Source organism: Hemiscyllium ocellatum, chromosome 29 (assembly GCF_020745735.1).
Source record: "Hemiscyllium ocellatum isolate sHemOce1 chromosome 29, sHemOce1.pat.X.cur, whole genome shotgun sequence".
Taxonomy (NCBI): domain Eukaryota; kingdom Metazoa; phylum Chordata; class Chondrichthyes; order Orectolobiformes; family Hemiscylliidae; genus Hemiscyllium; species Hemiscyllium ocellatum.
The window spans coordinates 38,994,303-39,057,092 of NC_083429.1; the positions used below are offsets into that span (position 1 = coordinate 38,994,303).

The 62,790-nt window shown below is 37.9% G+C and overlaps 1 protein-coding gene across 4 annotated transcripts; it reads right to left on the reverse strand.

The window, feature by feature from the left end:
• Positions 1 to 1,587: 1,587 nt before the first annotated feature.
• On the reverse strand, positions 1,588 to 42,995 carry LOC132829619 (zinc finger and BTB domain-containing protein 44-like). Of its 4 annotated transcripts, none has more exons than XM_060846919.1 (7): positions 42,921 to 42,995; positions 41,422 to 41,510; positions 38,065 to 39,119; positions 36,833 to 36,917; positions 35,584 to 35,747; positions 29,549 to 29,849; positions 1,588 to 5,489 (listed from the first exon to the last, which is right to left on the reverse strand). In XM_060846919.1, exons 3-7 carry the CDS (start codon positions 39,077 to 39,079, stop codon positions 5,183 to 5,185), a joined length of 1,872 nt encoding a protein of 623 aa, XP_060702902.1. In that variant the 5' UTR covers positions 39,080 to 39,119; positions 41,422 to 41,510; positions 42,921 to 42,995; the 3' UTR covers positions 1,588 to 5,182. The 4 variants fall into 4 exon arrangements, with proteins under 4 accessions (XP_060702902.1, XP_060702904.1, XP_060702903.1 ...); XM_060846921.1 differs by having other exon boundaries at positions 41,422 to 41,513; positions 42,921 to 42,945; XM_060846920.1 differs by lacking the exon at positions 41,422 to 41,510 and having other exon boundaries at positions 42,921 to 42,971.
• Positions 42,996 to 62,790: the final 19,795 nt, after the last annotated feature.

Genomic DNA, 62,790 nt, shown 5'->3' on the forward strand with positions numbered 1-62,790 from the left:
ATAAAGGTTGCATAGATTTTGATGAATGACACAGCTTAGCTACAAGTATACTTTCTCACATTTACCCATTAAAAAAAAAGGATCTAGTGGTTATGATTAAGGTTTAGCTTCAAATATCATACAACTGAGGCTTCATTCAGTAGTGCTGGAATAAGTAACAAATAGGCTGATGTCTGGAAAACTGGCATTTCTCCTACCTGCTAGGAGAAAGTGAGGACTGCAGATGCTGGAGATCAGAGCTGAAAATGTGTTGCTGGAAAAGCGCAGCAGGTCAGGCAGCATCCAAAGAGCCCTTCCTGAAGAAGGGCTCATGCCCAAAACGTCGATTCTCCTGCTCTTTGGATGCTGCCTGACCTGCTGTGCTTTTCCAGCAACATATTTTCAGCCTTTCTCCTACCTGCACAAGGCACAATGTATCTTGACTTCTCCACTTCACTAAAGATAGTGTCAATAAACATGTCCCCTGAACCAGAAGTGCAGCCTCAATAGTGTGAGGAAGACATTTACCAATGTTTATAAAGGTCAGAGAATCAGCCTTTCGCTGACTACCGATATGTAACGTAAATAGAGGACCTCTGGTCAATTGTAAATAGGTGACAGCTCTCTCATCCTCTGACACCAGCTCTCAAAAACAGAAAATCTTGGAGCTAGTTCTTCATCATGTTATAGCATCGTGATCTCAAACCAAAGTCACTTTTTGAATGACTCTTCTGACTAATGCTGACACAGTGGGCTGAAGGACTTTTTCCTATGCTGTAGATTTATTAGTCTATAAATATCTCATTCCACACATAGTACAGAAGCAAATTACTGCAAGTAAAACGGCTGGAAATCACAGTGGGTCAGGCAGCATCCATGGAGAGAGACTAAGCTAATGTTTAGGTAACTGTTCTTCAGACTCAAAACGTTAAGTTGCTCTCTCCCGACAGATGCCTGATCTGCTGCAATTTTCAGCAGTTTTTGTTCTCTGCTGAGTACAATTGGTTAACTAAACTATGGAATTACCATTGCCATTAGCAAACTGTCATTAATGGATTAAATCTCACCAACTGGACCATTATTTGGCCTGAAGTGTTATTTTTCTTTCCCTCCACAAATGCTAGCTGATCTGAACATTTTCAACATTGCTGGAAATTTGAAATAAATCATTGTTTTTCTGTGCTCATTAAAACATGTTGTTTAATCATAAAATACTAATATATCAAAAATCAGAAGTAATTTGATGAGCCCCTCAATTCATAAAATCCTTGTCATGTTTAAGATTCATTTTGTTTTGATTAACGATTAAAATTTTAGATGTCTCTTTTGCAGACATAAATCAGAAGCTGTGATATTGGATAATATCTTCACAATTAAGAACTACAGAATTATGAATAGAGAATCCAAAATGGCACTAAATAACTTGCTAAGATAATCACTGGAAATGAAAATAAACCATCATGAACAGTTCTTTAAGCGCTTGCAGGTCAATTTCACGCAAGAACTGGATTACAGTTTAAAAGAATTAAAGTGAATGAATTTAGGGAAAAATATACACTGGAAAATAATCCTTTTGTTTATTGCACAATAATATAGGAAACATCTAAATGCCATAAGTTTGGCCTTCACTTTATTTGGGTTAGTTGTTAAAAACAGTTACACCGACTTGGTTTTCTACAGTTACACAGTTTCAATATAAATATAATAGACCGAAGATTTTTTTTAAAAAGTGTTTGACTGTGAAAAGAATATTTTTATTTTGACAAAAACATGCACACCACAGTATGCAGTATATAATGGTAAAGAGTTTTATTTATAATTTCCACACAGATTATCAACTGCAGTATTATTTTATCAAACTTTATACAGTGCTACTTGCCTCTTGTGACCATATGAGCATGAAAATAGAATATGTGAACTTTTCCCTATATACACACACACACACACACACACACACACACACACACACACATATAGGCCCACCCCACAACAGGATGAATATAGTGAAACCATAGCCAGAACAGAAAGCTTCTTACATTTATCATTCAAACAAATTAAAACTGGACTTTAAAAAAAAATCAATGTTGGCTATGATTTAAAATACTAGCCTGTCATGGAGTCAAACCGACAAAAAACAGGTTTTCAAGCCAAAAAATATCCAATTTACTGACAATCATACTATCAAAAATTCCATCTGAATCCTTGCTCAACATGTTAGCAATATTTCCAAGTCATTAGACTATACAGTATGTACAAGTAGGTGACCACAACAGGGACACTGTAGGCTCAGCTTTATTAATGTCCTTGAAACAGTTTATGGCAGTGATGGGAATATGAGTTTAAGATCACCAAAATGTAGAGTGACAAAGTGCTGGGCTTTCCAAGAATGCAAAGTATATAAATGCAATTAAAAAGAAACTACTTCAGCATCTACTACTACAGATACACAAATGTTTTAATTTTATTCATGCCCATGTAAACAAACTGGACAATTACTGTAGTATCACTGACTGTACCTACAAATTTCTTTTAGTTTAGAATAGCAATCATCATGAATGGTTGATTACCATTCACCCCCTCTGGTATGCTAGAACCTTTTAGTAATGGAAAACAATTAAAAACATGATACATTAATAAATGTAACAAGATAAGCAACATGGTATTTTTGTAAAAACATCCACTGTTGCTAAAATCTTCCCGCTTAGGCATCCACTTCCCTTGTGTTGACTTGTAAAGGTGTTTTTTAGCATGTAAATGCAACTATTGTTTCAGTACTTTTCAAAAACCTTTGCACAACGCACAGAAATGACAAAATTATCCTGGCTGTACCTTTCACTTGTAATGAATAAAAGGATATTCCTTGACTGCTGAAAGACTGGACTGAAAAAACCAATAGAAATGTGATATGTAGGATTATTTATATTTTGAAGTTACAATAAAAGTAAATCATGAGAGCTGCAATGCTGGTTACTCAGATGTTTACAATAAGATAGTCACTGCAGTACAGCCCATTCTATAATTAACATGCATATGTTTTAAAAATAAACAATATAAGCTCCAAAGTTTGATTCATGTGACAAATAGGCTAAAATTAAACTAAAACAGCAAGGTAGTGTTTTTGGAATTACTTAAAACATCTTCGGTTATAATGTTTAAGAACACCAAAGATTTTCATCAAACAAAAATCTCTGCAACTAATCAGTGAACGTTTTTTTTGGATGTTGAACAGTTTGATAGTCATAGAAACTACTACACTTGCAGAATGGAAAGCAACATAACTGAGGGAATACAGAATCCTTACCACCACATGACTGACCTGACAAAGTTGGATTGTCAAACATCTTTATGATAAACATCCAATTCTATGTATGGTTAGTGTTACATTTAGTTATACTCCTCACATACAAAATTAACACGAAGAGGGTTTTCCATCTGTTTCCAGAAAACCTTCAGCTTCTACTTCTCTACAAGGTACTCTGGCTACCCAGACAGGAATCTTTCAGTATTGCTGGTAAGGTTAACACATAACTGAATATATTTATTTGAACACAACCCAAACAATCATCGTTATCTGTGCTTTACTCTCAGGACTGCTACTTCCTAAATATTTTCAATACCAAGACTACAGAAGTTACTAAAAAATAAAGAAAAACACACATGCTTTAATCAATCACAGCATGCTTTCAGATTGTCAAAATATTACATGATCCTATGCACATATTAACAAATGAATCAACAATTGTAATTTACACCTTCAAAAAGGTGAACACGTCACAAAACAGCAAATTGTGTAGATTGTTTAAAAAAATCTTTAACAGCTGTAGAAATCTAAGTTTGAACATTTAAGCTTAAAACCAGCTATCTGTTAGCACAAAAAACTTCAGTTTTAGAAAAGTTTGCAATAAACCACTGATTCAACAACAGCCAAGGCAAACAAGCTCCCTGAAAATACTCTTCACTAACGTGCCACCAACTGTGGTGTCAATGTTAACGCACATCCACAAGTTACAAGAGACTAAAAAGTAGCTAAACACTTCTGAAGGGAATATGCATTCACCATTAGTTCAGATTTATAGTAAAATATGCACTGGAAAACATCTGAATATTTCTAGTTTTAAATTACATAGATGTAAAAAAGGTCACACTTTGGTGGCACTAGGTCAGAGCCAAATATTTAATAGCCCTGGAACCGAATCTTGATGGATCCCTCAAGGTTCCTCACCCAGTTGGCCAGGAAACTAATTTATCATAATTTTCCTCTCAAAAGACATGAATTTTATCACTGTTATGCTGAACAAAATCTTTTTTACTTTCCTGAACTGGAAAAACAGCGACTTGAACATTAATTTTCAGTCAGGAATGTAACGGTCAAATGACTCTTCAAAAGGCCAGGTGGCTGACTGAAAAGTGTTCATGGCTTTTCAGCAACTCTTCCCTTCCGCTACTCCCATCATTAGGTGGTACTTTGAACAAGTAACCAAAAACCATCTGATTGTACAGATAGGCATATGGCACAATTTGGAGTGCATTAAAAGCGGCGACATTTCAGGAATAGATAGCCAGACTAGCATTTGTATTCAAAATGCCAACTTCAAATTCTTATTGATTAAAAAGGTTTGTATTATTGTATAAATGTATTTTTTGCTGGAAAAAATCCACTTATTGATGGAATATTTTGAATTTTCATACCCTGTGAATATCATTCAATTTTTTTTTAAAAAAGTATTTAACATATCTGTCAAAATTGGTTTAGGCAGATAATGTTTATGTAGTATTTAAATACTTGTTATGTTTCCAGTGACTTGATGCAGGTAAAATCAGATGAGTTTTTCCTTTCCACCAATGCAGCATTTCAAACTTTGATCCTAGTATGTGTCCCTTGATGCCAATATGACTTAGCAGCTTTATGAAAGTATAATGTAAAACATCTTTAAAAGGTGCTGCTTGCTGTAAGTTGTTCAAGAGCTATACCACTGCTTCTTCCAAGGTCGAGGCCTGCTGTGTGAATTAAGAACGTGTGGTTTAATGTGCTTTAAATAAGTGAAGGCCCATTGACATGTCTGAAACCTTTGATGATCAAATAATACAATTTTGACCTATTTTAAGTAATAGTTCAGAGTCTGGAAGAAAAGCTCCAAGAATCATTTGATCCAGGTCCAGGCACTTTCTCCAAAAGAATTGAAGTTTAACTACGAGGGCTAATTTAATTGTAAAGGATATGAGGCCCTTCCTCTGGAGAACCTCTCTTATGTAGATCTTCTCTTGCACTCAGGATTCCATTTACATCTGAGCCATTTGTCTTCTGCTCTTCCATTATTTCATCATCCTTGTTCATAAGTCCAGCCAAGTGTCCGAGTGGGAATCCAGTGTCACAGTTCTGTGTGGATGACACTTGTGAAATAACTGGCATTTGCACTGCTGAGTTGTTATCAAAACCATTGTCTCCGATATCATACTGACCCAGGGCCTCCTCTTGCTCCTGTTTCAGGTAGTCTGGCACAATGAAGTCACTGGAAAACAAGTAATTTTAATATATTAAAATGGATATGGAATAACAATCCAACCTTAAAACACAATTTACCTCAAAATTTCAGACCTAGTAGGCGTACTTAGATCAGGATATCTAAAAATACAGGCCAAAAACAACAAATATGCATATGATTCTACAACTATTATAAAACTTTTGTTAATCCATGGAACAAAAACAAAAAAAATCAAAATGTATTAAGATGTTTGAAATCAAGTAAATAAGGGACAGCTTCAAAACCAGAACTGGCCAGTATATGTCTGGGAGACCAACTCTATGCAAGACTGACTCAATTGAACTCGTATGGTGAAATCAAAACAAATACAATTCCTACTTGGCAATATATCTTCTATTTTTATGATCAACCTGTTCAAAGATATTATTACACACCACTGGAGCAGGTGGGATTTGAATTAGGGCCTCCTGGTCCAGTGGCAGGGACTTCACCTCTGTGCAACGAGAGGGCCTGCAAAATTACTTCTACCTTACATAAGGAAAATGTCAACAAACTATCAACTAATAATAGAAAAATACATAAAATCTAAGTCTTTGAAAATTCTATTTTATTCTGGAGTTCACACATTTAATGACTCATTCAAATCCCAAATTTGATATTAAAAAGAGGTTTAAGAAACAGATTAAAAATGTTTTTGAAAATATTAAAAACAATTATACAATGTTCAGGAGTGTAATAGTGATGCTACTAGACTAATTATCCAGAGAATGAGACTTAGCAGTCTGAGAATTTAAAACAAAATGGCATCAGTAAAAGTGGTGAACAAACTGCTGGACTGTCAATAAAAGATAATCAGGAACAAACAATAAATGATAGCAATACCTATTTCACATGAATATATATATAATTTACGTTGAATCTACAGAATTCAAATCCAGGAAGTAACAGATCCGAACAAGACTTCATGAATACAGTCAAACCTCATTCATAAAATGCTTTCAATACAAAGTCCAGAAAAAGGTACTCAGACATTGGAGGCAATGCAGAAAAGAAATGCCTATCAGAGACATCGAAGTCATGAAAGGAGATTTAGGAGCTAATTCCAAACAAGAATAGACTCAGAAATGTTATTCAGACATTCAAAAATGATAAAAGGAATAGGGAAATTGAATCTAGATAAAGGCTCAGATTTTGAGATCAACAGCAATTGTACAGCACCAACTACAATATTACTAATGGACTTGATTTTAAATATGTTTGGCATTAGTTATGAAAGCAATGTTAGAAAATGGAGAACAGCAATTTAATACTGCCCCTTTGGCAATAATGGAGCTTAGCTCCTTGCATCAATTTTGTATTTATAAATTTGTGGAAGGGATAAAAATTTAAACAGAAGATTACGCTAACGTTGCCATTTCTTGTGCCCCATTTCACAGTGCTTTATGTATAGGCCAATATTGCGACAATGTGGACATCTGCACACTGCATTAGAAACATTATGCATGCAGTGGTGCAGCACTTTGAACTCCAGAGGAGCTAGAGTGTTTATCTTGAGTGGCCACTGTATCCTGGCTGGTTGGCGAGTTGTACCTAAATGGCAGCATTGACCTGTACTGAAATGTTGTGAAAACATGGTAAATCCTGGAACATTATGATAACGTTTTCTTTACGATGGTGTTGATGCGACATGAAGCCAAAGCAAGGTCTCCATTTCTGTTTAGTTTAGGTAGATTACACATCTCACCTAAGGGCTCGGGGTACTTGGTTCTTTCAAAGTTGTGTCACAGGTCAACAAAGTGGTTAAAATTGCGTTCAGCATGCTTGCTTTCATTGCTCAGGCCACTCAGGATAGGAGTTGGGACATCATGTTCAGGTTGTACAGGACATTGGTGAGGTTACTCTTAGAGCACTGTGTACAGTTCTGGTTGCCCAGCTCTTGGAAATAAATTATTAAATTGGAGAGGGCTCAGGAAAGAATGTTGCCAAGACTGGAGGGTTTGATTACAAGGGCGGGCTAGACAGACTGGGACGTTTTTCACTGGAATGGATGAGGTTAAGGGGTGACCTTACAAAGGTTTATAACATCATGATGGCATAGCAAAGATCTTTTACCTAGGGTAGGGCAGTTCAAACTAGGGGGCATATTTTTAAGATGGTAGGAGAAAGATTTAACGGACATGAGGGGCAAGTTTTTTTTACACTCAAGGTGGCTTGTATGTGGAATGAACTGCAACGAAGTGGTAGGTGCAGGTATATTTACAACATTAAAAAGATATTTGGATACATAAATGAATAGGAAAGGTTTAGATGGATATGGGTCAAATGCAAGCAAGTGGGACGAGTTTGGTTTATGAAACTTGGTTGGCATAGGCAATTTGAACCGAAGTTATAAGCATTTCAGTGCTTATGACTCTATTGCAATTGTACAGACATTCTACAGAGTTGTGCAATGAAGCTTGCAGTGATTACAAATCCATTGCTGCAGAGTAACCTGTGCAAACAGAGAAAGCAATTGTGTAGCTTCAGGATTAAACTGAAGAATCCTAACTAAAGTATCAAAGGTTTGAACTAGAAAGTGTAAAGTAGATAATTTGGTTCAATGCCAAATCAAGAGAGGAATAAAAAAGTTTAAGAAACAGATTAAAATGTTTTTGAAAATATTTTGTTAAAACTCCTGATAAGAATTAAAATATGAATAAAGTAGATGTTGCATTATAAAATTTAATTTTTATACAGTAACAGATTCAAATACTTTACAGTCCATCATATCCACATTAGTCATCAAACATCCACCTATTCTAACCCCATTTTCTAGCATTTGACCTACAGCCATGGTATTATGGTGTTTCAACTGCTCCTTTAAATATAGTTTTTAAAATATCCTGAGGATTCTTGCTTCTCCCACGTTTCAGTGAAAAGAAGATTCCTCAAATTCTCTCAAAAGCATCTGCTCCTTGCCTTAAAATTGTGCCCCCTGGTTACTGACATCTCTATTGAAGAGACTCCTTAGTTACTCTGTCTGTGCCCCTCAGACTCTGCACAACTTAATCAGCTTCCCTCCTCAGTCTTCTCTGCTCTGTGGAAAATTATCCTAGCCTATCTAGTCTAACTTTATAGCTGAATTGCTCCAGCCCAGAAAACATCCTAGTCACGCTCTTTTGCACCCATCTCTGTGTAATCACATCCTTCCTATTGTGAGGCGACTGGAATTCTGCAGAGTCAGTAGCAAAGAGTTTTTTAAAACCATAATTAAAACTTATCACATTTTAAAAACTTATCCTAGATTGGGCAAGTTCAAAAGATAAAACTAAATTTGCTAGAAAATTATCAAGTATAGAAACCTTAAACTGTTCCAAGCGTTTCAATATCAAGTTCCTTACCAAAAATGTAAGTTTTTGGAGCCAAATGAACCAGTATCTTCAATTTTGGTATTTTCCAGTGTAACATGATTTCAGTGAATACAAACATTTCCACATCTTTTAAAAAAAATCAAACCACTGGATCTAACAGGCAGACAAAGTAAGATCATAACACACTGGAGCAGAAATTAGGCCATTCAGCCCATCGAGTCTGCTCCACTATTCATGGCTGTTAAGTTTCTTAACCCCAACCTTCCGCTTCCTCCCCGTAACCCTTGATACTCAAGAGCCTACCTATCTCAGTCTTAAATATATGGAATGACCTGGCCTCCACAGCCTTATGTGGCATTCTGAAAGGTCTTCCCTTTACACTAAAGCTGTGCCCTCAGGCCTGAGTGTCTCCTACCAATGGAAACATATTTCCAACATCCACTCTGTCCAGGCCATTCAATATTCTGCAAGTTTCAATTATATCCCCCCTCATTCTTTTAAATTCAGAGTTTAGACCCAGAGTCCTCAAACGTTCCATGTATGTTAAGTTGTTCATTCCTGGGACCATTCTTGTGTAACTTAGACCATGTGCAAATCTGCTTTACCGCTACAAAACCTAGCAAAAAGGCCGAGCAGAAGGTGATACAACTTATCACCTACATAATCACATTGTTAATAATTATCCTCAAAATCAAAATGTAAAGGGATTTTTCACATCACAAAGTTATTAAGACTAGAAACCTTGCTGAATTTTGAAGGATTTATCATAGTGTTACGAACATTGCATTACTTGACCCAGTTGGTGCCATTTGGTGAGATATTTCCTTTTCTCAGACTTTAGGTCCACTCCCAGCTTTCCAATATGCAGCCTTTCCTCTTGTTGCTGCTAGAGATCTGCAGCAGGGATAGATTGCACTAGGTCCACCACTTGCTCCACTCTCCACATGGACAGGGGCTGGAATACCCCACAGCTAACAGAGCTGTCAAATTCCAAGCAACCAGAGGCACCATTGTCATCTGCATCCCCAGCTAGCCAAAATCAGCAGCTTCCTGCGAGTCATAATACCGCAAGAACACTACAGCCCAGTCCACATCACATGGAGAAAACTGAAGAGGAAATGCCAGTGAGCCTCTGCGTGACCATAACCCCACTAGCAAGCAGGAATAGGAGGAAGGCCAAGGTATTGCTGTCAACCACAAGGAGCGGCCCCACTAACCAAGGACTAAGCAGTTCCCAGAGACAGTGACAGCCAGAAAGAACAGATGCCTTTGTTCTTCCAGAAACACCAGAACGCAGCCATGCTGCTGCATGAAACAAGCAAGAGACCAAACAACAGATGGTCAAGAGCCCAATGAACATAGGCCCTCCAGCCTAGATCAAGACGACAACTCCCTTGGCTCTACAATCAGGGAATTCACTACAGGAAACATTGAAAATAAAATGTTACATTTTCCTTTCAGTTAAGTATTTTTACATTTTTAAAAAATAATTTACTTATATGTAGGTATTGAATCATTTGAAATACTGTATTGTATCTTGGCCAGTACAGTGTTTCTACTAAAGAAAGTCAGATGAAGCTTAACTCCAGTTTTAACAATGATTCCTAATCAATACTTCACTTAAAATCATTGCACTAAAAATTGCAATAGTCAGGAATGGAGCCATGACTCTATGACAGAATAAATTAGCACCTGATTAGTAACATTTGCCTTACTCTACAATTTCCTGTACCTGCAGCAGAAAATTAAGCTTTCTGTGCAACAGTCAGCAATGCCTTTAAATGCAGCTCACTTCAATTTGAACGTAGCGTTAGCCCAGCAAGTACTAGAATAGTAAAGAAATGCATTCTTGACCATAATTACCAGATACCACAAATGGAAACACTGGTGATACCAACAGATAAAACAAAACCTGATAATAAAAGCATGACTGCTTTAACATGAACTACATTACCACACTATTTTATATATATTGAAGACAGGAATTGAAAATTAAAATTACATTTGGCAGTTCAGACTGCCTTTATTGTGGCTATTCTTTCCATTATACAACTAGTGTTAACAAAGTTCTCTTACAAAGTAGATGAAATTACCATTTGGGTTTTCAGACAGTTGACATTCTATTCATAGATATTTAAAGAGTTTTCAACAAGAACCTACGTCCGCAAATAACGATTAATCAGTCAGTGAATACAAGGCATAGTTAAAACTGGCAGGTACAGAGTGTAGATATAGTGGAAACTTTTTGACTAATGGGGTACCAAAGAGAGGTTAATATTGATTGAATATGTAATGATGAATAAGGAGGTATTAAGAAATATCTCTACATTTGAAAATGATGGTCACTTTATTGGACTTCTTTTATGAACTCTTCAAAATTAAATTTTCTTTGCACTATATTCTCTCTCAGTTGTAAGCAGTGTGAAAATATCAACAGGATGTATGGCAGCTCAATAAATGGCAGGATAGAAAATGTATCCTCTTAACTAATGACATTGCATCACTTAAAAAGAGTTGTAGCAGATCAAGGAAGCAGGGCGACTCAGGATGGACAATAAACACTAGCGTGCCAACCATACTCATATCCCATGAACTAACAATAAAAATCAATGGTTTAGACAAGGGGACCAAAGGCAATGAATGCATCAAAGTTTCCGGAAGATGTTTAGCTGATGAGAGATAAAGCTATGAGGAGAATAGAAAGAGGTTGCAAAGGGATATAAACCATGATCTAACAAGGAGAGAGATGGAGTTTAATTTGGAGAAGTCTGAAATTATCCAGTATGGCTGCAAGAATGGAAAGAGCAGATGTTTTTTGAAAAATTAAGGTTGGTATTCAGACAATCTTGGGTACATGATTCACTAAGTTAATGCAGAGAGACAGTAAGCAACTAGAAAGGTAAATTGTATGTTAGTCTTTATTGAAAAGGGCTGGAGAAGTCATCGTGCTGGAAGTATTGTGGGATTTGGGAGCTTTGTGAGAGGGGACTAAAGAATAAAAACAGGACTTTAGCAGCAGAGCTTACAGCATCGTGAATGAGGATCAATCAACAAAAAATCTAGCAAATAGATCATGGCAGCAGGCAGATGATTGGTTGGTGAGCAGTGCAGCTTTGCTTTTGTTTTTTAACCAAGGAAAGCTATCAAACTCTGAAATAAGGATCTGTGACATTAAGTTGAAAAAAAAACTAGATGGTTAGGTAAGGTCTGTTACATAACAAAGATTTTTTTTGTCTAATTTTAAAAGAAAACACTTGGGGGTAACTTAAAGGCTGTTTACCAACTGCCTGTCTGAAGACGATATTTCAGCAGCCCTGATGAAACACCCCTCGACCAGAGAAACACCAAGAAACACCTCTCTCTTAAAGGCTCAGTGTCATCACAATAGACTAAATCATCTATAGAACTAAAGTAAGTAAATTGAACAATAAAGTTTAACTAGTTAATTATTAACTTATTAGGTAAAAACAAAAATTTTAGATAAACATAGCTAGGACAGGTGGTGTAATGCAGATGCAACACATGCAACTTTCTGGACATCACTGTGGTCACAGACAACCACAGCTACAGCTTGATGAACTTTAATTCAGATTTACTGACTTGCAATTTTAACTCTGATATTGCATCACATTAGAAAGGGAGATGCTCAAGTGACAAAAGGATGCAATTAAGAATCAGACTAATAGGAGGGTCCAGGCAGTGATAAAGCAGCCTTGGTCACTGTTTATAGCTGATGAGTATGAGATTTTTGATTCCTGTCCAATGAATACAAGGAATGAGTTTTGGAGGATTATAAAAGCACATGATGCAGGAAGACATTCAAATAAGTAAAAAATAAATATCACTGTTATTGGGGGCTGTATAGTTTGGAGAATAATAATTGTTCTCTACCCCTTAGGCTGGTTGTAGATAGTAAACAAATGATAAAGGTCATCTAGGAAAAAGTCCTGTAGAAGTTTCATAAACTGGGCTCTAAATAATAAACAGAACATCAGATACTAATGGCTGGACTGGTACTCAAGGCAAATACAAATTTCCACAGACTTCAACACCAAAGAGAAAACTAATTGTTTGTCCAAACAGTGACAAGAGAAGGAGGAACACTGATTCTTGAGACACTGGCACCAGTACTGTGGAAAGATTAAACACTTTCATCCAATCTAAGATAACTAGTAAAAACCATAATGCAGTGCACAGATTCAGATATATGTTACTTGAGATGTGGTCTCACCAATCCTTTGTGCATGTAAAACAAAAGATCCCAAATTTGTACTCAACGTGCCTTAAAATAAGCAACAGCTTTCCTTATTTCTGGCTATATCTGCATACTAACATTTTGCAATTCATGGCCTGATCCCACTTCATCTCCCCATGTAGATAATGTGCTTCCTTTTTATACCTTCTTATAAAATGGACAATTTCACATTTTCCCCATTACACCAAACATGCCTGATCTTTGTCTACTCACTTAATCTATCCATATCACTCTGTAGCTTCCTTAAGTCTTCTTCATAATATAATTTGCTACCTATCTTTGTGTTATCTGCAAATTCAACATCAATACTTTTGGCCCCTTCATCCAAATAACACAAACTGTAAAATATTGATGACACATCACTAAACCCTGTCTCATACAACTTGCTATATCAGTAAGCTACAGGGTAACTGATGCCCTGATTCTAATTGCTGAAAATCTCCAGAGACTCTAACTGATACTCGTGAATTGGAGGTGACCAAATATAATACGCCAAGTTAAGAAAGGAGGAATTGAGAAAGACGGACAGTACAGTTAGCCTAATATTAATTGCAGGGAAATGCTGAAATTTAATCAAGATGTCTTCATAATGTATTTTGTATATGAACAGAGTCACAGTAATATGAAAGGGAAATAGTTTTTGATAAATGTGTTTTGGACTTTTGAGGCAACAACTAGTAGAGTAGATAAAGATGAATCAGTGGATGATCTCCTCAAAACATACAACATTCTGAAGGGGCTTGCTAGGCAGGAGACAGCGTTATACAGCAGTAAAATCTAGAACATAGTACACAATAAGTAATGGTGATGGTGCTTGGGAGAGGGGGTCCACAGTCACAGAATGTGGATCTGGTTACTTCAGGTTGAGATGAGAGTTGTGAATCTTGTTAATGCTTCACTGTTGAGTTGTACAGACTTCTTGTCTCTTGTGAAATGGAAAGGAAACAGGCAAGGGTGAAGACGATGCAGATGTTCAGCCATATCTTAGTGAATAATGGAGAAGACTGTTGAGGTTATATAATCTATTCCAATTTCTTTTATGATTAGAGAGAAAGGATTAATTACTTCAAATCAAGTACAGGAAAGGAAATAATGATAGGGAAAGAAAAATTGCATTAAAGGTTTCTAGGACATTTAAAAATCTCCTAGAATAATTTATCCATTATCTGAAAGAATGTGACTCTACAATTGAAACTGCATAATTTCTAGACCGGAGGGGGTTCACTGGCACTGCAATAACAATTATCACGCTGTTAAAATGGTACTTATTGTTTTAATTACTAGATTCAACTTTCTATGATGTTTTACAGCCAAACTTGCAAATGTAACAAGTTTTTCAAAATAGTGGGGAAGTTAAGGGCAAGATATGGTGTGTGCCGAGAGTGTAGTGCTGGAAAAACTCAGCAGGTCAGGCAATATCCGAGGAGCAGGAGAATTGATATTTCGGGCATTTCGTGCCCTGATGAAGGGCGTATGCCCAAAATGTCTATTCTCCTCCTTGGATGCTGATCTCCAGCATCTGCAGTCCTCACTTTCTCCTCCAATATATGATTTGTGCAAAACAGACATGTTGAATTGCAAGTTCTGGAGATCCACAACTCAAAACTGGCCAATTTGTATGTTAATAATAGTCTGCATGTGAGGACCTAAAATCTGGATTTAGGCTGTTGTCAGGTCCAATTATTTAATGCATGCTTTTACTAACTACAAAATAACATAACAAAATGGCTTCTAGGAGCAATGGTATCTAACTCTGCTGAAAACTGCATTCCTGAACTAATTGAAAGAGATTAGCAAACAATGCCCTGTTCATAGTATGAATTAACTAAGAAAGATATGACATTATTAAAGTATCCTAATTGACCTTTGAAACCAGATGTCCCGGATATAAAGAAGCACCAAACAAGTCATTTCCCAGGAAATATCATTGGCTTAGTTTTATGTCTACTTGTCATATCATTTCATTTTATTGGATTAATTTTGCAATTAAGGTTGTTCTGTTTATTAAGAGACCTACAAAAGTTGTCTGTGTTTTAAGATTGTGTACAGCTTTCCAGAGTACACAGAGGTGCTTAACCCATGCCTGGCGTCGTAATAAATTGTTAAAACTTGCTTAAAAAGTCCGAGCTGCTAGTGTTTATTTGACCGATCGTGGAACCGAGAGGCCCCTCCTGGTGATCCAGATTTAGACATGGTGAAAATGCTGTTGTTTTATAGCAAGATCCATTCCAGTGGTACTAAATAGGTGCACAGAATTTAAACGTAAGCCCAAATACATAAATATATGATTTGTCAAGATTTTTATTGATTATTATTAACATTGAGGAAAATAATGTTTTTTTTCTCAGAAGTTCTGATAAAGGAAGATGATAATTAATTAGTTTTTTGCTGGTAGACAGTTTGAGCTGCAAGATCTACAGAAGTACTCCATACACTATGCCAGTCTTAATACTCAAGAGGATTAGATTTTTGACATGTTGAAAATATCATATGCAGTGAAAAACTTCATGAATGTACTTTTGCTGATTGACCACATGCATAAAGCTTAAATGACTAAAAAGAAACTGTTATAGTTTAATTTCACCATGCTATTTATTCATTTTTTCCACAGCAGGAATCACAAGTTTGCCTACATCAGATATAAATTGAAACATATATGGCAGCACAAATAGACAGTATTTCTTCAGTTATGCAGTGGAGATTTGTACAGGATGCCAAAGGTAAACACCTGATTGACAACACTAACAGATAATACTTCTAGTCAAACTATAACATTTTTTATTCTAAGGCATTAACTTATACAGAAAGAAAATAGGAAACAACAGAAAAACTGAATGGCAGTTAGATTTTACTTCTGCTTTAAAACTTCTGAAACCAAAGCAGAATTATTTCAGAATTCTTGAACTCAGACATGGTTAATTATGACAAGGATGTCTCGAGCTAGAATTCTGTCTCTCTGCTCGTTTAATCGTGTTGCAGAAAGTCACCAATATGACTTACACTCCTGCACTATTTAACCTAATCTGAAGGCTACAAAACACAATGATAGATATTGCTCGTATTCCTTATTAATTATTACTGTTATCCAACAACTGCATGACCCAGGAAATGCATCATCTGGTGCAAAATGTTTCTACTTGATCCTCAACCCCAAGTGATTATAGCAATGGCAACATTTCACATTTTTGATCCTTGTTAAATTGGAATAGAATCACCATTCCCCTTCAGATGTTTCTAAAGTTGACTAGCTATAGCTTCAAATTTACTAGTGCATTCAATTTTTTCTTTGCAATTTCACAGGTAGCAGCTTGAGATACAATGCTACAAGGAAAAATCAGAAACAGCAGCAATGACAGTAACCTCAAAAATCAAATTGCATTAAATAGTTACAAATGCAGTAAAAGAACTAACTTTTATCTATCTCAGGCTATATTCCACTTTAAGACATCTAAAATGACACGGTTTTGTAGTATAGTCATTATTGAAGAAAAATATGACAGCCAATTTGCACTTAAAGCCAATCAAAAATCAATGACAACAATCTGTTTTAATCAATCGGAGGGACAAGCATTGGACAGCACTGCAAGAGAACTAACCTCGCAATCTTAAGAATACCAAAAGATGTTTTATGTCCATCTCAAAAGGTTGACATCGATTTAATAGTCCTTCCAAAAAAAAACACACTTCCATGGGTACTGTTCATCGTGTTCCATAAAAGTATCAAGCTAGATCGCATGCTGTCTGGGGTGGTGATATAAATGCAGGGTTGTAAAATCAATGAAAATTGACACATGAAAATCACTTAAATGCATTTCATAGCTGTGCAATGTGCTTTCAGGAATCAATAGAGTTAAGCTATCAACTCAAATTACAGAAGAATTCTAATCTTGAGAAGAACATGACATCTATCTTCAAATTACCAAAGGTGGGTTTTACAACTTTTACAATCACAACATTTAAATGGCATCTGATTGGGTATATGAATAGGAAGGGTTTAGAGGGATATGGGCCAAGTGCTGGCAAATACGACTACATTAGTTTGGGATATGTGGTCAGCATGGACAATTTGGACCGAAGGGTCTGTTTCCGAGATGTACATCTCTATGACTCTCTGACTCCATAAATAAATACTAATTTACTGGAGACCAGAAAAGACCACTGGAAAATAATGTGATTTCCACAACCAAAGATTTGTTTCTTCATCATGAATAGAAATCAACTTTTGGGTTGGAAAATCATGTCAATTCTATTCAATGGTGAAAGATGGTTAAAAGTGTATCTGTTATAAACTTATGCAGTGAGAAGAAAGTTAGAGGAAGTTTTAATTTCCCTGAAGTTTTTTTTGTCTAATGACAAGTGTCCCCAGTTGTCGTAGTCAGCTATCTCAGGACTTCTGCATGATCCTGAAACAATTCCAGTCTACACTTCAGCAATGACTGTTTTCCTTCAATTTCTTTTTGAAAGAGCAAGAGAGGAAAGCATCAATCAAGTGCCAGTAGTGAATGTTAAACTAACCATGCATAAAGCTACATGCACTTGAAGAAAAAGGTTTTCCTTATTCTCCTCCAATAGATAAATGATGCATTTCACAACAAAAAAATTGTTTTGCATGAAAAGCATAGATGTCATGTTCCTGCTGGATTCAAATAATGCCATTTGCTATTGTGACCGAATTAGCCAACAGACATGATTAAAATAGTTAAATCCAATGAACTAAAATAGAAGGCTCCATTATAAGATCAACTTATAAAACATTGTTTGGTACCTTGATTTGAAAGATCAATTCACACATGGCAGCTCTTCTCAGTAAGGTATTTTTCCAAAAATTAGAGATGAGCCACAGAGATGTACAGCGCAGAAACAGACCCTTCTGTTCAATTCGTCCATGCCGACCAGATATCTTCAGCTAACCTAGTTCCATTTGCCAGCACTTTGCCCATGTCACTCTAAACTCTTCCTATTCATATACCCATCCAGATGCCTTTTAAATGTAATTGTACCAGTCTCTACCACTTCCTTTGGCAGCTCATTCCACACATGCACTACCCTCTGCATGAAAAAATTGCCCTTATGTCCTTTTCAAATCTTTCCCTCTCATCCTAAACTTACGCCCTCTAATTCTGGACTCCCCCACCCTGGGGAAAAAACCTTGTCTATTTACCTCATCCATGCCCCTCATGATTTTATAAACTTCTACAAGGTCACCCCACAGCCTCCAATGCTCCAGGGAAAACAGCCCTAACCTATTCAAACTCTCTCTATAGCTCAAATCCTTCAACCCTGGCAACATTTTTGTAAATCTTTTCTGAATCCTTTCAAGTTTCACAGCATCCTTCCAATAGGAGGGAGACTAGAATTGCACACAATATTCCAAAAGTCGCCTAACCAATGTCAAGTACAACCGCAACATGACCTCCCAACTCCTATACTCAATGCTCTGTCCAATAAAGGAAACCAAATGTCTTCTTCATTATTGTATCTACCTGCGACTCCACTTTCAAGGAGCTATGAACCTGCACTCCAAGATCTTTGTTCAGCAATACTCCCCAGGACCTTACCATTAAGTGTATAAGTCCTGCTCTGATTTGCCTTTACAAAATGCAGCACCTCGCATTTACCTAAATTAAACTCCATCTGCCAATCCTCAGCCCAATGGCCCATTGGAACAAGATCCCATTGTACTCTGAGATAACCCCCTTCACTGTCTACTACACCTCCAATTTTGGTGTCATCTGCAAACTTACTAACTATACCTCCTATGTTCACATCCAAATCATTTATATAAAGGACAAGCAGAAGACCCAGCACTAATTCTTAAGACTTGCATGCCTTTTCTTCATATTACAGTAAAGTTGCATTATTTGATAATTATATTTGTTAAATGAAAACCAATACAAAAAATAACCTAAGCTACATTTACAGCATTCCAAAGATGCATTCAATTTTTAGATAGCCTAAGTCCACTGATTGCTCTCCCAAAACTCTACAGTTATGTGGTAACATCCACAGAGATCCAAAATGTAATCTGCAAAGTATGATTTTTCAAACAACAGATCTGGATTCTGTCTTCCTATGATGCAGCACAATGATACTGTCATTAAGCATAAATAACGCAAAAAAGTGGAAAAAGTTCAAGTCATTAACTATAACTTTTAAATGGGCATGAATTTGGTGAGCGTAGAGTCACTTATTAGAGTTGAGTGCTAGATCTTGTTAAAAAAAACATATCCTTTTAGTTTTCTTTAAACCTTATTGTGGACCAAAAGGAGAAAAGAACGGTTTTTAAAAAACAAGGACCGTGGAAGGAATTGTTGCACTTTTTAAAACAGGTTACTGGAACTCTTTGTGCGCGTTTACACTGTTGCTTTGAGCAAGCAGTTATGGGCAGATGTTTGGCATCCAATGGCACTGTGTCTTTGTGTTCTGAACATGCAACACCTGCAGACAGATTGTTGATTTACTTTTCGATTAGGACCAATCGTGAAGGCCAGGAGTCAACATGACTTCAAATAGCTTGGATGTGAAGATCAGGGATGAGGAGGACTTGGAAAAAGCAAAATAGACACCTTAACAAAAAGGACAACTGATGTTATAGAGATTCACTATTGCTCGTTTCTCCCCATTTTTCCCCCTATCTATAAAATCCATGTTTGTTTATTGCTTTGCTTGGCTGCATGTGTAAAAGAAGGACTCAGTTTCAGTTAGAAGTGTAATATGCTGATAATTCATGTTGTTGATTGCCTGGGGTTAGAATTTATTTATAATAAATAACAGTTCATATTACATGCAGAAATATGGTCAGAATTTTCTGTTAACCAAAGTTCATCAGAAAGGTAACCTGAAGACCGAGTAACTTAATTACATTTTTAACTTTTGTAATCCCCCTATTAGAGTCAGAGTTAGAGTAGTAGTGACACTTGAAGGGGAGTGCACTCTCTCAAGTGGACACAACAATCTGCAATTTTAAGGTATCCACATAAACTCAAGCATTTATAAATATGGACTCTAACTTCTTGTACTAAGTGGCTTAAGTTTGTAAGTCTCTTAGTTATTGGTACCACTCTGCATATGCACAAGAACTTCTGAGCTATGTAGATTAGAGGAAACATTGCTTATAACGTGCACTTTTGAACAGAATCTTAAGCGTATTTTTTATTATATTGAATCACCCAGCAATATTATAAGAATAAAAACATTGGTGCTGACAGTAGTGAGAATGGGTCTAAATTAAATCAAAAAATCTTAACTAGAAATAACAGACATGAAAGACAGGAGGAAGAACATAAAGGTGTATAGCTCTAACAACACACAAGCAGCTCAATATCATCAGGACGAAACAGTCCAAATGATCAGTATTTCATCCAATCTAAAATATTCACTCCCTCCATCACCAATGCACAGTAGTAGCAATGTGTATCCTCTATAAAGCTGCACTACAGCAGCTCAACAAGCTTTTTCCAATGGCATCTTCCAAACTCACCACCTCTACTCTGTTGAAATGGCAGGGCAGCAAACCCATGGGACATAATCCAATACAAGTTGCCAACCAAAACAAATACGATACTTACATGAAAATATATTGTGGCTTCTTCACTGTCACTAAGTCAAATCTCAGAAGTCCCCTCCTTGCAGCACTATGGGTGCAACTGCACAACCGGACTAGGGTAGTCCAAGGTGGTAGATCACCACCACCTTGCTTCACATGAATTAGAAATGTGCAAGGTGCTGGCTAAGTCAGCAACACCCAAAACCTGGTCTTTAAAAGGCAGATAACTGTAAAATATAGGCAAAAGTGAGGACTGCAGATGCTGGAAACCAGAGTTTAGATCAGAGTGGTGCTGGAAAAGCACAGCTAGTCAGGCAGCTTCCAAGGAGCAGGAAAATCGATATTTCGGGCATTCCTAATGAATGGCTTTTGCCTGAAACGTCGATTTTCCTGCTCTTCAGATGCTGCCTGACCGGCTGTGCTTTTCCAGCACCACTCTGATCTAAAAACTGTAAAATATAGTACTTTGAGAGATTCCAGCATATCAGAATCCACTGAATGGTGGGAAACATGCCACAGTTTTAATACGATGGCATTTAACAAGTTGTCATTTTTGCTACAAAAGTCCCAATTTGTTTCTGGGGGTCAGGAAAGAAGTATCTTTCAAGGTGACTACATAAGGGGCTTCTTACTGCATCTTAATCTTTAGTTGTGCTTTTCTATGCATTTCACTCATTGCAACAGAGACAGAATTTATTTCCACCAACTTTCTACCTTAATGCTTCATCCAAAGCCTCAATAAATGCTAGAACTGATTAGGTTATCAAAATCATTTCTATTGCTCAGTGAAAGAAAACATCTTTGAGAGTGGCATTAAAATTAATGCCTAATTTCTACAAGTCAACTCTACAAATTGCACAAAAATAAGGATCAGATTTTATTCTGCAGCTTTTGTTTGGCAATAGGAAAAATAAAAAGAGGTGAAAGGTATGCAGTGCGTGTAAGACAGGAAGGTTTAAATAAAGTTTAATTACAGATATTGGAGCCATCGAGTAAAACAAAATAATTTCATTTCAAAGTGAAATGCAGTTACAAATCTAACGGATTTTAAAGTAAGAAGTATCAGTCAAAGAATTTGCAAACTTTGTGTACATGACTTTTTTTAAAGTAAATTTGATAACGCAATGGAAGGAACAAAATATTTTATCTCTATTGAAAATAAGCAATGCTGTTTAGCGTTCAAATGGCTGACTAATGAAGAAGTCCTGAAATACGCAGGGGGGCTGGTTAGGGGTCATTTTCCTTTTAATACTGGAGTAACTGCTATCATAAAGCTTTACTAACCTTTTTAAATTACTCATCTAGAGCTTAAAACAACACCAACCTGCCTGAGAACACTAAACATCGAGGCTATTAAATCTGCGTTCTCAGCGCACTCCGCTTAAATGGTGAAACATGGATAAGATATGGTTGGGCAGGAGAAAAATTCCACTTACCCTCATTTCAGATCTCTCAGCATCTCTCGGCAGAACAATGTCACTAATTCAGAGGTGTTGGAGCATGCTAATCCCAATGTACCACTCATCATAATCCAATGCCAACAACAATGTTCATCAGATTGACAATAAATATATATTTAAAGACCTTCTGTCTGGTGAATTACAACTAGGTCACAAATGCCTGGGTGCTCATATCTTCACTGCAAAAACAGCTAAAAAAGCTAGGTGGTGATGAACAATGACAGTCACTGGGAGGCACATTTTGATGACTGTGACCTTTGGAGGCTGAATGTTTGGAAGGTCATTGAGAGATATGAAATGAAAAGACCAGGTGCCCATGATGTGGGTGTAGACAGAACACAGGTCAGCCTGTCAGTCCATAGTCTTCCACTGCAGCAAGTGCACTGAGACTGCCATTTCGGAGGGGGCTTCCTGAGTTACAGCAAGCAACGCTAGGCATAATTGTCAGTACCACAGCTCAAACCATCATTTCACCACATGGAAAGCTGCCAAAAAACTTGGTTTTATAATCTTCAACAAATTAACTGATACAAAATACAGCAACAAAAATCTGTTAAATACAACTTGTGTTTTGTTCAAATTTATTACTTTATTACAGCCCTAAAATCTGCTTCCTGGTTTCCCTCATAACTTTCCTTGCATTTGTAGTCCAGAAAAATGAAAACACTTCAAGACATGATATCAAAAAACTTCGATTTTGGTGTAAGTTTCACATGAAAGATTATAAGTTTGAGTCAAGTATTGGAGATATACAGTAACTTGTGGCAATGCATAAAGATTTGGTTAAATGACAGTAAATGAATTATCATATGAGAGGTGAAAATGTGTTGCTGGAAAAGCGCACCAGGTCAGGCAGCATCCAAGGAGCAGGAGAGTCGACGTTTCGGGCATGAGCCCTTCTTCAGGTTCGTGTCAGAAACGTCGACTCTCCTGTTCCTTGGATGCTGCCTGACCTGCTGCGCTTTTCTAGCAACACATTTTCAGCTCTGATCTCCAGCATCTGCAGTCCTCACTTTCTCCTATAATATGAGAGGTAATATTATAATATGGTGGATGGTTAAAGAGCAGGAAAAGCAGACTGGTATATTGCTGGGACTAACAGTAATAACTTTGATTCAGAACTTAGTACAAATGTCCTGCCACATAGTACAACTTAGAGTCAATAGAATCTTAAATTATATTGTCAGAACAATCAAGTATGTTCATACTATTCCAAATGCAACCATACCTTGAATATTATTCCAGTTTCTGCCAAAGACACTAGAAAGAGTATCAAGGGCTAGAGACAATGATAAATTCACCCTTCAGCATCACAGATCTGGCTCATAAGAGAAGATAGATGACTAAAGCCTTTGCGCTTGAAGCAGATACCTTAACAGTAATCAAAGATCAATACAGGGCAGTAAATATTAAAGGAAGGACAAAAGCATACCATTTGTTAGGATGGGGTGGAGGTGGGTAAAGCATACTAATGGTTATGTATTTAAAATCAGCAAATACAACATAATATTGCTGGGTTTGCTGGATGAAATGACCAAGTTATGGAAAGCATTCCCAAATCAAAGAGTGGTGAAAGTCCTAAACTTTTGTAAATAATTAGGAACAAAGGAATTCCTGGACAATAAGAAAAAAGTCCAACTAGTTCACCTCCTGCCAGCTTAGCAATTGCATTATACAAAACTGTGACTGATAACTCATTATAGAGCATGATTTAATACAGGCCCAGAAATTGCATCAGAAAAACCCAGATGTTGCATCAAGACTTCTATGCTTACCTCATTTAACATCTGAAATTACGCGTATACCAGGAAGAAAAACAGTGTAATTCTTATATTAAGTCAATTTTAAAGGCTAGGTTAAATAGATTATTATGCATAGATTACTGAAAGTGGCAGGACAGATAGACAAAGCAGTTCATAAAGGGTACAATATCTTCAACCTTATTAGAATTGCATTAAGGAGCAAGACATTATGCAGAACTTGTAGAAAAAAATCTGACAGATCTCAGCTGGAGTACCATGTAAAGTTCTAGACACACATTATAGGAAGAGGGTGCAGATTTGCAAACGTTTCAAGCGATGAGAAAGTTCAGTTATGAGGATGAATCAGAAAGGTTGCGACTGTTCTCCTTGGAAAGAAGATAGATCAACCACTTTGCTTGGGTCTGGAGTTCATGTCATTCAGACCAGGTAAGGATGATTTCCTTCCCTCAAGGACATTTGTGATCCAGGTGGGTTTTTGAGAATCAATAATGGTTGCATTGTCATCATTATTTTAGTTCTTTATTTTATTGAATTCAAATTCCACCATCCACAATGGTGAAATTCGAACCCACGTCTTCCAAACATTACCTGGGTCTCTGGATTAACAGTCCAGTGATAATACCACTAGACCACTGTAAAGGATCACAGATGAGAGGGCACAGATATGCAAGCAATATGCAAATTCAGCAAATACAATGATGAGAAAACAAAAACCAAGTGGTTCAGGTCTAGAAAGCACTGTATGGAAGGCTGCGAAGGCAGGAGCATTTGAAGAGGCACTATTTGTATTTAAGTCATCTAAAGTGTGCATGGGTCAGGGAAAAGGCAGGAGAATAGCTTATTTATGACAGGGAGAATGGCCTCCTTTTCCATTGAAAAATTTGTGAATCTGAGAGATGGGGCATCCTAAAATGCTGTTTTGTTCTTCTGCAATTTCATCTAATTTGTATTTGAATTCATTCAAACATTTAAGTATCAAGACCATAGAGTGAATAAAATATTGATTCTGCAGATTCATGTTGAATTTATCTCTTGCCCTTTAGTTATTTTATCTTGAATTACAATCTGCGATGATCTGCATTATCCACACATTTTAGAAACCAAAAACAATAATTGGATCACTTCTCAACTTTTTTTTTAATCCCAGACAGAACAAGCTCAGTTTATATAGTTATTCCTGATAATCAAATTTCTTTTTCTGGGCTATACTGGTTACTCATTTCTGTACCTTTCAGTAGCTGAAATATCCTTTTTATACAGGTTGTTCTGCTATAACACACATTGTGTTAAGCCAAATTCGCGACTGACAAATTGGAGACACTATTTCTAAAGCCGATCTTTTAAAATGTGTGTTGCCTGTAACGCGATTACATCAGCAACACTAAGCACAGTTTCTAAGTCGCAATTTTGCACAAGTATGCAACTGTTGTGTAATAGAAGAATTACTTGTACTGTGGCAACCAGAACTGTTCATGATATTACAAGTGCAATTGTGACAATAATTTCTAAAATGGTAGAATTAGTACATTATTTGGCACAATATTTATCTTTTCATAGGTTCCAACATCTGATTTACTTTAATCACTGTTGCAGAGACTGTTACAATAGCTTCAGTTTATTGGTTATTGATCTTCCATACTCCATGAATCCTTTAAATAACAATTATTTCTTCATTAAATTCCTCCTGCTCATTTGTTCCCAATTCTCAAGCATATTCAACTCATCCAACAACTTGTACTGTTCAGCTTTGAAGTCTAGAACCTGAATACAGTTCTGTATTAGTGCAACTTAAACTGCTCTGCTGGTGACTCCTGGATCCTGATTATTTGTAAAGGCAACAAGTATCTGTGAAACCACTGTGACATGATAAAATACTGATGACAATTTATCCAATTAATCTTTTAGGTTCTACTGGCCAATAATCTATGTATCAAATTTAAAATATTCTCCGATTTCTTCTTGCACTACATTCAGTTCAGCCTTTGCAGAAGAACTGCATCAAATGCTTTGCTGCCCATGGTATGACATCCACTGCCTTAAAGAGATCAAACTCAGATTTTGTGACCATATTGCAGACATCTCTATTCAGTCCATAAGCATGACTAAGGTTCCACTGGCTTGGTGTTTTAATTCATTGCCAGACTCTCTTCCTCCAATTCCTGACCTCAGACTTCTGCAGTGTTCCACTGAAGTTCAACATTCAGCTCTAAGAACAGTACCTAATCTTCCATTTAGGCACTTGATAGCCTTCGGAACACAAAAGTAAATTCAACAATCTCAGACCATCAACTCTGTACCCATTTTTATGCTTTGAATCATAATTTTTATGTCATTGCTTCTGGACTGCACTGTTAATTACGCTGCCTTTCACACTTGTATAGGACAAATACTTTTGTTGCTTTACGACTTCATTTGCCTTTTGATCCATGTCACCTTCATCACTTAAGTTTTCTAGGCTATCGAATATGGTCTTTTTTTGCACTTCCTGGCTTTCAAATTAAATTTTTTTCAAGTTTCTACCTTCCTTCAGTCCAAAAGAAATCATAATGAATTAGAAATATTAATGGTGTTTTTCTCTCAATACATAATGCAGGACCTACATACAAACTAAATGAGCAATTGGCCATTTAACTCCTCAATCCAGCTCCTTCTTTTTGTAAGATAATTGTTGATTGCAATCTCTACTTTTCTAGTGTAGCTTCTACTTTTTTGGAATTAATGATATCCACCATGGAACTTTTGCTGAGTACTTCCAGCATTTTGCATTTATTTCAGATTTCCAGTACGTGTTACTATATTTTGCTTTTACATCATGGTTTAAAGGGATTACTCAAATCGAAAAATGCGACATCAACTGGCATATGTTAATCAAACTCTTCTGGCATTCAAGTAAAGAAAGTTAGTTTGTGTGTTCTGGCTCACCTATGATGCCTCATGATTGATCAGAATACCCCCACACTTGCTAGATTGCACGCAATTAGAACTAAACTGGGCTGCAACAGTTTCACATGATCAAGGAAATCCATGTCAGTCAAACATTTAACATTTATTTCCCAAGATTATTAAATTAATTAATAAATATCTCAAGGCGCTCAAACTTCCTGACCACCCTGTGAAAGTGCACATAAACATGGACTTCAAAGGCAAAGGACCAGAAGCAGCTAAAAGTCACAGAATAGTACTCCAGCTAAAATCATAGGCTTGACAACACCTTACCTTTTGCCTGGGCAGCCCACAGCCCAAAGGACTCAACATGGAGTTTCAAGTTTCAATTAACCCTCCTACCCATCCCCTGACTCTTTCCAGCCTCGCCTGCTCCCTTCCGTTTCTCCTATCTACCATTCCTTCCAGGTACCAACCAGATTCATTCCTCCCACCAACCAACCAGGTCATACCTACAAGCCAAATTCACCCATCACTACCTTACCATTCCAAACCTGTCCCCAGCCGTTACCCCCCTCCCCCCGCCCTTTGCCAGCAGCTCCCCCTACCCCAACCTCCATTCTTGAAACTTTCAAAACTTTGACTTCGCCACCTCCTGATGCTGCATGAGCTCACTGAATGGTAGACCAGACTCTATAAGCTAAATGGCCTGCTTCTGCTCGTCTGTCTTATGATCTGATACATGTTTACACAACTGCAGATTTCTAACAAAATGTACAAGTTTATAACATCAGAAAATAAACACTGGTCATTTCTGCAATAAATATTTGCTTTTTATATGTTGGAGTAAAGAACTAGATGTCAGGGTACAAGACCACAAGAAATTTAGCCCCCAAGCCTGCTCCACCATTCAACAGAATCATGGGTGATCTTACATTCTTCACATCCACTTTCCTGCAATATTCTCACAACCCGATTACCTGACTGATCAAAAATTAATTGCAGTCTTAAATATTCAAAAGGAGTCTGTGCCCACAGCTCTTTGTAGCAATAAGCTCCAAAGACTCCCAAAGAATAAATTCCTACTCAACTCTATCTTAAATTGGCACACTTTAATTCAGAGACCATGCCAGGAGATAGTCAATACTGCAAATGCTGGAGAAGTCAGAGTTGATAGAATGTGGTGCTGGAAAACTCACAGCAGGTCAGGCAGCACTCAAGGAGCAAGACTGTTGACATTTCGGGCTTAACCCTTCATCAGGACTCACTTCTGCCAATGCCATCAACCATACTGCCTCCACGGACGCCACCAGTTACATGACTGCCAACATCACCACCAATCACATGATTGCTCCCATGCACACCCCCACTCCAGCTCAATACTTGACCTCAGCCACAAGCACTGCTGGGTAATTACCATTCCCCTATCCTTCCCCTCATCAAGGACAAATGGTCAGCCCTCAGCAAAGGACTCGCCTTCATTCCACTTCGTTCCCCACGTCAATGAATTCCATACATGCCACGACTTTGAACTCTTTCTCCGTTGAGTCCTGCCGAAACGCCAACTCTCTCGCTCCTCAGATGCTGCCTGACCTGCTGTGCTTTTTCCAACACCACGATCTTCAGAGACTATGCCCTCTAGTGCTAGACTCTCCCATAAGGGAGAAACATCCACTCATTCTTCTAAACTCCACTGAGTGAAGTCCTAACCTATGTATAAAACCAGAAATTGGTCACAAAACTCAGCAGGTCCAGCAGCATCTGTGGGAAGAAAGCAGAGTTAATGTTTCAAATCTGATGACTCATCAGAATTGCTTAGCCTTTGCTAATGAGGCAATCTCGTTATAACAACGATTATCTCAGAATCTTCTCTGAACTGCCTTCAATAAAAAGGGAACCAATACTGCTCGTTATATTGAAGATATCATCTTACCAGCATCTTGTACAGTTGCTGTCAGGCCTCTCTACTTTATACTCCAACCCCTTAATATATGGCCCAACAATCCATTAGCCTTCCAGATCACCTGCTGCACGTTTGTGCTAGTTTCTTGAATTTCATATCCAAATACCCCCAAGTCCCTTTGTGTGGCACTTCCTGCAGTTTCTTTTTTCCATTTAAATAATATGGTATTGTTTTGTTCTCCCTTCTAAAATGAGCAACTTCACATTTTTCCATATTACCAACTTTTTGCCCACTTACTTAACCTATCAATTCCTCTGTCAATTGAGATTGACTAATAACACAAGTACAGTGTGTGTTCGGCTAAAATGTAGCAAGGTGGGAGTTTTTTGGGGGGATGGCGGGGTGGGGTGGTGGTGTGGAGTTGGTGCGTGGCTGACTTGCATGTTAATTTTGTGCAAAAATGTGACCCTTATGGCTAGATAAATAGATTTGACTTATACACCAAGTTGACTTGTACATTGTGATTTATGGTACACAAATTATACAGCACAGTCCCAACCAGTGCTTATGTTAGTCAGAAATGTCCAATCCTCAACACTGAGCCCTATTACGCTCACAGATTTTTTTCTCCTTCATATCCTCATCCAAGCCATCCTTAAAGGCATCGACAACACTCATCTCACCTATTCCTTATGATAGCACTCTGACCCCAAACTCAGAGTAAAGAAGTTGCTCCGGAATTTCTCACTGGATTTATTAATAATTTATCATATTTATCATTTATCAGAGTTATGGTCTACTCCACAAATGTTAGATTTAGCCACATTGATAATCTCATAAGATTAATAAATATCATCAGAGCATTCTTGCACTAATATCCATATTACTCCTTCTTAAGCATAAGTTTTCAAAATACTGTAGCTTACCTTCCTTGGAAGTAGGATGCTAGCTCAGATGCTTCATGATTCAGGCTCCTCAGGTGTACAATTAAGTTTCCAGAATTAGTAAACATGGCACCACATGTTTTACACTCATAGATTCTTGGTTTTCGAATAATGTGCCTTGAAACACGCATATGATGCTTATATTCACCAAATGAAGTAAATGTTGCACTACATATCTGGCATCGGAAACATCGTTTGCCTTCATGCTTGAGACGATGCATCTTTAGGGAATATGCTCTTGTGAACTTTTTTCCACACCTGTCACACTGGAAGGGTTTTATACCTTAAAAATAAAGGAAAGCTTTCAATCGACAATAACCAACTTAATAATTTGTGAAGAAAGCCATATTTCACTCTCTCAATTCCTAAGGTTGTCATCAACTTTCACGAACTGCTCATCCTATCCCAAGCATCAGGAAGAAACTAAAACGGAAGAATGAGTGTGTTTTGTAAATGGCAGAATTACTATAGATTTCAGTAATAATGCAGTCTGTTAGTTAAATAGTGAAAAGAAATGCAGACTCTATTAATCAGTAACAATTTATCTATTACAAGAAGAATATGCTTAACATCAAACTGGAATTACTTATCCATATTTGCTTACAACCACTCAATGCTCCAGCAACCGTAGAAATAATCTCTCTAACCTACACGTAAGGAAGATAATGCAAATATTAAGGAAATAAATTATTTTTATAGTCCAAAAATCTTAAAAAAATAGAGTTGATACGCTATTTTGTCCGCCCAATTCTCTTCCTTCAAACACTAATCAAATTCCTAGCAGTAAACCATAAGGAATAAAAATATGCACCACATTCGCTGCACTGCATGACAAAATTTACTGAATGAAATATAAAATTATTCATAAACATTCATAAAGCACATTATGTATGACCATCCTAACTAAATACAGAGGAACCTCGATTATCCGAATATGATTTCAAGATCCCGAGAGAAACACTATATCGAAGAGCTGTTTCAACCTTAATCACGTCTTTTGTTTACAGGTACAATGATTAAAAACGAACTCAGCTCACTGAACAGCTGCCGAGAACAGTCCAGGCACCGTCACTAAATGAATGACCTCCTGTTCTCCCTCTCTCTCCTGCCCGCACACGTGTCTTGGAGTTCAACATCGTGGTGAACCCTAAACTCCCCTACCCCAGATAATCTCTCTAACATTGTCCTGTATGGGACAGAGGATGAACCGGTCAAAAGGTTGTGTGTATGTGTGCGCGCACGCTTGCAAGCTCTATTTGGAGACTTAGTCCACAAAGCAGCAGCAATCTCTCTGTTGGTGTACAGTCCAGTTGCCTTTTGGGGGGGGGGGGGGGGGGGGGGGGGGGGGGGTCTTGTACGCAGCATGCTTTTACCTAGTCTCCTCCTGTACAGGGAGCAGACTTCACAGAAAACTCCGAGCCCCTCAGGAAATCAATTAACCAAATAATCAATTATCTGAACAAAATAGTGCCCACTCATCTCGTTCGGATAATCAAGGTTCCTCTGCAGATGCATGCACTAGGATCAGTTTATTATAAAGTTTATTGTACAGATTATTCCAGTTAATTTTGTCCTCTGAAATCCAAAGTACACTTCCAGAGAAAGGGAAAAATCACATTTGATATCACACCACTCATTTACAACATTTAGAAACATCTACCACTATGGACAACATCCAGGCTTGGGCTAATGAGTGTCGAGTTACATGTGTTACACAAGTGCCAGACAATGATCAACTTAAACAAAACAAAATCTTATTGTCACCCCTTGATGTTCAATGATACAACTATCGCTGAATCCCTGCTATCAATATCTTGGGCTTAAGGTTTAGCAGAAACTTAAACTGGAGCAGCCATGTAAATACTGTGGATACAAGAGCAGGTCTGAAGTTAGGAATTCTGAGTGTAACTTACCTCCAGTCTCCCCAATGCCTGTCCACCACACACCAGGCACAAGTATCATGGAATACCATCCACGGGCCTGGATGGTGATACTTCCGACAACACTCAAGAAGCTCGATACCAGCCAGGACTAAACTGCCTATTTAATTGGTACTCCAACCACAACGTTCAATATTAACTCCCTTCACCACTAGCACATAGTGGCTGCAGTGAGACAACTAAGAGAGATGCACTACAACAACTCAGCAAGGTAACCTGCAACCTCTGCTTCCTAGAAAGACAACATCAGCAGATGCAAAAGAAAACTACCACTTGCAAGCTCCCACGTAAGTCACATACTGAATTGTGACTATACTGTCATTTCTTCGTTAGGTAACATTTCTGGGACTCCTTTCTAAACAGCCCTGCTGGTGTCCCTATACCCCAAGGTCCGCAAAAGTTCAAAACAGCAGCTTATAACATCTGCTCCAGGGTAATTTGGAATGGGCAAAAAATGCTGATCTAGTAATTGACACCAACATCTCAAACAAATAAAACGTAACACTTTCAAACAACTGCTAACCTTATTGAGCAGAGTCAGAACAACCAATATTTCAGCAATTAAGACTGTTTTGCCATAAGTTGTTTTAACTTATAAGTAGGGGAGAAAGGTTCAATTCAGTAGGAACACATTGTCTAACAGACTGAAAATATATGCTTTCATTCAGCTGTTGCTTTCCATTATTCTGCTGGGATGGCAGGAGCATCAAGCAAAAGTGAGAACAGATTTAGTATTTCTCTTGAATTAAGTTAATAATGCCCCAAAATAACTCAATTGTCTGCTGCAATTTGTCCGAAGTGCACACCTCCTCACCCCCTTTTTAATTTGAGAGGCTTTCACAGTATTCAAGTGTAATACGATACAATATCTTCAATCTTTTCTATTTCTGCTCAAAGGAAACGAAGTATTAAGATGACAATTGAAACTTCAACTTGTTCTCAAATGTTGTAAAAGTAGAAAGATATTTAATAAATCGCACAGGAAAACCAATTGTTTACAAGTCAAGAGTTGGACTGTCTATATTTGACAAGTTGGTGTGACTGTAGTGTAACTGTCATGAACATAAAATATTTCATATAGATACTTTTGTGATGTAGAAGTAATTCAAATTTTGTCATAAGTTTAATACAATTCTTCTTGGCTTATCAGGAAACCTTGGAATTCTGGTTTGGAATTCTGCAATGAATTTTAAAGTTTAAAAATAGGGTGAAAAATTTGAAGAGTTCCAAGGTTTTCTTACAAGACTTCAATAAACTCATGGCTGATCATGCATTTTATTATTTTGCAACTAAACTGTCACCTTTTCCCAGTTAATTAAGTTTACTTCTCTAACAGGTTAAATAAAGATTTCCAGAGTGAGAAATTTGTCAATAAAATTGGAGAATATATTCAAAAAACCCTCTGAAATCAACTAAGAAAATAACAGTGAAAGAATCAAAACCTTTTTCGGAAAAATGCAAGCATTTTGTGCTGGAAAGTATCATAATTAATATTCAAAACAAAGCAATATTAATAATTTAAAAATCAGTTGTGTTTCATAAATGTGGAACACCACATGCCGTTCTAACTATTTTGTTTCATCTTGGCCCAGAACAAACTTTCCATTCCTCAAACTTTGGCTGCCTTTGCATAACACTGTATGCTCCACCCTCAGCAATAGACGTATACTCTGGAATTCTGTGAAAGCCCATCACTCCTTGCTACTTCCAACCTTGAAAAGCTCTCTCAACAAACTGTGTTCAGCATCTAAATCTTTGTAACTTCTTATGCTCAATCATAATTGTTGATTATGGCAAGACTACAATATTTTAAGCACCTAGAATGTTTGGAGTAGAATTAAAAACCAAACAAATAGTATAAAAGGGCATAAGTTAAATATTAAGATTTTGTGAATGCTCATAATTAAAACTATTTAAGTAAGGAAGATTATAATGTGCTGTGAATTCTGAAATGAAGCTTAAGAGATACACAAATGCATTGATGAATGTTACAAAAAGTTAATGACAGCAATTAGTCTCATTTGAAACTCACTGAGCTTCAAATATGATTTCATATCTTCAAAAAGTAACATTGGACAAGAATTAAAAATCCATTTTGTAAAATAAATAGATTATCTCTGAATAAAGCAGAATGCAGCTTCAGTATTATTTTCTCGTAAATTCTAGGAAAATCAGTTTACGGTGACTGACAAGTGAAAGATAATGCCCTTTGTTTTTATTTGATCATGGGCAGCACTTGCTAATCCAGCATTTATTGGCCATTCCCAAAGGGCAGTTAAGAGTCAATCATATTACCATGCATCTGGAGTTATCAGTAAGATAGATCTGGTTAGGATGGCAGGTTTTCTTCCTTATCAGGTCGTAAAGTCATATAGCATGGCAACCGACCCTTCAGTCCAACTCATCCACATTGACCAGACATCCAAATCTAACCTAGTCCTATTTGCCGGCAGTTGGCCCATCATTAGTGAACTAGATATGTTTATAGGACAATGGCTGAATGTTTGTCATTAGGTTAGCACTTCATTTTGGATTTTTTAATTGAATTTAAATTTCACCATTTGCCATGGCAGAGTCCTAGAATGTTAACAAAAACATGGTAATTGCTGGAGAAGCTCAGCATATCTGGCAGTATCTGTGGAGAGAAAACAGAGTTAATGCTTTGAGTCCTGTGACCCTTCTTTAGAACTTCTCCACAGATGCTGCCAGACCTGCTGAGTTTCTCCAGTAATTTCTGCTTTTGTTTGTTTCAGATCTCCAGCATTCACAGTTTTTTGCATCAATCACAGAACATTAGCCAGGTGTTCTGAGTTATTCATCCAGTGATATTACCATCAGACAATTGCTTCTACATTTTCTTTCACACAAACATAACACTAGATAACTTAGACATTAAAAAGACTTCTATTGTCAGCAGTCATAAGTAAAAAAAGAGATATACAATAAGGCATTACAGAATCTAAGACATCTTCCAAACTATTTATAAAAAGTAACCACTTTGAATGGCAGGTATAGTTTTCAGGCAAACAAAGAAATTGATTTGTCCCTTCTATACCAAATAGCGAGATGAATTGCTAATTAATCTGCTTTTGATAGAGCTAACTAGCGTAAGTACCATAGGACCTTAAAAGTAAATATGTCCTTGGTTTAATATGTTTAATGGGATGTGAGCACAGTTTACAGGTCAGCATTTATTGTATGTCCTTAACTCAAATGTGCTACCAATAGAGTCAAGGAGAGACACAAGATCACTTGGCATAATATGACACCTACCCAAAAGGAACCTGTTAACTATTGCATAGCAATCTTTCTGCAAAAAAAGCAACTCCACTATATCCCTATTTCGCAAAAATCTATCTTCTGAGATCTGAGTTTCAGTTGATCTAGCATTCAGAGGAACAGCTCCAGATTTCTGCTATCCTGTGTGTGAAAAAATATACTTTCTAAATTCACTCCATAAAACTCAGCTCCAATTTAAAAAGTTTGCTATTTTACTATAGATACCACACTACAGGGAATAGTTTAGTGCACCTACTCTAACATGCCTCTTTGAGGAAGTTTTTTTTGATACATGCCTGCTGTTGCTAAATCAAACAGGTGTTGCCACAATATACTCATTAGTTCTAATTATGAATCCCTTTGTGGCTACAATATAATGAACTTTAGAATCTTCCAATAAACTTTGGGTTTTCACTGGATCTCTGACTCACTATCTTGTAATAATCTATGATTTTTGTTGAATTCTGCTGAAATTAATACACATTTTGGGCTTCATGTGATAATTGCTTCTGTTATGGCTTTTGAATAAAGCACATCACGGCATAACTATTACCAATATTTTGAACTTACGCAAAGATTAGTTTTAATAAATCTGTTATCAAGAAGCAACCAAGTCAAATTAGCAATTATATTAGTCAACTTTCATTCATGTGATAATTCACAAGTACAAAGTAAGGAAGACTGAGGAATGACTCTTCTTAATAATTCACATGCACATATCCAAATGAACATATTATTAATGCAATTATACACATAAGGATAAAGTAAATAGACAGGAAAACATTTATTTAATCTTACCTGAGTGAATAAGCATGTGCTGTTTGAGGTTCTGGATACGAGTAAATCTTGCACCACATGTGGGGCACTGAAAAGGCTTATCAGGACCGTTTGGACTGGGTCTCTCCGTGCCACTTGTGGAAGGGTTGATGTATAGCTGGTAGGAGTACTGTCCACTCTCCAACCTAGAAATTTAAAGAACTACAATTTAAAAGTAGAATTATCTAAAAGAGAGCCAAGTAACCTCTTTGGTCTTGTTGAAGCAAGAAACAACTATCCAGACTTTTCTGTTGTTACCTGCAATACGCCAATGCATCTGTACAATATTTGGGCATTACTGAATTTTGAGAAAAAGTTTGCAATATATGAATTAAGTGTTATTGAACATACTAATTGGTGGTAGATTCAAAAATATATATTGAAAATTTATTGGAATATAACTGGTCTAGCCTCCATTTTCCAAAACTGATATACATTTCTGACGTAAAGTCACTAGATAAAGTGTACCGGATTGGCAAACAGAAATCGGGTGTCAGCTATTTAAATATCCATTATTTCCTAAAGCAACAATCTTTGAATATTCTGTTTCTATATAAAATACTGTAATTAGTAATAAATCCAATAAGTTAAATAACTTAACTTCAAATATGCAAAAGAAACATTTCCTGACTCAATAATCACTTCGATACATCCTAAAGGCAGTTAGAGCAAGTTTTACATTTAATCTTCATTGACCTCATATGTACATTTTAAAAATTAATACCTTTATGGAATTGTCCATCTCTTCCTTCATCATCTATCTTTTGACTCCCAACCTAAAGATGAACTTCTATTTATCTCTCAGCCCCCTCCATTCCTGATGAAGGGTTTATGCCTGAAATATTGATTGTCCTGCTCCTTGGATGCTGCCTGACCTGCTGTGCTTTTCTAGCACCGCACTTATCGACTCTAAATCAAGATACAGTATAATTCACAAGAGGTAATTTGGACTGGACACACAAAGTCTCCAAGTTAATTCATATGGAAAATGCTTCACAAGTGGCTTGACCTTTAACAGCCATAGCCCTCAGTTACCATAAGCACTGAAATTCAGTACAAATCCTTTCCCATTGGGCACATTGTAATAACTGATTTAAGACAGAGCTTTGTCACATCTACCAAGTTCATTTTTCCCTCAGAAACCCATAATTGCTATTGCATCTCATCTTATTAAACCAGCATTCATCATGCATTCATTTACTGCAAAATAATGTGTACAGATTGTAGTTACCTATCATCATCATCTGCGTGATTGTTGGCATTGGAAGTGCCTTGAAGTGTTGGTAAACCTTCTGTAACTCCTTCATCTACTGAACCTTTTGAAAGAGGGAGCAAAATGTCACAAAATATTCAGCAAGACCGCAACTTACGGTTCAATATTCAACTATTGTACATAACTCTACAATTAAATATATATTTTAAGCACACTGTCACCAACCCAAGGAAACCGAAAGACAAATAAAAAGCGGGCCATACCACCAGTGCTTCACTGATTATGTTACCTAGCATGGGTGATGAAACATCTGAAAACGAACCTTCCAGCTCAGCCAGCAAACTTACACTCAGAACCTCAACCTGAGCAACAAATCTTCTCAAAACTCACGAACACTGTACTTTGTAATTGGAACTTCATACTTTGCCAATTTCATAAATTCCATGTAATAATTTGCAACTGTAGTAAACAAACATATTTTAGACTTTGTTAACTAAAATAAAAGCATGATGGGAAAAATGCAATACAAAATTTGAAGATCTGCAATAGTACTGATATTAATACTGGATTTAATACTATTAATACTCTAATTTTCCAAACTGCCTAAAAGGGTGATAATGCAAAAGGTGGATGAAAATTGCAAGCAAGATTGAAAACACTGGCAGATATGCAGATTTAATAGCTATCTAATGAGATAATAGTAAAGTTGCAATTTAAGTGAGAAGTGATTAACATCTAACTTAAAGATCTTGTTTGTAAAATCATAAACTTAAAAGCTTAGTTTTTAAATTGTAAAATTATCCAGAATTTTTACTGAAAATATTTATTTCAACTTCAGCAACATTCTTGTTCCCCTAAAAACGATTACTTAAAATGTGGGCAAGGTGACCAAACATTAACTGTAAACTCAAACACCTGCAGCATGCCCCAGTTTCTCAAGGTAGCTCACAGTATTGTGATAAAAACAAAGGTCTTGCTTGACATTCCAGATGTCTTGGAGGAAAACTGAATCAGCTAAACTCTGCAATCAAAGAAATATTTTTGTTCCTTACAAAGCAACTTCAACTGGATTATAATAGCAGCACAGCTTTCTGGAATGCAAATCATCATCCCAATTATAAAAACCATGCAAAAAATAAGCATTCAATATTCTAAGATGCTTAACTTTATGACAACTTTGTTCTACCTCATCACAGGAGCTTGAACAATTTAATACACAAACCAAAAAATAAATGTTTTGTTATACACACCTATAGAGGAAGACTGTGGGCTGATCAATAAATCCTCTTGAACTTGTTCACTGCCTGGTACAGTTTGATGGTCACTAAGTGAACTTTGAGAAGCACTAACAGGTTGTGATACCACTTCATGACCTTCATCATCACTTAACCTTTCAACTTTGATCCGTACATCATCTTCTATTACAGGGGACGATGTTGCTTTTGTGCTTTCACAAGCAGTAAATTCAGGTAGTCTTCCTGTTACCTCTGCATTCACAGTCTGTTCCGAGATTCTAGCATTTTCTGTTTGTTTACTTTTTTCAGTTTGCGTCCGCCGATCACCACCCAATGGGTATGTCCACTGAAATGACACAGACGAGTCCACACATTGCTGGGTCCTGTTGCTATCTGAAAAGGTCACTGAAGCGTTTAAAACTTGTGAACAGTTGGGCTGAGCAGCAGATTCAGTAGGACTCTCTGGTGATATCATTATGAAATTCTTTCGCTTTCGGCGAGACTCCCTGGGCTTACTCTTCTCAACTGAACTACATTCTGATGACACTGGTGATAGGCTGTCATCGTGGGACTGAACGATGCAAGCTCCACTACTCTCCTGAGGTAGTGAAGGAATAGGTCCTGGGGGATTACTACTTGTATTCCACAGGATACTTGATTTCATGAACTCTGAACAGGTATTTGCTACATGAAACATCTGCATATAGCTTGCAGCTGCCAAGACATCAATAATGTTCTCAGTATTAATGGCAAGTGTAGCAGTGTATGCATATTCTAGCAATGGTGAAAACCCACTAACAGTCACGTGATTCAAATCCAAAATGCACTCATCTGCATCTGATTGATTTATAAGTTTTGCCCTGAAGAATTCACTGCAAGCAGCAAGGACCACTTTGTGGGCTCGGAAGATCTTATCCTGAACTCGAATTGTTACATCACAGAAATGTCCTTCATTACGGAGTTTGTTTAATTTTCCAAGGAGCTCTTGACCATGGACTGGAGAATTGTGTGTAAAGGTTTTTAGACCCATTATTTGTTCTCCTTGTGTTCAGTACCCTTGTCTCGAGGATCTGAAGAAAAGAAATGTATCTTTTATTTTGAGTTTGAAATTTCAAGTATTAAGTCCTTGTCCTGTTAAGTATAAGCCACAGCTTACTGCCTTACAGTAAGTTAATTCCCATATACTGACAGACCATACACTATCAAGTTGGTGCCACTAGACCAGTCAATTTTGTACTTCCACTAACCAACAATGATCCTCATGTACCATCATTCTGAAAGCACCAAACAAACACAATTGGACTCAAAGTTTACAAGACAGAAAGAGACTACTTGGCCCTCATATGCGTCTTCTGGAAAACAAGTCACAGAGCCGAAACTCTCATCGCGGTTGTCCCTAAAATGGCAATTTAAATTTAACCCAGAAACAAAGGTTCATCTACATAGAAAACTAACAACCGAAATCAAGTTTATTGCAAGTCAGTTTTATTTTGCCACCCAGTACTATTAATTTTCACCAGATTAGTAACCAAAGTTTAATTCAGAATTTCAAGACAGTGAACTGTTTATGCTCCTTAAACCTGACAGTAAACAGCTTGCATTCCTACATAGATTTCTCTCATCTCCATCTTTTAAAAAATGCAATGAACCTTCATATTTATCAGCAGTGGTTGTAAACTGTGCCAGCTGGTAACAAAAATGGAATCAATTTAGGTAAAGGGGCAGTACAAAGAGATCTGGGTGTTCTTGTACACCAGTCAATTAAGGTAAGCATGCAGGTACAACAGGTAGTGAAGGCGGCTAATAGCATGCTGGCCTTCATAACAAGAGGGATTGAGTATAGAAGCAAAGAGGCTCTTCTGCAGCTGTACAGGGCCATGTTGAGACCACACCTAGAGTACTGTGTGCAGTTCTGGTCTTCAAATTTGAGGAAAGACATTCTGGCTATTGAGGGAGTGCAGCGTAGGTTCACAAGGTCAATTCCTAGAATGGTGGGACTACCTTATGCTGAAAGACTGGAGCGACTGGGCTTGCATACCCTTGAGTTTAGAAGACTGAGGGGGGATCTGACTGAGACATATAAGATTATTAAAGGACTGGACACTCTGGAGGCAGGAAACATGTTTCCGTTGATGGGCGAGTGCCGAAGCAGAGGACACAGCTTAAAAATATGGGGTAGACCATTTAGGACAGAAATGAGGAGAAACTTTTTCACCCAGAGAGTGGTGGCTGTGTGGAACGCTCTATTCCAGAGGGCAGTGGAGGCCCAGACTCTGGATTCATTTAAGAAAGAGTTGGATAGACCTCTCAAGGATAGTGGAATCAAGGGTTATGGAGATAAGGCAGGAACAGGATACTGATTAAGGATGATCAGCCTTATATTGAATCATATCGAATGGTGGTGCAGGCTCGAAGGGCAGAATGGCCTACTCCTGCACCTATTGTCTATTGTAAAAATGAAAAAATTATGTATACTTAAATAAGGTGGCAGATGATTTCACACAGAAACCAAAAGGCAATTACATATGATCAGTACATACTGGAAACATGACAAAGCCACCTTTAGAAACATTTATGAGCTAAAATATTATGATTCATTTGGAAAAGCTCAGCAAGTCTGGCAGGATCTACAAGAAGAAAGCAGTTAATGTCGGGTCTGGTGCCTCTGAAGAAGTTTCTCCAGCAATTTCTGTTTTTGTTTCAGATCGCCACTTTCACATTTCTTTGTTTTATTGTATAATGATTTAGAGTCATAGAGATGTACGGCACAGAAAAAGACCCTTTGGTCCATCTCGTCCACGCCAAACAGATATCCTAAATTAATCTAGTCACATTAGCCAATACATGGCCCATCGCCATCTAAACCTTTTCTATTCATATACCCATCCAGATGACTTTTAAATATAATTGAGCCAGCCTTTACCACTTTCTCTGGCATCTCATTCCCTCTGCATGAAAAAGTTGTCCCTTAGGTCCCTTTTAAATCTTTCCCTTCTCACCTTAAACCTATGCCCTCTAGTTTTCAACTTCCCTACACCGGGGAAAGAACATTAACTAGTCACCCTAACCACGCCACTCAATTTTATGAAATTCTATAAGTTTACCACTCACTCTCCAACATTTCAAGAAAAACAGCCACAGCCTATTCAGCGTCTCCCTATAGCTCAAACTCTCCAACCTTGACAGCACTCCTAGATTTTTTTTGAACCCTTTCACGTTTAACAACATCTTTCCTGCAGCAGGGAGAATTAAATGCAATATTCCAAAAGTAGCCTAACCAATGCCCTGTACAGCCGCAGCATGACCTCCCAACTTCTATATTCAATCCACTGAGCAATAAAAGCAAACATACCAAATACCTTTGTCACTAACCTGTTTACCTGTGACTCCACTTTCAAGGAACTATGAACCTGCACTCCAAGGTCCCTTTGCTCATCAACACTTTATTTGATTTATACATGCTGCTGAAACAAAATTTAGGAAATTACAAGAGTCTCATGTTTCAGAAATCTTGATACAAGTCAGCAAGTCCTTGGCCTATTTGAATTTTATCAAGACATTAGTTAAATTTTAAATATAATTGAGCTGCACTGCTCAAACCTCTAAAATACAAGCACATAAAATGGTTTTTTTCTGGAAGGCCAGGCCAGCTTTAACATTGATTTTTCAAACTATATTGAAACAAAAAAAAACTCAGTTGATACGTTGGTTTCAACAAGATACAACGATAATATTATGAATAATACTTTCCTACAATATTCCCTAACTTTAATGCTGCCAAATCTGCAGTTCCACAATAATTCAAGCATTTACCTTACAAAATGTCTTTTTAAATGCCTATTTATAATCATATAATTACACATAATATAATACAATTCCTCATTGTGCATCATGGACAAATTCCATTAATCATTGCATTATGAAACATAATTCAGTTAAAATTCATCACTGAAATTTGATCAATTTTACTGGTCCAGTACCAAAGCTTTGAACAAATGTGTTGATGGATCAGCTCCAGGATGAACGACCAGGACAAGAGAGAACAATTTAAAGCATTCCCAGGTTTAAACTTCAGAACAAAGTCAATAACTTTATACTTCACTGAACACTCATTTTACTATTTGCTTAGTATTTCAGGAACAAGTGGGTGTTATAGTTTACTTCTTTGTTGAGTCAGTAAGAGTGGATGGCTAGAAATGTGCACAATCCTTGCTGTATTTAGGGATTAACAGACTGGTTCATTTGCAGAAATATGCTGAGGTGTAGGTGTCTGAATATGCTACCATTTTACTCGTGGCGCTGAACAGAGGAGAGTGAAACACACTTAGGAATTACCCCTTGTTTTGTGAGAAACAGGAACACATTGCCATGCATTAGAAGTGCATGAATCATGACTTCGGACAGGGGTTGGCAATGTGTGCCCGTTGAGGGAGGCATGGGGGGGGGGGGGGGGGGAGACCGAGGAGTGAATGTGCGGCCCTTGGTCGGCGGGGCCGCGCTGGCAGTGATCGCCATACAGACCGAGGCGATGTGTCAGCCCAGAGGGGCCATTGTTTACGCGGGGCCGTGGTGCGGGGCTGGAGTGAGGGAGGCACCTACCTGTTGGTGCGGCTCCTCAGCCCGGCCTTACAGAGGAGGCCTCAATAGTGAGGGGGGGGGGGGTGCTGGGGGGAATCACATGGGAGGCTTCCCCCACTCCCCTCCTTCACTTGCCCCAGACACCCTTCCCGGGGCCTCTCAAGCGGCTGGAGAGACGGAGGGCTCGGAGTCTGAAGCGGGTCAGAGGCCTGAGGGGGGGGGGGGGGGGTGGATGGAAGAAGACACCCCCTTCATTCGCTCCCCCCCCCCGACACATACTGTTACATGCTTACCGTGCGGCCAATGTCGCGGCTCCGTGTGATGTCTCGGCCCCAACACCTATTTTTCCCTCCCCCCCCACCCCGATCCCCCTCAGCAATCACCGCTGTCCGCCCGCTCACTCGAGCCGGGGGTTTGTTTTGTTCCCAGCCTGCACCGCGCACGCCATCACCACCACCACCCCCCCACCTCAGACAGGAACTGTCAATCAGGGAAGGCTTGGGGGCGGGGCCAGCCGTCAATCAGCTGGCAGCAGGGCGGGGTTACTGCGGCCAACCGTCAATCAGAGCGGGCCAGGGGGCGGGGGTAAGCATAAACTGTCAATCAGAAGGGGACCTGGAGTCGTGGCTCAGCACAAATTGTCAGAGGGGTGGCCGGGCGCGGGACAAACAGGCACCACCTGTCAATCAAACGGGAAGATGGGGTGGGGCCACGCCACACCAACCGTCAATCAACATCAAGGGGCGAGGCTCAACGGCAACTGTCAATCAGAGAGGGCGTGGATTGGCATCAAACGTCAATCAGTAAAGTCCAGGGGACAGGGTTCAGCACCAACTGTCAGAGAGGGCTGAGGGGGCCGGGCCAACTAAGATCAAATGTCAATCAAAGCAGGACAGGGGTGGGACTTAGCACGAACGGTTAATCCGCGTGCCTGTGGGCGGGGCCAGCTCACGAACGGTCAAATCTGAGACAGCAAGGGGGCGGTGCTTAGGACAAACCATCAGTCGGGGGGGCAGGGGTGCGGCTCAGCACGAACTGTCCATCAAACTGCACCGGGGCGGAGCCACACTGCACCAACTGTCAATTAGAGAGATCGGGGGCGGGGCTCAACACCAGCTGTCAGTCACAGAGGGCCAGGGGAGATGTAGGTGTTGACACCTTTTTTTTTACACTTCCAATGCCAGGGATAGAGCATTACTTGTTAACTGCAAATGAGGCGCAAAAAAGCCAGATAAAAACGTTAATGACGTTCATTGGATATCACATCAATGTTGCTTATGAATGGTATTAACATCAGAACTCAAGGGACAAGGAGCCTATTGACTACACTGATCTAACTGGATCCTAAGAATTTGGTCAAATGATAGATGATTTTATCATAGGCGCATCATAAGACACGGGCATCAGAATGCTGTATTGAGAGCTGTCTGTTGATAAACCAGAAGCCTGTTCAAAAAAGCTGTCTGCCAATAAAGAAACTTTAAAGTTGTCAATCATCAGCCAGTGCATATCAATTGGAGAACAGATCAGGCTTTGCAATATGTTGTGAGACAGACAAGATGAGAACAGCCAGTTGGGGGAAAAAAAAAGCAAATAGAAAGATTAAAACCAGAGCAGAGGATGTAAATAATAGCAAACATTGAGGATGTTCTTGTACTCTTCACCCCTATTAATAGAGTCTAAGATACTATGTGCTTTATTAACGACTCTCCCTTCCTTGCAGCAAATGAAGAATCTTTGAAGTTGTCAATCATAGCCAGTGCACATCAGTTGGAGAACAGATCAGGCTTTGCATCAGCCAGTGCATATCAGTTGGAGAAGAGATCAGGAATGTCCCACCCTCAACAGTAGTGGACTCGCAGACTTTATGGGCATTTAAATGGTCATTGGATAAACACATGGAAGATAATGGAATAGCTTTGGTTAGATAGGCGTCAACACAAGACACCCAATCCAAACACTTGGGGATCCCAACTATAAACCCCACTCCAGCCTGAAAAATAATCATTGAACATTACTGTCTGTTTCTTATCTTTTAGCTAATTTTGTATCCATGTTGCTGTTGACTATTTTATTCCATGAGATATAAACTTTCACGACTCTCTCTTGTGTAGCGCTACGTCAAATGCCTTCTGGAATCCACTTATGTACATCAACAGCATTGTCCTCATGAATCCTCTCAGTCATTTCTTCAAAAGTTAGAAGATGTGACATTCCTTTAACAAATTCTTCTGAATTAACCTATCTTTTCCACTTCCAGTTTAAAGACAAATGTCACATTGAATCCAAACTTCTCTGCTCATGACAAAAAAATTATTGAAGCTAAACATAATGAGTGACAAAATCAAGATGAAATGACAATAGGCCAAATGCCAGTTTGATAAATTTGCCAAGTCATTTCCAGAGCTGAGTATTGGAGAGTCAGCCAAAGTGCAACCATTCAATACTCTAAACAAAAGTCACCCTATATGAGTACTTGGGACAACTGTAGAGCCTAGGAACCCTCCAACCACACGGGATGAATGTAGATTTCTCCAGCTTCCTCATTTCTCCTCCCTCCACCTTAGCTCAGTCCCAACCCCCGGATTCAGCTCAGCCCTCTTGACCTGCAATCTTCTTCCTGACCTCTCTGCCCCCACCCCCTCTCCAGCCTATCACCCTCACCCTCACCCTCACCTCCTTCCACCTATCGTATTCCCAGTGCCCCTCCCCCAAATTCCCTCCCCCCTACATTTTATCTCAGCCCACTTGGCACATCAGCCTCATTCCTGAAGAAGGGCTTATGCCCGAAACGCGATTCTCATGCTCCTCGAATAACCATCAGTCACAGAGATCTACTGATCAACTGTAAGATAAATGAATTGGCGACTAATGTTACCACAACAAGAGCATGCACTCAGGAAACATCACCTTAGGAATTAGTGAAATCTGAGGAACAGCCACAACAACATGTATACATGCTATGAGCAGACTGGTACAATTTAAGAACTACATTTGCAATGCATGTGCAGAACTGACAAAAGTGGACTAGAGTTAACACACTGGCTTGTTAATAAATTCTCTTTTATTGTGACCGTGTACATTTGGTAACTTGCATAGCTTGCAATGCAAAGGATGGTGTGTGCATTTTCTTTAATGTCAAGGAGAATGTTTGGAGAAGCACAATACCCTTCGTATGCTGGCTCACTTGTCAGAGTCAAGTGTCCTCTATCTCTGCTGTAAGTGTTTTTTCTGCAGTCTGTGGGAGCCATTAAACATACATCACTAACTGCTACATTTTCACATCCCTGGGAAAGTGTCCTCTTATACCACAAGTTTCAGTCTTCAAGTCCCCTTACTGAAGAGTCATGCAATGAGCGAATATTGTATTCTTATTTCCTTGTTCCATTAAAGAGTTCTGTTGCATCAACAGGTTATAAAAGGAGACATTGACAAGAACTTTCACAATATGCATTAGTAAGTTGGAATGTATCCCAGATATTTAGTTATGAGGAATTTGGTCTGCTGTGTGAGTTAGATGGTTTATAGTCTACTTTCATTTGAGTTTAATTGGCATAGATGTTAAAATACAGTCATAGGTCAGCAGAGAAGCAATACCCCAGCGGATGGTGCCTTGAAACTCTGTACGGGAAGAAAGATTCAACCATCACTATTCAATCTATCTTGTACTAAGCTGCTTTATCAAAGAATTACATCAAATAGAGATTAGATTCACCCTAAAGGGAAAACAAAAGAACATCTACTATTGAGTGCATCAAAATTGGCTAAATTCTAGGATACATTTCACCCTAGTTTATGAAAAATCTATTGTGGAAAAAGACTACATTTTGTAAAAACCAAATCTTGTTATACTGCAGTTTGTTAAAATATGTACACTTTTACTCATCTTATCCAAAATGCAAAAAAACCCAGATATATCCCTTACAATAAAAAAGGGGGAGAAAATCATTCTGAGGCTATTCTTGTGCATTAGCTGTAAAGAATAGTGTAAGTCTGGAAATAGGTTATCTGTCTGCTTTCCAGCTTCAAAATTGATCTGGGAAACAAAAGGTAAAAGGAAGAAGAGGAGGAGAGCATGTGAAATATGCAGCATATAATGGTCATTGTACTTTGGAAACAATTAGCATTTTGCCATGCAAATAAAGTGTGATTCTTAAGAGAATTTTACACAATAATATATAAATAAAAGCATTGGGACAGTCAGGCAGATAATATACTTCAAATCTAAGCATTTATTGGGGGAAATCTTGAAGATTAACATGTGATCTAGTACCTGTATATGCAATAATTAAACAAATTAAATAATATAATAATTAAAAATAATAAAGCATGTCATTGTGCCAGTAACAAAATTGCATCCATTTCATTGAAAACAAATGTGATTCTATTGTATGTCTCACTTCATAATTCAGATCTTATAATACAAAACTTGAAATACATATTGCTGTACATTACTTGACACTATAATATTTAAATCCAAGTTTTAAAAAGCTCACTGATTAATCAAGCTAAAAAAACATTAAAAATCATTGTTGTAAACACTTTGTAAACAGTGACCAAGACTTCTGCAGTTTCAATATTGCAGAGGAAACAAAATAGCAACTAAACGGTTGGACACAGGTTTTAGCATTCTCCCAACTCAAGCAAGCTAAAAAAAACTCTGTAAACTGCAACTTCCTGTAATACATCATATACCCTCCCCAAATTCTTTGAAAGTTCAAATCTGCACGTGTCTGTGTTTGTTGTTCTATTTTATTCATTTTTTTCAAGTCATGAAACTCCATTTTCTTTCACTCAAGAAAACCTTGGAATTTGCTCTGCTTCACTTTTACCTGAATATCTAAATTTAGTTGAAGTATGACAGTTACATTTAAAAAAAACGATAAATTAAAAATAAATTGTTGTGGTTGACCAGAAGAGAGTAAAGAGTAAAAGAAGAGAGACATGAGCTTTCTCGTTATGTCGCAACAAATATAATTTGCATTACACATGTTCTTACTCTGTTACAGTTGCTGTAACATGTTACCTTAAAAAGAGTCATTTGTGTATATTTCAAAGTCAATAATCATTGACTTATAGAGAACCTATAGAGTTATTCTTAGAGATCCCCCACCCCCACCAGAGCATCCATGCCCTCATTTCCCTCACATTACCCTGACAGTACATTTCCACCCAATGTGGAGACTCACCACATTAAACATCACTTTTAACTGTCCTCGCTGATCCCTGAGCCCTAACATTAAACCTTAATGATAGGCATTTATTCCTCTATAACCCCCTCTGTGAGCACAATTGGTGTTCAATGCTAGTAATGCCGCATCAATAGCTCACCATGCTTTCTGATGCTGTTCTGCATGCTCTCTTAAAACTTGGACTTTCCGCCAGTCTGGAGTGATATGGGCCAAACGCAGGCAACTGGGAACATGATTGGCATAGACTAGTTGGACTGAAGGATCTGTTTCCATGCTGTATGATTCTATGACCCTAACCTTGTTCCCACTTCAACACATGACTCTGTTTCACCCCTAGCCTTGACTCTCCCACCAGATTTTGGCAATGAGGTTTTTTTTTCCTACCCATACCTCCCTTGCATCATCTTTTATGATTAATGCATGGATCCAATACTGTATTCACGCTAGGCCTCTAATTAACTTCATTCACTGTGCATTATTTTAGAGGTAGGAATAACGATCTGAAAGCAACCTGTTAATTTCAGCACTAAAATAGCAGTCAAGAAAAATTCCTACAAATGTATTTCTTATTCATTGACTAATTGCATGAACAGAAACTTCCAATATCGTGTTTTCAAAATGCTGCTTCAACCCATTTAGTCAATATCTGCTGATTTTGTAATTGCAAACTTTTCAAAGTAAAGAAGGTCTACTTTAGTACACTTTAGAGTTTAGAAACTCTGTCACTGTGGGTGCAATCCAAAGTTGTGCAGGTCAGGTGAGTAGGCCATGCTAAATTGTCCATAGTGTTTAGAGATCTGTAAGTTAGGTGCATTAGTCAGGGGTAAACACAGGGGAATGGTTCTGGGTGGGTTACTTTTCAGAGGATCTGTTTGGACTTTTTGGGTCAAATGGCCTGTTTCCACACTGCAGAGATTCTATTAACTAGAGACTGCCAGAGAATAATTTCCATAATGCTAATTATTTAACCAGCATCATTCATCATCTCTTTCCATTTTGCCAACTAAACAGTGTCAGTATGGATGTGTATCTTTGATTCCCCATTTTTTGGAAAATACATATAGCATTATCTTTAGCACGTTCAATCAATATTTAGTAACAAATGTTATCCAGGTAAAATGTAGTGGAAGTATTTAAAGCAAATAAAAGATAGAAGTACGTGATTGAAGATGTTGGCTCAATAATTAAAATGCAAAACACACAAGAGTTATTTGAAACAGAAAGCTCATTTGAATTCTTTATTCACTGCAGATTCCATCTTGGACTCTACCTTTTTTCATTATCAAGCTTACAGTATAGGTCCTAAGGTTGCTTTTTTTTTTAATTTGCTTTTATTGGAACAGTTTTTATTTTTATTTTCTAATGATATAATTGTCTGAGAGATTAGGCAATTAAACGTTAGATAAAATGATATTCAATTGAATTTCCTGCTTTGGTTTGATGCTGGGGAATAAACAGTCACAAACTCCATGAATTATCAAAGTGATAGTGATATAGATAGCAAAACTGTCATTAAATGAATCATTGGTGACAAAACTAAAAATACTTTTGACCCTACGTTATTGAAATACATTCATGTTCATCTCTTTTTGGAGGCATATACGCCATCTGTTTACTGAAAGACATTGATGCTAGTCAAATGCAAAAACTAATCTCCTGTCTGGTGGAGGGGTATTTGTTTCTGTGCGCTAGTTCTCACCCTCTATCCGGTAGAATAACAAGTGGTTGAGTAGACTACTGTTCTTGATATTGCTTATGCTCCTACTCTTGTTTCTTAGAAGAGGTTCAGTATAAAGTTGACCAATGGCTCCCACACTGCTAAGAAAGGTTGACAGCTGGGGAGATGACATCAAAGATTAAATAAAAGTCAAATCAGCAGAAGTAATCTCCAATGTATTGGAAATCACATGTGAAGCAGCAAAAGTACACTCTGAGTGTGGGTCCTAAGAAAAAAAAACTTTTCACCAAGGCAAGGCAAACAGCTGACTAATCTCAGTATTTAAAGAATTTCTAGCCACTACTAAGCCCCGTCAATCTATTCTGTCTTCCCCCTTAATCAACCTAATGAATCTCATAAAAGCTAAGGAATTTGTCAATTGAAATTAAAATGCAGACTGAAGAATGTACTCAATTTCCCTTTACCCCATGTTAACAGTCTGTCCTATGTTTTAATCCAGGATAGTACTAGAACCAATCTTTACTTAGTCTTACATAGAAAATAGAACTTTACAGCACAGTACAGGCCATTCAGCCCTCGATGTTGAGCCAAACTGTGAAACCAACCTGAAGCCTATCTAACCTACACTATTCCATTCACGTCCATATGCCTATCCATTTGACCATTTAAATGTTCGTAAATTTGCTGAGTCCACTACTGTTGCAAGTTATCTATTTATTTATAGAGTGAATCATTGCAAACATATACCTGTGAACTCAACCCCACCACAATTTCAACAAGTTCCTCTTTATATTGGTTCAAGTGAAACCCCAGTTAATGCCCTCTACCTCAAAGAATTACAAACCGTTCCAACTACGAAGAATACCATTTGTACATAGTCTGCACTAACTCTCTGAATGAACTTAGTGCCAATTCTTCTATTTTCTCCCATTATCCTGAACCATTGTGTCTTTTCAGATAATCATCCTCTTCCATTTTGAATTCTTCAATTGATCCTGTCTCCCCCACACTTTTAGGCAGTGATTTCCATATGCCAATGATTCACTCCGTGAATTATTCCTTTCTCATGCTGATTTTGTTTCTTTTGCCAATTAACTTAAACCCCTGCCCTTTTGTTCTAGAACCTTTCAAAAATGGGCACACTTTCACCATATCTAGTCCATCGAGACCTGTCATGACATTAAATACCTCTTTCAAATCTCCTCTTCTCCTTCATTTCTCCAAGGAAAATCAACTTAACTTGTCTAAACTATCTTCATAACTGCAAGTCTACATCTCTGGAACTATTCTTGTGAACCTTTTCAGCACTTTCTTCAACATCTCCAGATACCCCCAAGATTGGGAATGTCATTCTTCAATTGCACCAAACCTGTGTCTAATTCAAGTTTAACATAACGTCCTTGCTCTTATGTTCAATACTCCAAAAAATAAAGCTGATGTTACACAATATCCTTTGTTATCCACATTCTCAAACTCTTATGCCACCTTCATGACCCATGCACAGGTCCTGCTTTTTCTGCAATTTGTTCAGAACCGGATTAGATTCCCTACAGTATGGAAACAGATCATTTGCCCCAACACGTCCGCACCAACCCTCTGAAGAGTAACTGACTCAGACCCATTCCCCTACCGTATATTTACACATGACTAATGCACCTAACACTTTAGGCAATTTAGTATGACCAATTCACCTAACCTGCACATCCTTGAACTGTGGGAGGAAACCCACGCAGACATAGGGAGAATGTGCAAACTCCACAGAGACAGTCGCCCGAGGCAGGAATCGAACTCGGGTCCCTAGCACTATGAGACAAAAGTGCTAAACACCAAGCCACTGTGCCACCTGCATGATGCTGCATTTCCTCTTAATGTCTTTCCTTAAGGTTTGACATAGTTGTAACTTGTTTCTTATCAATGACTTTTGTTGCTTGTTTCATCTCCAACAGTAAATTGATGTTTGTTTTCCACAGTTTACCTCACTGTCACCTTGTTTACTGGCAAAATTAGGGTAATACATAAAAAAAAGGCTAATGCCTTTCTAAATGTAACTCAATTCTTCTGGTGTGATGATTGAGAATTGCTGTGAGAGTTGCTATAAGATCTAAAGTACAGAAGGTCTGACAAAAAAATCCAACCCCAAAACTTTTGGAGTTAAACAGAAACAAAAAATGATGATAACTGCAAATGCTATTCTCTCCCCTTCTGCCCTATATCGCGTATGGGCTACCTCTCAGTGATTATCAATAAATCTTATCCCATCCACATAAAGCTTTCTTAATGCTTACAAGACCACAAACTATCTACATTCTCTGTCACTTAAGGTTTACATCTGTTGTCTAGCAACCACATATGTAAATCCTCTGGAAAAACCGCAAATTTGGTCAATCAACACAAACTCATTAATCTCCTCTACTGAGACTGTACTGTTCTCCTGTAACCCTTTGTTTTTGTTTTAAATCGTGCATCTCAAGAACCAATTAATTATATTACAGTAAATTTATATTACAGTTATATTACAGTTAATTTTTTTGTATGCTACCTTAAACTTTCCTTCTAATGCTTTTGAGATTGTGAAAAGAAGAATATTGCATATTTAAAGTTATCATGTCTATGGAATTCAGATTCTATACGTGAAAATGCAATTAAACATTTCATACTGAGTGATAGTATTCGTCTGTCTACCCATGTACCATAGTGGTAGTTGTGCCGTACTGCTAAAAGTTCAAATGTCTGTAAAAATGCCTGTCTTGTCACAACCATTCCACATTGAAATTAGGATGGATTTACTAATTCGATGCACCAGAATATGAATATAACTGACTCTTCCTTTCATCAGTTGATTGTACTTTTTTTCTGCACATTGTGAAATCAATGTTGCCTCCTATTTTTGATATTTTCCCTTTGCTCCTACCTCATACTTAAATCCTCCCCTTAAAATGTTTAATATCTGAATGAACACAAAGTTGCTCCTTTCTCTGTTTGCCTCAAACTTGTGATGCTGCGGCTTTTTATCTGACTCCTCGAATTTATATTGTTCTACTTCCTTCTCAAACATGTATTCAGTCTCCTATCATTCTGCTTTATAATCTGAGCACTTCTAATTGGAAAACCCAATCCATACATCTTGTATTCTTTGCAACAACTACTATTTAATTATAATTACTCTAAATTATAGAGGTTAACTTGTTTCTGGTCTGATAGTAACATTCTAATCATGTCAGATGTGGAAAGGCATCCTTGGATAAAATTAGTATTATTCTTTTATTGGTCATGATAAACCATTACTTAATCAATGTTAGTTTAGAATTACAACCTTACAGCAACTTGAAATACAAATAATAATCTTCCTTTCTAATGCTTTATTCCATCCTATCCCATTCTTTATCTCTGCAAGAAACAAATTGTTTCATTACATTTTGAATCATAAGGAAGTATGCAGACTTTTCAAACTACTTCTGAGGTCTGGACCCCTATTTTGAATTTGTCTTAGAGCAAAGTGAATGGCAGCAGGAAATTCAAGACAATGTGTATAATTTGAAATGCCTCATGCCTCTTTATGTTGGATTCATAATGGCAGCTGATTCTCTCCAGTCAATTTCCAAGTTCCCCGTTGCAGGGTCTAAAGGTGAGCTAGTATCAATGGGAGAGCTGTAACAAGCAATTAAACAGATGGAAAATAACAAAAGTCTATGACCCTGATTGTATTCCAGCTGAGCACCTCAAAGTTGGTGGAACATTGCTCACATCAAGACTCCATCAATTTACCCGATGGATTTGAGAGGGAAATGAATTCCCCAACCTTGGAAATGTGACAATGAAAGCTAGCTACAAGGAGGGAAATAAATCATGCTGTAGAAATTTTCAAGGTGATTACCTCTCGTCCAGCACATGGAAAATTCTGAAATGCATTTTTCTGAATCACATACTCCCTGTGTCTGAGGAAAGCCTCCAAGAGGATTTATCTTTTTATTAATTCAAGGACTGTGGACGTTGCTCGCTAGTACATTCTTGATTGCCTAAAATGGCAGATAAGAGTCAGACACATTGCTGTGGATGAAAGTCCAAGTGATGATAGATGTGATTTCAGACCTTCCAGTGGAACATGTTCTGTTAAGACAAATCCAAGAAAAGTGTCAAGAATTGTGTCAGAGAAAGCTTCATTGTGCTCATTTCCCTGACCAAACCCTTTGACTCAATACGTGATGACGCTCTGTGGACTGTGCTCTAAAGATTTGGATTTAAGGAAACTTCCTTACTGCTGAAAATGCTTTGTGATGATATCATGGCATTTGTAGAGAGTAAGAGGTTTGAAACAGATGCCTTCAAAATCCAGATTCAGTTCAAGAAGAGCTGTCTGATAGCCCCTATAATATTTACAATATTTCTAGCGGGGCAATTGCTCTCAATGGGATAAGATGTCCTATTGGAAATCTCTTCAATGTCCAATTTGTGGCCGCAGTAGATTCTGCATACATGAAACTTGACCTGTCCTTGAATGTTGCCAAAACAAATTTCATGTATCAACTGAGACCTGGTATTCCACTTATTCCAGTTCCCACATATGAGAGGCTCATGGAATTTGTTGAGCAGTAATCTTTGAAACAGCCACCATTTCTGAGGTGATTCAACACCAGATCAGCTGCAACTAATGCAGAAATTGTAAGAGAAAAGTTCTGAAGAAAGCTTGCTGGGCTCAAAATGTTAATTCTATGTTAGTTACATAGATGCTGCCAGATCTGCTGAGTTCTCCAGAAATTTCTGTTTTTGTTTCAGATCTTCATCATCCACAGTTCTTTGTATTATACCAGATGAGCCATGGCACTTTTGCCTTCTGAAACCAGGTATTTCTCTACAAGGAACTCTGAATGTCACCAAAGTGCTGTCACCACATATCTGTACTGCGGTGAAACTTAGACTGTCAGTAATATGTAAGACTCTAAAGAATTGCTACCAGCATATCCTCCACATTCAACGGGAAGATTGTCAAACAAACTTCTGTGTTCTTTTTTAAACTTCCTTGAAGCCTTTGAGTGTCAATTATGAAGATGTTTCCACAAGTATTCATACAAAGTTCCTACAAAATGAACTTCAATGGACTACATTAGGATTAGGGTTAGGATAACTCTTACCCAAACGCACACTGTATCCTGATGGCTGAAAAGTATCTCCCCACTGGGTCCTGTTTTCCCAACTCTCAAGTGGCCAAACTTCCAGTGAAGGGCAAAGAATACACTTCAAACACACTCTGAAATTCTCCTTGAAAAATGACAGCATCGATATTAATGAATGACAGCAATTTATCCATCTAACTGCATCATGCTTTGAGTCACAGTCTCTTACTGATGAGGCTGACTAGCAGCAGAGACAATACAAAAGGAAGCTACTCTTTCAATCCAAAGCCAACTACCTTGAAGAACGTCCTGCTCCTTGCATCCAAAAACCTATGGTTTGAGCTCAACTTGTTCAGTTACATGAAGACATCACAGAAAACCACATCCCAGTGTAGCTGTCATGCTCAAATCAAGAGACAGCTACCACTGAATGTGAAATATCAATCTGTCAACTGAGAGCATCATTTATCTTCTTGCTTTGTTCTGCAATAATTCATTGACTCCAATTAAATAAACAGTTATTCTATTTCTAGCAGTTACTAGATAAGTAATACTTGCTTTCAGATTTATAGGTAGTTGTTTTTAGGAAAAAGTTCATTTTGGAAGTGTACATTGTTAACAAATAATTAAGAAAATTAGTTCTCAAGGATTGAATACATCTCAAGAGGTATTTGACCATTCCTGTCAACCTAACCTTTAATGACATTTCCAATCCAAGAATTTATTGAAATCCTTATTGTCAGTGCTGCAGTAGCAAAATTGTGTCTCAAGACAAGACAGTAAATGATGCAAAGGGCTGAATCTTAGATTATTTTTTTCGAGCCAAGTTTGTGTGGTTTCCTTGGCAGGTTTTCTGCTTTGAGGCCTTTCATGTTTCCTTGCTGCATTACACCAATTCATTTTCTTAACTACCTACTCCAAACCTTTAGCAGCCTAATTCTTGTTCAATCTTACCATGTGCCACTTCCAGAACAACTTGCCACTCAACAGGTATCCCCGAATTGACTGACATTAGTTTTGCCCACACTATCTTTCAAAGCTTGTTGTGAATCTTGTCATGCTGGAGCTGTGCTGCATCGTTTCTGACATTATCTCTAGACCTGGCAGACTGGGTCCAGCACGTCTGGTTTGATGGGGTGGTGCAGAGGTGGGACTTTCTGTTCCTCAGGCCCAGCAGTGGAAGCCACAGCACCAGATAATGTCAGCCTGGTTTGCAGTTGCCGCCCTGGTTAAATCTGTCTTAGCCGTCTGGAGAGATGTCCAGCACTATAGCAAGAAGGTCAATGCCTTCTCTATCATTCCAGGAGGAAAATAGCTCATGGTAGGACAGAAAGAGTCAAGATGGGTGGTGGGCTGCCCAACATTTGATTCCTTACCTCTTACATGTAAAATATCCTGACAGTGATCACTCTGACCATGTCCTTGCTGCTGGACTGGTATCAGGGCTTGCCTTTGGCCTTCTGTGCCAGGACCCCCTGAGCAAAACCTATTCCCCTTGACTTTACTGAGACTTGCTGGCAACCAGGATAAGCTTCTTTCCTTTGTATATGTGTTAAACAACAAGGAAAGAACAAATAATATGAGCTTGGTATCTCCGACTTAGGGGTCAACACATGAAAAGGCAAGGCAAGGAAAGACAATACAAGGCTGCTCAGAGTAAGTGAGCACAGCAAGCAATGAAGGCAACCATGTGACCTGCTCTAATCTATGAGCTAGCTGTGTGGCCCTGAATGCATAGTGTCCTTGCTGCAGCATTGAATTGCAGAAGTGGATCAGAAATGCGCTGTAGTGTTCTTAGAGGCTGGTACATATCAGAAGCCAATGTCTGTGGACTTGAGTTGTGTGTGTGGCCAGTGCCTATGGAACATTTCCTGATATGTTGTTGTTCACTGTCCAACATGAACATTGTTCAGAATAAGTGGTGAGCTGAAGCACCTGCTTTGTTTTCCATGTGGAGTTTTCTTGGCGTCTACATTGTTTAGCGAGATCAGTAGATTAAAAAAACTGAATATTAATGAGACAAGTTGGGACATCAACAAGGCAATAATCTCTCTTTATTGGGCAACTCACTACTGATGAATGAGAAACTCATCGCACTGCTTAGGAAAAACATAAGAAATGGAGTGAGATGCTCCTAACATCCAGATGGACCTCACTGGATTTCTCATCTAAGAGAGTCACACATCTTGCTGCAGTCCACATTGTTCAGCCCTTTATAATATTTCACCCAATGTTACTCAAAACTGAGGATACACATTAGATAGTAATTGTTTGACTTATTATTTAAAGTCAGAAAGACATGAGTAATATGTATTACCATAACAGAAGTTAACTAAGTAGAAACCAATCCACTGATGAGTTATCCTCTTGAAACATTCACTTTAATTTTCTCCTCAGATGCCACCTGACATGCTGAATATTTCCATCAATTTCTGACTTTTATTTCAGATTTCTGGAATCTGCAATATATTGCTGTTGTGTTATTTGTAAAAGGTTCACTTGATTATGAACAAAATAGAGTCCCACATAGAACACAGAGCTCAAAATAATTAAATCACTGAAATATAATGTTTTCATCTGAGAATGCTGAGGAAGACTATAAAGGGGATTTGTGGATTTGCAATCATTACTGTCACTGGAGATATACCAATAGATTCAAAGTAAGTTAAGGTGCTACCCTATTTCAAAAAAAGGATTGATGTGGAAGAGTTAGGGCTTTAAAAACCCTTCAGCCTGGCTTCAATGCAATGGACATAATGGAATTGATTATCAGGAGTAAAGATAAGCATTTATTGGCACAACAATAACCTAGTACATAATGATTAATTTGGTGCTAAAAGATCAAGATCTGTCATCTTGACTTTTTTGAGGAAAATGCTATCTAGTGGATAGCAGCAAACTCTAAAGCTTGGTAAGACCCAAAGTTACAGAAGATATTTGAGGATATTCTGTATGAAAGATGATTAATTCAGACTGAGTCTGTGGGAATTAAATGTTAGTTTTGAGAAAGGATAAGAAATCAATGGAAGATTAGAGAAAGATGAGTACGTGATAGCTTTGGTGAGTTGGGAGAGGTGTGGATGACCAGGGATCATTGTTGGCACCATTAAGTTACACGAATGAGAGATCTATAAACCAAGAACAAGTTGGTCAAAGTTGCAGGTTACATCAAACTGACAGGTATAGTTGAATGAAAAGAAAATAGCTCAGAAAATATATAGTTTTGAGCTTGTAATTTTCTTTATGATTGTAAATGTGAAACTTCAGCCTATTAATGTGTTTCAGAGCATGTGGACAGGTTAGGCAATTTCCTAAGCCAAATGGGCATCTTCTCTTTGCTTCAAAGAGTCAGAGAGTCGGTGAGTCATACACCGTGGAAAGAACCTTTGGTGCAACCAGCCCATGCCTATCATAATCCCAAATTAAATAGCCCCACTAGCCTGCAGTTGGCCCATATCCTTCAGACATTTCTTAATCATGTGTTAGAATGGTATGTTGAGGTTGTATAGGGTATTGGTGAGGTCTCTTCTGGATTACTGAGTCCAGTTCTGCACTCCCTATTATAGGAAGGGTGTTATTAAGCTGGAGAAGGTTCAGAAGAGATTTACCAGGATGTTGTCAGGAAAGGAAAGTTTGATTTACAAGGAGAGGCTGGATAGACTGGCACATTTTTTTCTGGACAGGCATACCTTCCAGCACAGCACTGTCCTCCTGACCTGTCCCACCTGTTAATCTTCCTTCTCACCTATCCACTTCACCCTCCTCTCTGACCCACCAACTTTACCCCCACCTCCATCCATCTATTGCACTCTCAGCTCCCTTCTCCCCAGTCCCACCTCCCCTCCCATTTATCTCTCCACCCCCAAGGCTCCCAGCCTCATTCTTGATGAAGAGCTTTTGCCCGAAACATTGATTTTCCTGCTCCTTGATGCTGCCAGACCGGCTGTGCTTTTCCAGCACCACTCTAATCTGGGACATTTTTCACTGGAGCATAAAATAATGAGGGTATAAATTTTGATGAATCTTTCCTCCGCTTTAATACAAGCATGCAATTTAAGAATAATACAGGTAAAATTTAAAGATAAAATGCCATACATATCATACATATAATAATTGTCTCTAAAGCAATTTCCAACGTAGTGAATTTCATTCCTGACATTATACATATGCACAAGTTTAGAAAAACATTCTGCTGTTTATTCTTATTTAATTACATTATAACTAAATTAGTAAAGCCTCATTTAACATCGCATATGCTGGAAATACATGTCATGATACATTTTCTAACTCCTTCAAGCCTTTGAATTATTTTGTTCATTTATTTATAATTATGATATCATTCCATATTTTCATTCTCCTAACTATACAGTACAGACTTCCCTGAAGAAAAGACTGGTGTGCGTGTTTCAAACATTCTGCCAATAGACCTCTGTAACCAGCTGCTGGAAGCTGTGAAAATACTGTATAGATTGACTCACTCTTAAACGTCTTTGATTTTATTTGACAGATGTCTTCCATTGAGCATTGTCAAAGTATTGTCAAGTTTCCAAAAGATTAATTAGATCTGAAATGGTTGCATCAGATGTACTTCCGGAATGTCTAAATTTAAGTATAACGTTATGGTTATTGATAGACTGAGACCAGATTAGACTGTTCTATTTTAGGACTATTGTGTTTAACTGCACACTAATTACAGGGCAAAGTCTGACAGCAAAGTGTAGGTGAATGCTGCAATGGATGAACTGAGAACCTCAGGTTTTTATAAATGTGTGAGAATAATGCACATCTAAGGTTGTTAGAGCCTTCAGGGAAAGTCTCTAGAGTTTAAGACACAGGATGAACAAAGGATGTAGTTGTCCTTTGCTCAGGATAAGCAAAAATTCAATAGAGCAATTGTGCCTTCTGTATAAACTAATGAAAAGAAGCCTGAACCGATTTGGATTTAGGTTTCATTTGACTCTAGACTGCGAGCTTCTATAGCTTCTTCTTTTCCATTGTAATTTCTCTTCCCGTCATGCAAAAACTTGTTGCCTCTTTTCTGCCCAATAATGCCTGACACAAAGGTGCTCTTATAAGTACCATTTATCCATTTACAGCATTATACTCAACTGACGAAGAGTAGAATGACTCTTCCCTTTTCCCTCTTCTTGCTTGATTGCAACAGGACTTTTTATTTTTTAAAAAAATTATGTTAATTAATTTAGTGACTACCTTTTTAAACACTGCAATTAAAGAGAGGCAATTGGACAGGTTTTCCTGCATTTAACAAATAGAGATAAGCTTTTTTTTAGTTTTAAAGCAATCTGTTTAAGATAATAGAAATACCTTCTGAAGTACACACACACACACACACACACACACACACACACACACACACACACACACACACACACACACACACACACACACACACACACACTACAAATTGCAAAATGATATGTTGGTCAAAATTAGAGTCCCAAAACATTAAAAATTTCAGTACGTAGTTTGCTTACTGGTTTAAGGCTGTCTTATGAATTTCCCATTTAGAGATATAGTTGATGGGTACGGTTGTTCCTCTGGAGGAGGTATGATTAAATTAATTCTATTAATTCTCTCCAACAGAAGTGACCTTGGATGGTCACTGTCAGTGAAAAAGCTTAGAAACTGTTAGGTTGGAGACGGGAAAAGAGGTTGGTCCCCATTTTTGTCTTCCTTTTCTCTGTTGCAGTTGCTTGAACTCAATCCTTGCAGTGAAAACAAGTTGGTTCTCAGATGACCTCTCTCCTAAAAAGATCGAAATAAGATCATTGCAACTATATTCCAAAGGTAACACAATTAGAACACGCTTGAAAAGCTGTCTTAACTATCATCCCACTGTTGAAGTGATTAAACTTAATGGTTCATCTTTAACAATTGAATTCCTTAGTTGATTGCCCTAGTGCCTTACAAATGAGACTGAACTAGATCCTCAGCAACTCACCTCCCCACCCTCTGACCTCTATATCTAGAACGAAAAAGGCAGCAAATACATTACTTGCAAGTTTACATCAGGTCGTTATCCTAAATAGAAGCTTTATGCACTGGGCCAAATTCATGGAACTCAATTTCTAACAGAACTATGGGTGTCGCTACGCCCAAGGACTGCAGAAAGTTTACCACCACGTTTTCCAGGGTAATTGGTAATTGACAATAAATGCTGGTGTATCCAGCAATGCTTTTATCCCATTAATGGATGATAAATATATGTGGGCCTAACTTTATAGAAATGCTTTCTCCCTTCCAATGGATTAGAGTGTGGAATGCGTAGAAATGCAATTTAGGATAGGCATCCTTGATTCCAAGTTTGTCACCTTTAGTCTCCATTTTTAAAAAAACGTCTAAGTTTTTAGAAGTTCAATTCAAGCTTCCAGCTGGTGAATTAAATATCATTATTTGACAACAAGCTCATTTTTGTGACAACAAGCTGACTTAAAAATTGCATCAAGTTGGCATTAGACATCCATGGAGCTCTCATGGTCTGTCTTTGTTCTGGTTGAGTGTTCTCATTCAAAAATTGCCCTCACGCTCTCTACTTTTGATTCATTGTAGCTAAGCTATCTCAAGGTTATACTTTTGGATGTTCATTGAAGTTCATTGGGTGCTGCTCTCACCTCATGAAATAACTGTGGACTCAATACTCATTCTAGTGACTTGAGTACACAATCTTGGTTGGCAAGGTCATGTAGCATTGAGAGAATGCCAAACTGTCGGATGTACTATCTCTCAGATGATACATCAAATGCTGGATCTGTCCTCTCAGATATAAAGGATGACTTTTAACCTGATAAAAATTAAAAGCTCTTGAGTAAGTTAAACTCAAGGGATCTTATAACTCAGTTTGGAAGACAATAAAGGAAATTCTCCTCAATGTTTGTGCCAACACTTATCACTCAAAATAATATCATTGAAAACAGATTTTCTGGGATAATGTTGATGACAAATAGTGTTGGATGATGGTTATTTATATGGCAGTTTTTGATAATTTATAATATGCTAGCATTGCTGACAAGGCTAGCAGTTATGTCCATTCCTAATTGCCCTTAAGTGGGTGATAGTAAGACTCCCTAGCCATCCTAGTGACTTGCTAGGCCATTTCAGAAGGCAATTAAGATGCAACTACGTGTGGCATTGGAGTCACATATAAGCCAGACCCAGTAATGATAGCAGATTTTCTTCCTTAGAGGAGATTTGATCCACATGGGTTTTACAACAATCCTACAGTTTATAATCACTGTTAATGAGACTAGCATTATATTCCAGATATATTAATTAACTCAGCTGCCATGGTGGAATTTGAACTCATGTTTCCAAAATGTTATCACTATCACACCATATCTCCACCAAGTAATCATAATGAGAGCACCCAGTTCTATTTAAAGAACTGTTGAACCAATCCATATTTCACATGCTTGGCTAAGATCCCAGACTCATAAAAGGATTAGTTCAGCAGGAGTTCTGTTTCAATTACTGAGGAGCACTGGTTGATAGGCATTTTTTACTGGTTATAATAGGGTAGTCTTCCTGTGGTCTTTTATCAACTTTTTTATTCAAGATTAAGAAGTGTGTGGGTGTTTAATTTTTGGCCCTTGATATGTTAAGAACTTAACACTTTTAAAGGGCTACAGGAACAGCAATTGTTATTCAAAATATGATTTGTGAAAGGGAGTTTTATCCAAGTCGTTCCACAGAAGCCAATGATACTACTTAGCACATTGTTTCTGTATAAAGTATATACTGGGAGGACCATGAGTTGGTACAGGGATGGGGGATGGATGGGAAAGCATGAGTTAGCACTGAGTTGGAATGTACTGGGCATGGGAGAAGGCATGGTGAAGACTTTTTAAACTTACTTTTCAAAAGTTCCTGAATGCAGACTATTGTTTACAAGTCCTCTGAGGGGCTGTTGCTATGGTTCATTTAGAAGCTGGCCTGACTCTACACAAATTGTGAGGGTTTGAGAGATAGGAGATAAGAGATGTCTATCCCCGCATTGGAGCTAACCAGTTCAGGACTGCAGACTGTGAAAGCACTATCCACATGCTTATCCCAAGTCAGTGAAAGATGGGATATTAAGAATGGGGCAGTAATCCTGGAATTAGGTCCTGACCACCATTTGTAAATGATGCTTGGGTCTTTCTCACTCCAAAAAAATTGGAAACAA

Coding starts and splice junctions, on each gene's coding strand:
- LOC132829619 (XM_060846919.1), bottom strand. CDS start 39,079: ATGGGTCTAAAAACCTTTACACACAATTCTCCAGTCCATGGTCAAGAG. Junction 35,748..36,832: donor CACGCAGATGATGATGATAG/GTAACTACAATC, acceptor TTAAATTTCTAG/GTTGGAGAGTGGACAGTACT. Junction 29,850..35,583: donor GCACATGCTTATTCACTCAG/GTAAGATTAAAT, acceptor TTTATTTTTAAG/GTATAAAACCCTTCCAGTGT.